At 50.0% G+C, this 71,764-nt stretch overlaps 1 protein-coding gene across 1 annotated transcript; it reads left to right on the top strand.

Annotated features, from left to right (window-relative positions):
• The first annotated feature begins 20,375 nt into the window (after positions 1–20,375).
• On the top strand, positions 20,376–61,366 carry gpib (glucose-6-phosphate isomerase b). Its single transcript, XM_078210525.1, has 18 exons — positions 20,376–21,322; positions 32,262–32,352; positions 34,384–34,452; positions 37,194–37,313; positions 39,287–39,370; positions 42,161–42,307; positions 43,061–43,132; positions 43,891–43,935; positions 44,319–44,372; positions 45,305–45,365; positions 45,557–45,600; positions 49,662–49,814; positions 52,179–52,308; positions 52,901–52,977; positions 57,834–57,962; positions 58,716–58,791; positions 59,342–59,408; positions 60,859–61,366. The coding sequence occupies exons 1-18, from the start codon at positions 21,198–21,200 to the stop codon at positions 60,980–60,982; spliced, it is 1,668 nt and encodes a 555-aa protein (XP_078066651.1). The 5' UTR covers positions 20,376–21,197; the 3' UTR covers positions 60,983–61,366.
• The last annotated feature ends 10,398 nt before the right edge of the window (positions 61,367–71,764 follow it).

The raw sequence follows: 71,764 nt of genomic DNA, 5'->3' as shown, positions 1-71,764 counted from the left end.
ACTCGTTGCCGGGGGAGGTAGTGGAAGCAGATACGATAGTGATTTTTAAGGGGCGTCTTGACAAATACATGAATAGGATGGGAATAGATGGATATGGTGCCCGGAAGGGTAGGGGGTTTTAGTTAAGTTGGGCAGCATGGTCAGTGCAGGCTTGGAGGGCCGAAGGGCCTGTTCCTGTGCTGTAATTTTCTTTGTTCTTTGTTTTATAGCCCAGGAACCCTGGACCAATCAATGGCTCTAATCCAATTCAGATCCCCTGCCAATCAGGGACCCAGAGCCAATCAATGACATTGAGCCAATCAATGGGGACGAGCGAATCCTTATGGTCAGAAACGGGGGAATTCATAACGGGGAATAAAGAATAAAATTTGTACATTGCTTCAGTCTTCACAAAGGAAGACATGAATAGTGTACCAGAAGTTCTGAGAGAAACAAGTTTTTGTGAGGAGCTGAAGGAAATCAGCATTAGTAGAGAAATTATTTTGGGGAAATTAATGGGATTGAAGGTGGATAAATCTCCAGGTTCTGATAATCTTTATCCCAGAGTACTTAAGGAAGTGGCCCTGGAAATAGATCCATTGGTGGTTATTTTCCAAAATTCTTTGGACTCTGGACTGGTTCCTACAGCTGGAGGGTGGCGAATGTAAGCCCGCTATTCAAAAAAGGGAGGTAGAGAGAAAACAGGGAACTATAGACCAGTGAGCCTAACGTCAGTACTGGGGAAGTTGTTAGAGTCTGTTATCAAGGATTTCATAACTCAGCATTTGGAAAGCAGTGATATAATCAGACAAAGTCAGCATGGGTTTACAAATGGGAAATCATGCTTGACAAATCTACTGGAATTCTTTAAGGATGTAAGTAGTTGAGTAGACTGTGGGGAATCAGTGGATGTGGTTTATTTATACTTTCAGAAGGCTTTCGACAAGTTCTCATAGCAAACTACTATCGATGGATGGGTGGGGTGGGGGGGAGTGCATGTGTGAACAGCCAACAGTCGTGGTCTAGATCAATACCACCAACAAAGGTACAAAGAGGGAATAGATCTTGCAGACAGTTAGGGAGTAGGAAAGGAATTAAAAAGTAAAATATCAACTGGCAACGTCAAGTGCTGCTAGAAATAGGAGGAAGTGTGAATGAATGCTTTCACCGGCTGGAGAGATGCTGCAAGTCAGAGGGTTTTATATTCCTGGGGGAGATGAGATCTGTACAGACGGGCTGGATCGCAATTCACCATGACCAGCACCAATATTACATAGGAACAGTTCCTCTCCAAGTCACTCACCATCCTGACTTGGAAATATATTGCCGTTCCTTCACTCACTGTCGCTGAGTTAAAATCCTGGAAGTCCCTCCCTAACATAACTGTGGGTGTCCCTACACCACACTAACTGCAGCGATTCAAGAAGGCAGCTCACCACCACCTTCTCAAGGGGAATAGAATGGGCAATAAATGTTGGCCTAGCCAATGACACCCACATCCTGTGAACAAATATAAAGAATCAATGGTGGAGATTTGCTAGTGCAGGAATGCAAGGGTTAAAGAAGCTTGGCAGGGAAATGGGAACCCGAGTGTAGATTCAGAAAGGGGAAGAGCAAACTGGAAATAGAAGGCAGAAAATTAGTAAGCATTGTGGAGGGTGGTGGAAACAAAGGTAGTAGATAAGAAAGGATTGTTCAGTAATTAATGGTATTTACTTCAATGAAACAAGTCTAGTGAATAAAGCAACTGACCTGAGGGCACAGATAGACACTTGGAAATATGATATCACCACTCTTACTCAATTCATAGCTAAAAGGCAGCAATAGCAGCTCAGATTCTCTGTTACAGGGATTTCAGATGAGATAGGGAAGATAAATACGGAATAGGGAAATGGGATAGGAAAGACTGTCATTGACTTCAGGAAGCGTAAAGGAGAACATGCCCCTGTCTACATCAATGGGGACGAAGTCGAAACGGTTAAGAACTTCAAGTTTTTAGGTGTCCAGATCACCAACAACCTGTCCTGGTTCCCCCCATGCTGACACTATAGTTAAGAAAGCCCCACCAACGCCTCTACTTTCTCAGAAGACTAAGGAAATTTGGCATGTCAGCTACGACTCTCACCAACTTTTACAGATGCACCATAGAAAGCATTCTTTCTGGTTGTATCGCAGCTTGGTATGGCTCCTGCTCTGCCCAAGACCGCAAGGAACTATAAAAGGTCGTGAATGTAGCTCAATCCATCACACAAACCAGTCTCCCATCCATTGACTCTGTCTACACTTCCCGCTGCCTCGGCAAAGCAGCCAACATAATTAAGGACCCCACACATCCTGGACATTCTCGCTTCCACCACCTTCTGTTGGGAAAAAGATACAAAAGTCTGGGGTCACGTACCATCCGACTCAAGAACAGCTTCTTCCCTGCTGCTGTCAGACTTTTGAATGGACCTACCTTGCATTAAGTTGATCTTTCTCTACACCTTAGCTATGACTGTTACACTACATTCTGTACTCTCTCATTTCCTTCTCTCTGTACGGTATGCTTTGTCTGTATGGCGCGCAAGAAACAATACTTTTCACTGTATACTAATACATGTGACAATAATAAATCAAATCAAAAACCAGGTCTCCGTGATCCCAATTACATCATGTCCATTAATGATTGTCTGCGCAGTTAATTCATCCACCTTTATCATAGAAATCATAGAAACCCTACAGTGCAGAAAGAGGCCATTCGGCCCATCGAGTCTGCACCGACCACAATCCCACCCAGGCCCTACCCCCATATCCCTACATATTTACCCACTAATCCCTCTAACCTACACATTTCAAAGCATCATAGAAGAATCCAAAGAACAAAGAAAAGTACAGCACAGGAACAGGCCCTTCGGCCCAAGTTTGTGCCGACACAGATGCCTCTCTAATATTTTCTTGCCTGTGTGTGGTCCATATCCCTATTTCCTGCCTATTCATGTATCTATCTAGTTGCCTCTTGAATCCCTACAGTACAAAGGGAGCCCATTTGGCCGATCGAGTCTGCACTGACCACAATCCCATCCAGGCCCTATCCCCATGCATTCACCCTAGCTAGTCCCCCGACACTAAGGGGCAACCCAGCATGGCCACTCAACCTAACCCGCACATCTTTGGAGTGGTTTCTCTTCAGCTTTCTCAAACCCCCGACCCTCATCCCCCAATCCACCCCTTACCCTGCACCCCCACCCCCAATCCACCCCTCACTCTGCACCCCCCACCCTCAACCCCAATCCACCCCTCACCCTGCACACCCCACCCCCAATCCACCCCTCACCCTGCACCCCCCCCACCCTCACCCTACACCCCTCACCCCCAATCCACCCCTTACCCTGCACCCCCCACCCCCAATCCACCCCCCACCCTCACCCTGCACCCCCAATCCATCCCTCACCCCCCACTCACCCCCAATCCACCCCTCACCTTCAATCCACCCCTCACCCACACCCCCCAACCGTAGCCCAATCCATCCCTCACCCACACCCCCCAACCTTAGCCCAATCCACACCTCACCCTGCACCCCCCACCCAAGGGGCAATTTAAGCATGGCCAATTAACCTAACCCGCACTTCTTTAGAATGTGGGAGGAAACCGGAGCACCCGGAGGAAACCCACGCAGACACGAGGAGGATGTGCAAACTCCACACAGACAGTGACCTAAGCCAGGAATCGAACCCAGGCCCCTGGAGCTGTGAAGCAGCAGTGTTAACCACTGTGCTACCGTGCCGCCCCTAAAGAGGCCATTCAGCCCATTGAGTCTGCACCAACCACAATCCCACCCAGGCCCTGTCCCCATAACCCCATGTATTTACCCTACTAATCCCCTGACACTAATGGTCAATTTTTCATGGCCAATCAACCTAACCTGCACATCTTTGGGCTGTGGGAGGAAACCGGAGCACCTGGAGGAAACCCACGCAGACACGAGGAGAACGTACAAACTCCACACAGACAGTGACCCAAGGCCGGAATTGAACCCGGATCCCTGGTGCTGTGAGGCAGCAATGCTAACCACTGTGCCACCATGCCGCCTTATTACAAATGCTTCTCACACTGAGACACAGAGCCTTCAGGCTTGTTTTTTTGGCATTTATTGCCATCTTAGAATTATGATGTAATATGGCCCTTTTTGATTTTTGTCTTTGGTTCCTCTGTCTTCCACTTTTTCCCTAACTGCCTTTTGTTTTTGCCCCCACTTTACTTCCCTCTGACTTCCTGCATCAGTTCCCATTAGGCAGGCGGGATGCAGATGCAGTTGGCCCAGTCACCGAGTTGACAGTTCTGACAATTCTGAGGTATCCTAGGAAAGGTGAGTCAAAAATCAAAAACCAGAAGGTACAAGGCAGGCAAGCAGTCTCCTGGAGAGGCCCACAGCAGGAAAGATAAATGGAAAGGAAAGGGGGGGTGAGGTAGTGTTGCTAGTTAAAGAGGAGATTAATGCAGTAGTAAGGAAGGACATTAGCCCGGACGATGTGGAATCTGTATGGGTGGATCTGCGGAACATAAAAGGACAAAAAACGCCAGTGGGAGTTGTGTACAGACCATCAAACAGTAGTAATGAGGTTGGGGATAGCATCAAGCAGGAAATTAGAGATGAGTGCAGTCAGGGTACAGCAGTTATCATGGGTGACTTCAATCTGCATATTGATTGGGCTCACCAAACTGATAACAATGCGATGGAGAAGAATTTCTTGGAATGTATAAGGGATGGTTTTCTCGACCAATATGTCGAGGAACCAACTAGAGAGCAGGCCATCCTAGACTGGGTAGTGTGTAATGATAGAGGATTAATTAGCAACCTTGTGGTGCGAGATCCTTTGGGGAAGGGTGACCATAATATGGTAGAATTCTTCATTCAGATGGAGAGTGAACAGTTAAGTCTGAGACTAGGGTCCTGAACTTGAGGGAAACTAACTTTGATGGTATGGGACGTGCATTGGCTAGGATAAGCTGGCAAAGGATGCTTAAGGGGTTGACAATGGATAGGCAATGGCAGACATTTAAAGAACACATGAATGAACTTCAACAACTGTCCATCCCTGCTGGTGTCAGAGTAAAATGGGGAAGGTGGCTCATCCGTGGCTAACGAGGGAAATCAGGGATAGTGTTAAAGACAAAGAGGAGGCAGATAAATTGGCCCCAAAAAAGCAGCAAACCTGAGGACTGGGAGAAATTTGAAATCCAGCAGAAGAGGACAAATGGTTTAATTCGGAAGGGGAAAATAGAATAGGAGAGCAAGCTGGCAGAAAACATTAGAACTGACTGCAAAGCTTCTATAGATATGTGAAGCGAAAAGGACTGGTGAAGACAAATGTAGATCCCTTATTGTTCGAATCAGGTGAATTCATAATAGGCAACAAAGAGATAGCAGACAAGCTGAACAAATACTTTGGATCTGACTTCACTAAGGAGGACACAAATAACCTTCCAGAAATACTAGGGGACAGAACGTCTAGCATGAAGGATGAACCGAAGGAAATCCTCATTAGTCAGGAAATTGTATTGGGGAAATTGCTGGGAATTAAACCTGATAAGTCCCCAGGGCCTGATGCCCTGCATCCCAGAGTACTCAAGGAAGTGATCCGAGTGGATGCAGCATTTTATAGCCTCTGGAAGAGTTCCAGTGGATTGGAAGGTCGTTAATGTAACCCCATTTTTTAAAAAAGAAGAGAGAAAATGGGGAATTATAGACCGGTTAGCCTGACATCGGTGATGAGGAAAATGCTGGAGTCAATTATGAAGGATGTAATAACTGAGCATTTGGAAAGCGGTGACAGGATCGGTCCGAGTCAGCACGGATTCACTAAGGGAAAACATACTTGACAAATCTTCTGGGATTTTCTTAAAGATGCGACCAGTAGAGTGGACAAGGGTGAACCAGTGGATGTTGTGTATCTGACTTTCAAAAAGCTTTTGACAAGTTCCCACACAAGAGATTAGTGAGCAAAATGAAAGCTCATGGTATTGGGGGTAACGTATTGATGTGGATAGGGAACTGGTTGGCAGACAGGAAGCAGAAAGTGGGAATAAATGGGACATTTTCAGAGTGGCAGGCAGTGACTAGTGGGGTATCGCAGGGTACAGTGCTGGGACCCCAGCTACTCACAATATACATTAATGATTTGGACAAAGGAATTGAATGCAATATCTCCAAATGTGCAGATGACACTAAGCTGGGTGGCAGTGTGTGCTGTGAGGAGGATGCTAAGAGGCTGCAGGGTGACTTGGACAGGCTGGCTGAGTGGGCAAATACTTGGCAAATACAACACAACATGGATAAATATGAGGTTATCCACTTCAGTGGCAAAAACAGGAAGGAAGATTATCTGAATGATGGCAGTTTAGTAAAAGGGGAAGTGCAACGTGACCTGGGTGTCATGGTGGAACAGTCGCTGAAGGTTGGAATGCAGGTGCAGCAGGTGGTGAGGAAAGCTAATGGCATGCTGGCCTTCATAGCAAGAGGATTTGAGTATCGGAGTAAGGATGTCTTGCTGCAGTTATACAGGGCCTTGGTGAGGCCACACCTTGAGTATTATGTGCAGTTTTGGTCTCCTAGTCTGAGGAAGGACATTCTTGCTACTGAGGGAGTCCAGCGAAGGTTCACCAGACTGATTCCCGGAATGGCAGGACTGACATATGAAGAGAGATTGGATCGACTGGGCTTGTACTCACTGGAATTTAGAAGAATGAGAAGGGATCTCATAGAAACATATAAAATCCTGACCGGACTGGACAAGTTAGACGCGGGAAGAATGTTCCCGATGTTGGGGAAGTCCAGAACAAGGGTCACAGTCTAAGAATGAGGGATAAGCCATTCAGAACTGAGATGAGGAAGAACGTCTTCACTCAGAGAGTTGTGAACCTGTGGAATTCTCTCCCACAGAAAGCTGTTGGGGTCAGTTCGTTAGATATGTTCAAGAGGGAGCTGGACGTGATACTTGTGGCTAAAGAGATCGAGGTATGGAGAGAAAGCGAGAGAGGGATACTGAAAGTGCAAGATCAGCTATGATCATGGGGGTGGCACAGTGGTTAGCACTGCTGCCTCACAGCTCCAGGGACCTGGGTTCGATTCCCGGCTTGGGTCACTGTCTGTGTGGAGTTTGCACGTTCTCCCCGTGTCTGCATGGGTTTCCTCCGGGTGCTTTGGTTTTCTCCCACAGTCCAAAGATGTGCAGGTTAGGTGGATTGGCCATGCTAAATTCTCCCTCAGTGTACCCGAACAGGCGCCATTGTCAAACAGACCATTGTCTGCAGCAAACTACCCAGCCTTCAGGAGAACAGTGACCACGACACCACACAACCCTGCCACAGCAACCTCTGCAAGACGTGCCGGATCATCGACACGGATGCCATCATCTCACGTGAGAACACCATCCACCAGGTACACGGTACATACTCTGGCAACTCGGCTAACGTTGTCTACCTGATACGCTGCAGGAAAGGATGTCCCGAGGCATGGTACATTGGGGAGACCATGCAGACGCTACGACAACGGATGAATGAACACCGCTCGACAATCACCAGGCAAGAGTGTTCTCTTCCTGTTGGGGAACAGTTCAGCAGTCACGGGCATTCGGCCTCTGATCTTTGGGTAAGCATTCTCCAAGACGGCCTTCGCGACACACGACAACGCAGAGTCGCTGAGCAGAGACTGATAGCCAAGTTCCGCACACATAAGAACGGCCTCAACCGGGATCTTGGGTTCATGTCACGCTATCTGTAACCCCCACGACTTGCCTGGGCTTGCAAAATCTCACTAACTGTCCTGTCTGGAGACAATACACATCTCTTTAACCTGTGCTTAACGCTCTCTCCACTCACATTGTCTGTACCTTTAAGACTTGATTACCTTAAAGACTCGCATTCCAATCATTATTCTGTAAATTGAGTTTGTGTCTTTATATGCCCTGTTTGTGAACAGAATTCCCACTCACCTGACGAAGGAGCAGCGCTCCAAAAGCTAGTGGCTTTTGCTACCAAATAAACCTGTTGGACTTTAACCTGGTGATGTGAGACTTCTTACTGTACAGACATGGTGCCAGAAATGGTATTCTCACTGTCTAATGTCACAGCATTGTTTAAAAAGGAAAGGAAAAGATAGACTGAGCAATTACAGACCAGTCAACCTATCTACAGCACAGGGTAAATTATTGAGCGACATTATAAATATCATCACTTAGAAAAGCACAGGTTAACCAAGGAGGGTTGAGGGGTGTAGGGCATTTGATGTAGCCTGCATGGATTTTAGTGAGGCACTGAGGAGAACTGCTCTCACCCAGAGGGCTGTGAAGATCTGCAACACATTGGAAAATCTCAGCAGGTCTGGCAGCATCTGTAAGGAGAGAAAAGAGCTGACGTTTCGAATCCAGATTACCCTTTATCAAAGCTAAAAGCTTTAGCTTTAGAGATTTTGCAGCGTTTTCTCTTTTGGTTTCAGATTCCAGCATCCACAGTAATTTGCTTTTATCTGCAACGCATTGCCTGGAAGAATGATAGAGGCAGAAATCCCCATCACACTTTAAACATATTTGGACATGCACTTGAAAGCACTCTTCGTCTGGCACCTAAACAATGGGCTGAATGGCCTCCTCCAGCACTGTTCCATGTTTCTCTGTTCCTCGAGACAGAATATCAAATTCAGGATGAACAAGATGGAGAGAGTGGGGGGGTGGTGGGCGGGGTGAAGAGAACATGGGTGAGTTTAATCATCATTTCAAAAATTGTGTATCCTATCCTGTATTCAGCAATAAAATGCTCTGTGGAGAAGATCAGTTCCAGGAGAGTGAGAATATCGGACCCGGGACAGTGTCAGGATATAATCCAATTTACACCCTTGTATCTTCACCAATAGAGGGCCTCGTTGCTCCTTCTTCGTCTTCTCAAAACCAAAAGGTGAAATAGAAAATGTCAAAAATTCTCAACAAGTCTAGGGAGCATCTGTGGAGGCAGAAAGAACTGAACTATTCTGGGACAATGACTTTTCACCAGAATTGGCAGACACTGGAGATAAAGCAGGTTTGAGCAGGGGTTAAGAACAAAGAACAGTACAGCACAGGAACAGGCCCTTCGGCCCTCCAAGCCTGCACTGATCATGATGCCTGCCTAAACTAAAACCATACGCACTTACAGAGTCCGTATCCTTCCATTCCCGTCCTATTCATGTATTCGTCTAGTTGCCCCTTAAATGCCGCTATCGTACCTGCTCCCACCACCTCCCCGGGCAGCGCGTTCCAGACATTCACCACCCTCTGTGTAAAAAACCTTGCCTCGCACATCTCCTCTAAACTTTTCCCCACGCACCTTAAACCTATGTCCCCCAGTACTTGACTTTTCTACCCTGGGAAAGAGCACCTGACTATCCACTCTGTCCATGCCCCTCATAATCTTGTAAACCTCTATCAGGTCACCCCTCAACCTCCATCGTTCCAGTGAGAACAAACTGAGCTTCTCCAATCTCTCCTCATAGCTAATACCTTCCAGACCAGGCAACATCCTAGTAAACCTCTTCTGTACCCTCTCCAAAGCATCCACATCCTTCTGGTGGCGACCAGAATTGTACGCAATATTCTAAATGAGGCCGAACTAAGCTTCTGTACAGCTGCAGCATGACCTGCCAATTTTTATACTCAGCGCCCCAACTGATGAAGGCAAGTATGCTTTCTTGACTGCCTTATCCACCTGCATTGCCACTTTCAGTGATCAGTGGACATGTTCGGCCAGATCTCTCTGCCTGGCAATACTCCCAAAGGTTCTACCATTTACTGTATAATTCCTACATGCATTGGACCTTCCAAAATGCATCACCTCACATTTGTCCGATTAAACTCCATCTGCCATTTCTCCGCCCAAGTCTCCAACCGGTCTATATCTTGCTGTATCCTCTGACAATCCTCTTCACTATCCGCAACTCTGGTTTCTGGTTGTATCACAGTTTGGTATGGCTCCTGCTCTGCCCAAGACCGCAAGGAACTATAAAAGGTCGTGAATGTAGCTCAATCCATCACGCAAACCAGTCTCCCATCCATTGACTCTGTCTACACTTCCCGCTGCCTCGGCAAAGCAGCCAGCATAATTAAGGACCCCACGCACCCTGGACATTCTCTCTTCCACCACCTTCTGTTGGGAAAAAGATACAAAAGTCTGGGGTCACGTACCAACCGACTCAAAAACAGCTTCTTTCCTGCTGCTGTCAGACTTTTGAATGGACTTACCTTGCATTAAGTTGACCTTTCTCTGCACCCTAGCTACGACTATAACACTACATTCTGCACTCTGTCCTTTCCTTCTCTATGAACGGTATGCTTTGTCTGTATAGTGCGCAAGAAACTATACTTTTCACTGTATGTTAATACATGTGACGATAATAAATCAAATCAAATCAAAACTCCACCAATTTTTGTGTCGTCTGTGAACTTATGAATCAGACCAGCTGCATTTTCCTCCAAATTATTTATATATACTATGAAGAACAAAGGTCCCAGAACTGATCCCTGTGGAATACCGTTGTCACAGCCTTCCATTCAGAAAAGCAACCCTCTACTGCTACCCTCTGTCTCCTATGGCCAAGCCAGTTCTGTATCCATCTTACCAGCTCTCCTCTGATCCCGTGTGACTTCACCTTTCGTACCAATGTACCATGAGGTACCTTGTCAAAGGCTTTACTGAAGTCCATGTATACAACATCCACTGTTTTTCCCTCATCTATCATTTTCGTCACTTCCTTGAAAAACTCGATCAAGTTAATGAGGCACGACCTCCCCTTCACAGATCCATGTTGTCTATCACTAATAAGTCCATTTGTTTCCAAAGGCAAGTAAATCCTGTCCGTACGAATCTTTTCCAATAATTTCCCTAACATTGATGTAAGGCTCACCGGCCTATAATTTCCTGGATTATCTCTGCTGCACTTCTTAAACAATGGAACAACATTGGCTATCTTCCAGTCTTCTGGAACTTCACCTGTAGCCAATGAGGATACAAAGATTTCTGTCAAGGCCCCAGCAATTACCCCAGCAAGGCCCCAGTAGGTCTTATGAGCAAAGGTTGAGGGAGCTGGGGCTTTTCTCTTTAGAGCGGAGGAGGTTGAGAAGCGACGTAATAGAGGTTTATAAGATGATGAGGGGGATAGATAGAGTGGACGTTCAGAGACTATTTCCTCGGATGGATGTAGCTGTTACTAGGGGGCATAACTATAAGGTTCATGGTGGAAGATATAGGAGGGATGTACGAGGTAGGTTCTTTACTCAGAGAGTGGTTGGGGTGTGGAATGGACTGCCTGCTGTGATAGTGGAGTCGGACACTTTAGGAAACATAGAAACCCTACAGTACAGAAAGAGGCCATTCGACCCATCGAGTCTGCACCGACCACAATCCCACCCAGGCCCTACCCCCATATCCCTACATATTTTACCCGCTAATCCCTCTAATCTAAGCATCCCAGGACACCAAGGGGCAATTTTTTTTTAGCATGGCCTATCAACCTAACCCGCACACCTTTGGACTGTGGGAGGAAACCGGAGCACCCGGAGGAAACCCACGCAGACACGAGGAGAATGTGCAAACTCCACACAGACAGTGACCCAAGCCGGGAATCGAACCCAGGTCCCTGGAGCTGTGAAGCAGCAGTGCTAACCACTGTGCTACCGTGCCGCCCGTGCGGTTTCAAGCGGTTATTGGATAGGCACATGGAGCACACTAGAATGATAGGGAGTGGGATAGCTTGATCTTGATTTCGAAAAAGGTTTGGCACAACATCGTGGGCCGAAGGGCCTGTACTGTGCTGTACTGTTCTATGTTCTATGTTAATTTCCACCCTTGCCTCTCTCAGTATTCTGGGGTAGATCCCATCAGGGCCTGGGGACTTATCTACTTTAATGCTTTTTAAGACACCCAATACCTCCTCTTTTTTGATATCAACATGGCCCAAAACATCTAAACATCCTACCCTAGGCTCCTCATCCATCAAATCCTCTCTTTGGTGAATACTGAGGTAAAGTATTCATTCAGTATCTCACCCATTTCCTCTGGTTCCACGCATAGATTCCCTCCACTATCCTTGAGTGGACCAACCCTTTCCCTGGCTACCCTCGTACTCTTTACATAAGTATAAAATGCCTTAGGATTTTCCTTAATCCTGATTGCCAATGATTTTCCATGACCCTTTTAGCCCTCCTAACTCCTTCCTTAAGTTCCTTCCTACATTCTTTATATTCTTCAAGGGCTTCATCTGTCCTAAGCCTTTTAGACCTTATGAATGCTTCCTTTTTCTTTTTGACAAGGCTCATAATATCCCTCGTTATCCAGGGTTCCCGATACTTGCCACATTTATCCTTCATCCTCATAGGAACATGCTGGTCCTGAATTCCAATCAACTGACATTTGAAAGATTTCCACATATCGGATGTTGATTTTCTCTCAAACAGCTTCCCCCAATCTACACACCCCAGATCCTGTCTAATGTTGTTGTAGTTAGTCTTCCCCCAATTTAACACCTTTGCCTGAGAACCACTCTTGTCCTTATCCACAAGCACCTTAAAACGAATGGAATTATGATCACTGTTCCCGAAATGCTCTCCTACTGAAACTTTGATCACCTGGCCGGACTCATTCCCCAATACCCAGTCTAATGTGGCTCCTTCCCGACTTGGGCTATTTACATACTGTTTCAAGAAACCCTCCTGGATGCTCCTTACAAATTCCTGCTCCATCCAAGCCCCTAGCAGTAAGCGGGTCCCAGTCAATATAGGGAAAGTTAAAATCACCCACCACAACAACCCTGTTGTTTTTGTATCTTTCCGAAATCTGTCTGCATATCTGCTCCTCTATTTCCCGCTGGCTGTTGGGAGGCCTGTAATAAACCCCCAACATTGTGACTACACCCTTTCTGTTCCTGAGCTCTACCCGTATTGCCTCAATGTTCTCCCCGTGTCTGCATGGGTTTCCTCCACGTGCTCCGGTTTCCTCCCACAGTTCAAAAATGTGCAGATTAGGTTGAATGGCCGTGCCAAATTGCCCCTTAATGTTAGGGAGATTAATAGGCTAAAGGCAAGGGGTTACAGGGATAAGTCCTGGGTGGGATTGTTGTCAGAGTAGCCTCGATGGGCTGAATGGCCTCCTTCCGCACTACATGTGTGGATGTATTGAAAGATAGAGGAAGATTAAAATGAGAGGTTTGTAACAGGGTGGAAATCAGGAGAGATTAAATGATGGAAGAGTTGGTCGTACGGGATCAAAGATAATGGGACAAAGAAAGAAAAAGATTTTAAAATGAGGACATTACATGACTGAGAGTCAGTGTAGGTCAGTGAGCACAGGGGTGACAGCGGAACGGGACTTGAGGCGAGACACAGGCAGCAGAGTGTTGGACAATCTCAAGTCTACAGATCGTGGAATGACCAGCCAGGAGTGTGCTGGAATAGTCAATTCTAGAGGTAACAAAGGTATGATTAGAGTCACAGAGGTTTACAGGCATTGGAAACAGGCATGATCGAGGGTTTCAGCTGCAGATGAGCTGAGAGGGTGAAGTCAGGCAATGTTACAAAGGTGGAAGTCGGCGGACTGAGTGACAGCTCACCTCAGGGTGAAATGTGACACCCAGGTTGTGAACAGATTGAATTACTCCCAGAGTGTTGCCAGGGAGAGGGACAGGGTCAGCAGCTGGGAAATGGAGTCTGAAGCAATGGCTTCACTTTCCCCAAGAGAGTAAAGGTTGCTCCAAGGGCCTTTAGAGGAAGTGCCCATTTGTAGCTGTCAGGCCCCAAGCTCTGGATTCCCCCTCTGAACATCTCCACTTCGCTTTCATTCCTTAATGAATGGCGGCACGGTGGCACAGTGGGTTAGCACTGTTGCCTCACAGCACCAGGGACCTGGGTTCGATTCCCGACTTGGGTCACTGTCTGTGTGGAGTTTGCATGTTCTCCCCGTGTCTGTGTGGGTTTCCTCCGGGTGCTCCGGTTTCCTCCCACAGTCCGAAAGACGTGCTGGTTAGGGTGCATTGGGCCGTGCTAGGTTCTCCCTCAGTGTACCTGAACAGGCGCCAGAGTGCAGCAACTAGGGGATTTTCACAGTAACTTCATTGCGCACTATACAAAGCATACCGTTCATAGAGAAGGAAAGGAGAGAGTGCAGAATGTAGTGTTACGGTCATAGCTAGGGTGTAGAGAAAGATCAACTTAATGCGAGGTAGGTCCATTCAAAGGTCTGATGGCAGCAGGGAAGAAGCTGTTCTTGAGTCAAAGAAGCTGTTCTTGGTTATAGAGCTGGAGAAGGTAGAAATAGAGAGGGATTTGAAAATAAGTTCCCCTCCAAACCACTCAACATCCTAACTTGGAAATATATCTCTGTTCCTTCACTGTCGCTGGGTCTAAATCCTGGAATTCCCTCCCTAACAGCATGTGGATGTACCTACACCACATGGAATGCAGTAGTTCGAGAAGGCAGTTGCAGGGGTGGTGGTGCAGGCAGATCTGATAGGGGTGTTTAAGGGGCTTTTTAGATAAGCACATGAATATGCAAGGATAGAGGGATATGGATCAAGGGCAGGCAAAAGGGATTAGTTTAATTTGGCGTTGTGTTTGGCACAACATTGTGGGCCGAAGGGCCTGTTCCTCAGCTATACTGTTCTATGTTCTATGTTAGGCTACTCACCACCACTTCCTTAAGGGCAATTAGGAATGGGCAACAAATGCTGGCCTAGCCAGCGACACCCACATCTCATAAAAGAATTTAAAAATGTATTCAGTTACCCCCTCTTTCAGTTTCAGCTCCAATAACAGCCCCCCTCCCCCACCTCCCACTTTGTTATCTGGGCAACCGTTTCTTAAGATATTTCAGCCAGAATCTGACCTTGCAATTATCCAAAATTCTTGTCAGGACTGATTGAGATTGTTGTTTGAATTCTGGAGCATGAATCTTCTAAACCTATCTCCCACACCTTGCTTCCCAATTTGACCCAGACCTATCTTTACAATCGTTCACTCGCGATGATATCCAACTCCAATCAACATTTGAATCCTTTGTTAGTATCTGGGCGGAACTTACACAACCTCCTTCAAATGCTGAGTCAGGCTGCAACGTAAACCTTGTTAGTCAATCACACTAGAAAAGAGAGACTTGCATTTCCATAGCTTCTTTCACAACTTTGGGAAGTCCCAAAGTACTTTTCAGTAATTAACGGCTTTTATTTGCAGTGTAGTCACTGTAGGAAGTGCAGTAGTAAACTGACAAACACTAACAAGATAAATGACCAGATAATATATGTTTAACAGGTGGATATCCATTCACTAGATTAAGAGCAGAAGACATCCTGTGAATCACAATGATTTTGTGACACTGTAATTCAGTGCAAATACCAGTTTCCACTCTTCCCTTCTGCATCCCTCCCTGTCCAGAAACCATTGTCTTACCTGGGAAAATCCCAGCTCTTAAGTACAAGACTCCATCACCTGCTCTCAACTCTGCAGCAAAATCTGTTTTACTTTTAAAGGGTCCTGTATGTCTAACATTGTCAATCTGTGTAGTAATTAGTGAAAGTTGGTTCAGGGATAATATTAGCCAGGACACTGGGGAGACTGCCCCCGTTTTTCTTCAAATTACCATAGAATCAGAATTCCTACAGTGCAGAAGGAGGCCAGTCAGCCCATCGAGTCTGCACTGACTCTCCGAAACAGCATCTTACCCAGGCCCGATCCCCATAGCCGCACGTATTTACTCCACTAATCTCGCTAACCTACACATCTTTGGACAGCAAGAGGCAATTTTGATTTGATTTATTATTGTCACATGTATTAACATAGAGTGAAAAGTATTGTTTCTTGCACGCTATACAGACAAAGCATACCGTTCATAGAGAAGGAAACGAGAGAGTGCAGAATGTAGTGTTACAGTTATAACTAGGGAGTAGAGAAAGATCAACTTAATGCAAGGTAAGTCCGTTCAAAAATCTGACAGCAGCAGGGAAGAAGCTGTTCTTGAGTCGGTTGGTACGCGACTTCAGACTTTTCTATCTTTTTCCCGAAGAAAGTGGAAGAGAGAATGTCTGGGGTGCGTGGGGTCTTTAATTATGCTGGCTGCTTTGCCGAGGCAGCGGGAAGTGTAGACAGAGTCAATGGATGGGAGGCTGGTTTGCGTGATGGATTGGGCTACATTCACAACCCTTTGTAGTTCCTTGGGGTCTGGGGCAGAGCAGGAGCCATACCAAGCTGTGATACAACCAGAAAGAATGCTTTCTATGGTGCATCTGTAAATGTTGGTGAGAGTCATAACTGACATATCAAATTTCCTTAGTCTTCTGAGAAGTAGAGGCGTTGGTGGGCTTTCTTAACTATAGCGTCGGCATGGAGGGGACCAGGACAGGTTGTTGGTGATCTGGACACCTAAAAACTTGAATCTCTCGACCCTTTCTACTTCGTCCCTGTTGATGCAGACAATATGTGGAGATGCCGGCATTGGACTGGGGTAAACACAGTAAGAAGTCTAACAACACCAGGTTAAAGTCCAACAGGTTTATTTGGTAGCAAATGCCACTAGCTTTCGGAGCGTGCTGCTCCTTCGTCAGGTGGAGTGGAAGATGTGCTCACAAACAGGGCATACAGAGACACAAACTCAATTAAGTTTGTGTCTCTGTATGCCCTGTTTGTGAGCACATCTCCCACTCCACCTGACGAAGGAGCAGTGCTCCGAAAGCTAGTGGCATTTGCTACCAAATAAACCTGTTGGACTTTAACCTGGTGTTGTTAGACTTCTTACGATGCAGACAAGGACATGTTCTCCTCTACACTTCCTGAAGTCGATGACAATCTCCTTCATTTTGTTGACGTTGAAGGAGAGATTATTGTTGCCACACCAGTTCACCAGATTCTCTATCTCTTTCCTGTACTCTGTCATAGTAAAAGAGGAAGTAGTTGAGACACTTCGTGGGCTACAAGTTCATAAGGAGAAAGTACGGTTGGCTTAAAGTTGATAAGTCATCAGGACCATGTGAGATACACAGGAGGATACTGAGGAAAGTAAGGGTGGAAATTGTGGAGGTGCTCGCCATTATCTTCACATCCAATATAGCATGGCTCCAGAGCCACAGCAATGTGGTTGACTCTCAACTCCCTCTGAAATGGCCTAGCAAACCACTCAGTTCAAGGGCAACCAGCAATGGGCAATAAATGCTGGGCAGCCAGTGACACCTATGCCCCATGAATGAATAAGAAAGACATACATACATTAACCTCATGATCCTCATTGACCCTGTGTTACCTGAGCAAAAAAACTCAAGTTAGTTAAACATGATTTGCCTTTAATAAATTTGTGCTGCTTTTCTTTAATTGTGATGTGGAGATGCCGGCGTTGGACTGGGGTAAACACAGTAAGAAGTTTAACAACACCAGGTTAAAGTCCAACAGGTTTATTTGGTAGCAAAAGCCACACAAGCTTTCGAAGCTCTAAGCCCCTTCTTCAGGTGAGTGGGAATTCTGTTCACAAACAGAGTTTATAAAGACACAGACTCAATTTACATGAATAATGGTTGGAATGCGAATACTTACAACTAATCAAATCTTTAAGAAACAAAACAATGGGAGTGGAGAGAGCATCAAGACAGGCTAAAAAGATGTATATTGTCTCCAGACAAGACAGCCAGTGAAACTCTGCAGGTCCACGCAACTGTGGGCGTTACAAATAGTGTGACATGAACCCAATATCCCGGTTGAGGCCGTCCGCGTGTGTGCGGAACTTGGCTATCAGTTTCTGCTCAGCGACTCTGCACTGTCGTGTGTCGCGAAGGCCGCCTTGGAGAACGCTTACCCGAATATCAGAGGCCGAATGCCCGTGACCGCTGAAGTGCTCCCCAACAGGAAGAGAACAGTCTTGCCTGGTGATTGTCGAGCGGTGTTCATTCATCCGTTGTCGCAGCGTCTGCATAGTTTCCCCAATGTACCATGCCTCGGGACATCCTTTCTTGCAGCGTATCAGGTAGACAACGTTGGCCGAGTTGCAAGAGTAAGTACCGTGTACCTGGTGGATGGTGTTCTCACGTGAGATGATGGCATCTGTGTCGATGATCCGGCACGTCTTGCAGAGGTTGCTGTGGCAGGGTTGTGTGGTGTCTTGGTCACTGTTCTGTTTGTGAACAGAATTCCCACTCACCTGAAGAAGGGGCTTAGAGCTTCGAAAGCTTGTGTGGCTTTTGCTACCAAATAAACCTGTTGGACTTTAACCTGGTGTTGTTAAACTTCTTACTTTCTTTAATTGTCCAGGTGACTATTCATTTTGGCCCAGATTATCATTTCTAAAGCTTTCCCACACTGAGATTAAACTGACTGCTCTGTAGTTTCTGGGCTTATCTGTACATCTTTTTTTAAACAAAGGAGTACATTTGCAATTCTCCAGTCCTCTGGCATCATCCAGGTGTCATAGGGGATGGGATGATTATGGCCAGCACCTCCACAATTCCCATCCTTACGTTCCTCAGTATCCTCCGGTGTATCCCACCTGGTCCTGGTGACTTATCAACTTTAGCCAACCGTTGTTTTTCCTTATGAACTTGTAGCCCACGACGTTTCTCAACTACTTCCTCTTTCACTGTGACAGCACCTTCTCCTTTGATAAAGACGGGTGCCTTAGCTATGCCCACTGCCTCCATGTGTGAACCCCTTTTTGATCCCTAATCAGCCTCGCTCCTTTACCACCCTTTGGATTCATTTTTACCTTAACTGCCAGAGTCTGCTCACACTCTCTATTTCCCCTCTTGCAATATTCAGCCTGACATCTGTCATGCTCCCTGCTTACTTTATTCTGTCTTTCATTAGCTAAGAAGCTATGGTTTTGTTTGCCCTACCTTTCCCCCATGTGTGAATGCACCTCAAAAGTACCTGAACGATCTCCTCTTTAAACTGTTCCTCTGCCGTTTACACAGTAAGAAGTCTCACAACACCAGGTTAAAGTCCAACAGGTTTATTTGGTAGCAAACTCCACTAGCTTTCAGAGCGCTGCTCCTTCGTCAAGTGAGTGGGAGTTCTGATCACAAACAGGGCATATAAAGACACTAACTCAATTTACAAAATGATGATTGGAATGCGAGTCTTTACAGGTAATCAAGTCTTAAAGGTACAGACAATGTGAGTGGAGAGAGCTTTAAGCGCAGGTTAAAGAGATGTGAATTGTCTCCAGACAGGACAGTTAGTGAGATTTTGCAAGTCGGGGGGTTACAGATAATGTGACATGATTGCTGTTTTGACCCCTCTGGGACCCCTCTGCCGTTTTGACAGCCAATGTTGGACTCCAGCTTTCCTGGGCCAGATCACCCTACTGGAATTGGCATACATTTATTCCTGATTGTTCCTTGTCCTTTCCAATAGCTAAAATCATAGAATCCCGACAGTGCAGAAGGAGGCCTTTCGATCCATCAAGTCTATACCAACTCTCTGAACAAGCATTTTACCCAGGCCTATCCTCCCATTCCATCCCCGTATTTACACATTTACCATGGCTAATCCACCTAACCTGCAAATCCCTGGACACTAAGTGGCAATTTACCATGGTAAATATAAATATACAATTTACAATACTAAAAGCACTCTTTCTGGTTGTATCACAGCTTGGTCTGGGCTCCTGCTCTGCCCAAGACCACGAGAAACTACAAAAGGTCGTGAATGTAGCCCAATCCATCACACAAACCAGCCTCCCATCCATTGACTCTGTCTACACTTCCCACTGCCTCGGCAAAGCAGCCAGCAAAATTAAGGATCCCACACACTCCGGACATTCTCTCTTCCACCTTCTTCCATCAGGAAAAGGATACAAAAGTCTGAGGTCGCCTACCAACCGACTCAAGAACAGCTTCTTCCCTGCTGCTGTCAGACTTTTGAATGGACTTACCTCGCACTAAGTTGATCTTTCTCTACACCCTGGCAATGACTGTAACATTACAATCATTTCCTTCTCTATGAACAGTATGCTTTGTCTGTATAACACACAAGAAACAATACTTTTCACTGTATGCTAATGCATGTGACAATAATAAATCAAATCCCAAATCAAAACATGATACGAGTACGACTCCCGAAACATCCCAAATGTCACTTGATTCAATTGACCCACCTCATTCCCCAGAGGCAATGCCTCTTTTCTCATTGGGTCAGAATATGCTGATCAAGAAAATCTTGCTGAACTGACTTCAGAAACTCTCCTCCCTCTCTGTTTTTCACTCTGTTCCTATCAGAGTATAACCTGGTGTTGAGAGTTCTCACTGTATCTGAGTATACACCTGGGTGATTAAATCCCAAATTATCAGATTCTATAGTTTTACACTGCTCTGTAATTCCCCTGCACATTTGCTGCTGTATATCTGTGTCCCAGCGTGACCTGCAGATAGCAGCAAAGGATTTGGTTCAGCTCTTTAAACAGAAACTCCATCTTGGATTTCACTTGATGACCTTCAGACGTGTGTTCCCATCCTGGAGTCTAAGCAAAGGCTGCAATGGCGTGAAGCGAGCCAGCCTTTCAATGTAACCATAACCATCCGTGATCTGAGCTCCCTGCATTGGGGGCAAGCCCACAGCCTCTCTCCCTAACGAGAGGAGGCTGAGACTCTCCCGGCCCGGGGCGGGGGACTCGGGACTGAGCCTCTCCCGAGCCGGGAGGGAGGAGATTCCAGGCTGAGCCTCTCCCGAGCTGGGAGAGAGGGGTGAACAAGGCGGTTCCGGGCCGGGAGAGGGGGATTCGGGGGTGGGGAGGCTCCGGACAGGGATTCTCTCCTGGGCTGGGAGAGGGGAGGCGCCGGGCTGAGACTCTCCCAACCCGGGAGAGGGGGATTCGGGGGTTGGGAGGCTTTGGGCTGGGAAAGGGGAGGCGCCCGGCTGAGCCTCTCCCGGTTGAATTGCCGCAAATTCGGGTTTGTAACAAAATCCATTTCAGAGCCGGGGGCGGGCATTGTGATGTCATCCTGTTTCCTGAGCTGCGATTGGTCGGGACTCCCGGCAGGGGGCGTGTCCTGTGTCTCTGATTGGCTGATCCGCGGATACACTTGCAATTTCACATCCGATCCTTAGTCTCCGCGTTCCATCCGGACCCAGAGCCCAGACACCAGACATCCGGAGCCCAGACACCCTCCAGTCTACACACAGACACCAGGAGCTCAGACACCCCCCAGTCTACACACAGGCACCCCCCAGCCGGAATCCTCTCCAGCCACGATGGCCAACGATTTCACCGCCGATGCCAATTACAAAGCGCTGGCAGACTGGCACCAGCGGAACTCTGCCAGTCTCAAACTGCGGAAGATGTTTGAAGCGGAGCCCGAGCGCTTCAAGCACTTCAGGTGAGTGCGAGTGCATTCTTGTGTGAGGCTCAGTCAGACTACAGTGACCAGATGGACAGGCGGGGCTGAGTCTGCAATCACCAGGGATTGTTACCCTCCCCTCCCTCCCTCCCTCCTCCCACCCAACACTGGCCCCTTATTGAATGGAGGAATGTTGCAGGGAGCAGGAGGCTGGGCTGCCACCCAGTGGGGTTTGACTCCTGTGTGTCTACGTGCTGCCCAGCACGGGGGAGTTTGGAACTACATTTCACATTCTGCTTAGTCACTCACTCTATATCCTGTTTCATTGCAGCACCGAGGGGCACAAACCCTGAGTACAACTAGTGGGAACATCCAGCAAACACTCAGCTGCCACTGTGTCCCTGCAATAATCTCCCAGAATAACAATACAGCCCTTATTGCAGCTCCCTCACTCATCTCAGGTAGAAGCTGGGCTTGTTCCACACACATCCCCTTGTTACAACAACCTTCAGCGGTCCTGTGCATGATCGATCAATCACTCGGCCATGGCATCTACTGATTATTTTAATCAGTAAGGGAGCCAGGGGTATCAGGCAGGAAAGTGGAGTTGAATTTGATTTGATATATTATTATCACGTGTATTAACATACAGTGAAAAGTATTGTTTCCGCGCTATATAGACAAAGCATACCGTTCATAGAAAAAGAAAAGAGAGAATGCAGAATGTAGTGTTACAGTCATAGCTAGGGTGTAGAGAAAGATCAACTTAATGCAAGGTAGGTCCATTCAGAAGCCTGACAGCAGCAGGGAAGAAGCTGTTCTTGAGTCGATTGGTACGTGACCTCAGACTTTTGTATCTTTTCCCCAACGGAAGAAGGTGGAAGAGAGAATGCCCTGAGTGCGTGGGGTCCTTAATTACGCTGGCTGCTTTTCCGAGGCAGCAGGAAGTGTAGACAGAGTCAATGGATGGGAGGCTGTATCAGCTCAGTCGTGATTTCATTGAATGAGGGAACAAACTTGATGGGCCGAATGGCCGACTTCTGCACCCATGTCTGATCTCTTTTAAAGGCTGGCAAAGGCACGGTTGGCAGAATGGTCTCCTCTCGGAGCTGTAGGATTCTATAGTAAAATCTGTGTTGATTTGTCTCTGTTTTGGGGATGATGTTTTTGGAGAGATTCTCCTCGAGCGATGGCCTGAGCATCAGTTGATGAGGTTGTGGACCAACAACCAGTGCTTTCCCTTGGACACCTCCCCATCCTCGCTGACTTTAACACAAGCATTTACATTGATGTGTTATTGTGAAAAGGAGCTGTTGAAAATTGCAATTCCCAATTCATGACTTTCGCAGGGAAAAGCTTTTCTGTAACTAGTTCAATTTGTGATCTTGATAATGTAACTGAGCTGTTAATGAATGTCAAATAGGTTAAATATGGAAATTCCAGTTTAATGTTAAGTTTTCAGTGATTTGCTAAACTGCATGGACCAATGAGAGTTGTCCATCTGAAGCAGTGGAATTTTGGGAGTGCTACAACCAGCCTGAGTCCCCGTGACCTGACTGAGATGCACAGACAGTGTTTCCACTCCTGGTTGCTACCGTCTGGATAGTGGGTAAGCTTAGATATCAGATGGGGCAATGCCATGGTGCCCCACAGACTCAAAGAACCTGTTGCAATGCACATGAGGGAAGTCGCCCAGCATTCATTGAATTGGAGCTCAATAGAGAGTCAGTGTTCAGGGAAGGAGGAGTGGAAATCAGGCCATAGAGTATGAATTAGCAGGATACAGAGATACATTAAGATACCGTATGGCGCCAACTGATCTACACTTAGGGAATGACGTTCCTGATTGCTAATAAACTTGAAGCTATTGCAACAATGCTGGGTGGCTGAGCAAAGCAAATCAGATAAAAAAGGAAAGTTCTGCCAACTCTGGAAATCTGGAAGTAAATCAGATGTTTTATTAAAAGGTCGATATTGAACCTCTATAAATAATTGCAATTGCGTATTGAATACTCTACTGCACTGTGGCACAATATTAAAGGATATCACAGCTATTGAGGTAATACAGGAGAGAACAACTAGAATGATTAGTAGTAGAGGCGGGTACAATTTTATCTTTTAAAAAGCATTTAGATAGTTACATGGGTACGATGGGTATAGAGGGATATGGGCCAAATGCGGGCAATTGGGATCAGTTTAGGGGTTTCTAAAAAAAAAAAGGGGCGGCATGGACAAGTTGGGCCGAAGGGCCTGTTTCCCTGCAGTAAACCCCTGTGACTGTATGATTGAAGGGACAAAGAATTGGAATATCAGAAATGACACTGGACATCTCACCAGAAAAGAGCAGGTTTAAGGTCGATATGATTGTGGTGTTTCCAAATGGACTGGATAATATAAACCATAACATACTCTTTCACCTTGTCCAGAACAGCAGAACTAGATGACATGGCCTACACTATCCCTAACTAATCCCTAACTAATCTGTGGAAACTTTATTTCAGTGAGTGAGTGGACAAGTGTGGGGTAGGCTGCCCAGAGAGATAGTGAATACCATAAGACATAAGAGCAGAATTAGGCCACTCAGCCCATCGAGTCTGTTCCGCCATTCAATCATGGCTGATACTTTTCTCATCACCATTCTCCTGCCTTTTCCCTATAACCCCTGATCCCCTTATTAATCAAGAACCTATCTACCTCTGTATTAAAGACACTCAATGACCTGGCCTCCACAGCCTTCTGCGGCAAAGAGTTCCTCAGATTCACCACTCTCTCAGTTGTGATTGATCCATTCGATGAATTTATTTCAGTAATTGGCACAGGGAATTTCAATATTTGAGCAACTTGACATGTAGTGAGTGTAATGTGCTGGGAGGAACAAGCCACTTTGAGCTTACAGTTCCCAAATCTCTCCCCCACTGTGAGTATCTCTGACCTCATCTCTGGGTCTGTTGTAGACTAATTGATAGAGGTTGATCACTGTGACTGGTTAATGACTCTCTTCTCATTGGATGGTGTCACTAGCAGGATAGTGGAAGGTGACCCTGGTTGGAATGTGGTTTTTCATCACCCCCTTTATTCCCATGGTCTCGAGATTCCTCTGCCCAGTGTACCGAAAGGAATTGCTGCAATCGGGTGACTGCGATCTGATGCAATTTGACCAAGCATGACTTGTCAGAAATAAACCCAAAATCTGCAGATCTACAAATAACTATCAGAATCTCCCTTCACTGCTGATACTAACCTGACCCCCGTTGCAGAGACAATGAGGGGAAACAGATAAACTGAGTTGTGCGTTTTCTGCTCCCTGAGAGTCTGGGGTGAAGTTCTGGAAATTTTACCACATTGTGTTTGTGGAGTGTGTGAGTTGAATCCTGAAACTAGTGGTGTTGAGGTTAGGGGGGGGGGAGGGGAAGGGCATTACCACGTGTCTGAACTCACTCAAAATTTAATAGTTTAAACTACTGAAAGTATTGAAAAGGGAATTAGTAACACACTTTTTAATATCAAATTTAAAAATGTAACTAAATTCACATTTTGCTTTGAAAATGTGCAATGATTCTGTCTATTGTTTGGGGTACTTCCTGGTTTAGACGTGGTATCCTGAACTGTGGTTTGAACTTGCTTACATGTTTAAACAGTTTTTTTGGGCGAACTTCAGTGGGGCAAATCCCTGACGTGGTTTCAGACTACATTGCTGGACCAGTAATCCAGAGAACATGAGTTCATATCCCACCAGTTCAAGGGCAGTTAGGAATGGGCAACAAATGCTGGCCTAGCTGGACCGCCCACATCCCAAAAAACTGTGGATATTTGAAATCAAATATTTTCAAAATCTGGTATTGATAAAGGTGATAACAAAAAACTGTCAGTAAAACTCCAACTGGTCCACTGCGTCCTCTGGGGAAGAGAATAGGGTCTGTAACCCATCTGGTGCAGGATGGCACAGTGGTTAGCACTGCTGCCTCACAGTGCCAGGGGCCCGGGTTCAAATCCGGCCTTGGGTCACTGTCTGTGTGGAGTATGCACATTCTCCCCGTGTCTGCGTGGGTTTCCTCCGGGTGCTCCAGTTTCCTCCCATGCTCTAAAGATGTACAGGTTAGGTGGATTGGCCATGATCAATGTGCAGGATTACAGGGATAGGCGGGAGTGGGCCTAGGTAGAGTGCTCTTTCAGAGAGAGGGTCAGTGCAGATTCAATGGGCCGAATTGCCTGCTTCCGCACTGTAGAGCTTGTATGGTCTACTGCGTGACTCCAGTCTCTCACTAAGCTGGTTGACTCTAACTGCCCTTTGGAGTAACTATCGAGCATGATGGCGACACTTCAGCACCTGCACTGCGGCGGCTCAAGAAGGTGGCTCGCCACAATCTTCTCGAGGACAACAAGGGATTGGCCGCATACTGAGAGTGAATTCCTTTTTTAAAAAAAGTGAGCCACTCCCCTGACATTCCTGAACATATTTCACCAAGCGGCTGTCTTGCTATGGTTGTCCAGTACAGGCTTACAAGCCCATTTGTTCAACTGCATTTATACAAGACGTATACTAGGGACAAAATTCCAGAGAGTATGTGGGGGGGAAAAGGAGAAACATGTGTAACAACTATAAAGTGTTTTACAGTCAATTCCCTATTTTATACACTCTTGTAAATAACTCAGCAGCAAGCTCCCACAAACACACTGTGATCATGAGCGGATGTGACAGAATGGATAAATATTGGCCTGGACTCTTTGAACCAGTGTCTTTACATTCACGTAAGAGGGCAGAATTTGCCCCAGGTTTAACATCTTATCCAAAAGATGGGATGTCTGACAGTGCAGCACTCGCTCAGTACTCTACAGCAGCTTCTGACAGTGCAGCACTCGCTCAGTTCTGTACAGCAGCATCTGACAGTGCAGCACTCGCTCAGTTCTGTACAGCAGTTTCTGACAGTGCAGCACTCGCTCAGTATTCTACAGCAGCTTCTGACAGTGCAGCACTCGCTCAGTTCTGTACAGCAGTTTCTGACAGTGCAGCACTCGCTCAGTTCTGTACAGCAGCGTCTGACAGTGCAGCACTCGCTCAGTACTCTACAGCAGCTTCTGACAGTGCAGCACTCGCTCAGTTCTGTACAGCAGCGTCTGACAGTGCAGCACTCGCTCAGTACTCTACAGCAGCTTCTGACAGTGCAGCACTCGCTCAGTACTCTACAGCAGCTTCTGACAGTGCAGCACTCGCTCAGTTCTGTACAGCAGTTTCTGACAGTGCAGCACTCGCTCAGTTCTGTACAGCAGTTTCTGACAGTGCAGCACTCGCTCAGTTCTGTACAGCAGTTTCTGACAGTGCAGCACTCGCTCAGTACTGTACAGCAGTTTCTGACAGTGCAGCACTCGCTCAGTACTCTACAGCAGCTTCTGACAGTGCAGCACTCGCTCAGTTCTGTACAGCAGTTTCTGACAGTGCAGCACTCGCTCAGTTCTGTACAGCAGTTTCTGACAGTGCAGCACTCGCTCAGTTCTGTACAGCAGTTTCTGACAGTGCAGCACTCGCTCAGTATTCTACAGCAGCTTCTGACAGTGCAGCACTCGCTCAGTTCTGTACAGCAGCTTCTGACAGTGCAGCACTCGCTCAGTTCTGTACAGCAGCGTCTGACAGTGCAGCATTCGCTCAGTATTCTACAGCAGCGTCTGACAGTGCAGCACTCGCTCAGTTCTGTACAGCAGCGTCTGACAGTGCAGCACTCGCTCAGTACTCTACAGCAATGTCTGACAGTGCAGCACTCGCTCAGTTCTGTACAGCAGCTTCTGACAGTGCAGCACTCGCTCAGTTCTGTACAGCAGCTTCTGACAGTGCAGCACTCGCTCAGTTCTGTACAGCAGTTTCTGACAGTGCAGCACTCGCTCAGTTCTGTACAGCAGTTTCTGACAGTGCAGCACTCGCTCAGTTCTGTACAGCAGTTTCTGACAGTGCAGCACTCGCTCAGTATTCTACAGCAGCTTCTGACAGTGCAGCACTCGCTCAGTTCTGTACAGCAGCTTCTGACAGTGCAGCACTCGCTCAGTTCTGTACAGCAGCTTCTGACAGTGCAGCACTCGCTCAGTTCTGTACAGCAGTTTCTGACAGTGCAGCACTCGCTCAGTATTCTACAGCAGCGTCTGACAGTGCAGCACTCGCTCAGTTCTGTACAGCAGTTTCTGACAGTGCAGCACTCGCTCAGTATTCTACAGCAGCGTCTGACAGTGCAGCACTCGCTCAGTTCTGTACAGCAGCATCTGACAGTGCAGCACTCGCTCAGTATTCTACAGCAGCTTCTGACAGTGCAGCACTCGCTCAGTTCTGTACAGCAGTTTCTGACAGTGCAGCACTCGCTCAGTATTCTACAGCAGCTTCTGACAGTGCAGCACTCGCTCAGTTCTGTACAGCAGCTTCTGACAGTGCAGCACTCGCTCAGTTCTGTACAGCAGCTTCTGACAGTGCAGCACTCGCTCAGTTCTGTACAGCAGCTTCTGACAGTGCAGCACTCGCTCAGTTCTGTACAGCAGCGTCTGACAGTGCAGCATTCGCTCAGTATTCTACAGCAGCGTCTGACAGTGCAGCACTCGCTCAGTTCTGTACAGCAGCGTCTGACAGTGCAGCACTCGCTCAGTACTCTACAGCAATGTCTGACAGTGCAGCACTCGCTCAGTTCTGTACAGCAGCTTCTGACAGTGCAGCACTCGCTCAGTACTGTACAGCAATGTCTGACAGTGCAGCACTCGCTCAGTTCTGTACAGCAGCTTCTGACAGTGCAGCACTCGCTCAGTACTCTCCAGCAGCGTCTGACAGTGCAGCACTCGCTCAGTACTGTACAGCAATGTCTGACAGTGCAGCACTCGCTCAGTACTCTACAGCAGCGTCTGACAGTGCAGCACTCGCTCAGTACTGTACAGCAATGTCTGACAGTGCAGCACTCGCTCAGTACTGTACAGCAATGTCTGACAGTGCAGCACTCGCTCAGTTCTGTACAGCAGCGTCTGACAGTGCAGCACTCGCTCAGTATTCTACAGCAGCGTCTGACAGTGCAGCACTCGCTCAGTTCTGTACAGCAGCGTCTGACAGTGCAGCACTCGCTCAGTACTGTACAGCAGCGTCTGACAGTGCAGCACTCGCTCAGTATTCTACAGCAGCATCTGACAGTGCAGCACTCGCTCAGTTCTGTACAGCAGCGTCTGACAGTGCAGCACTCGCTCAGTTCTGTACAGCAGCGTCTGACAGTGCAGCACTCGCTCAGTTCTGTACAGCAGCTTCTGACAGTGCAGCACTCGCTCAGTATTCTACAGCAGCGTCTGACAGTGCAGCACTCGCTCAGTACTGTACAGCAATGTCTGACAGTGCAGCACTCGCTCAGTATTCTACAGCAGCTTCTGACAGTGCAGCACTCGCTCAGTTCTGTACAGCAGCATCTGACAGTGCAGCACTCGCTCAGTTCTGTACAGCAGCTTCTGACAGTGCAGCACTCGCTCAGTATTCTACAGCAGCTTCTGACAGTGCAGCACTCGCTCAGTACTGTACAGCAGCGTCTGACAGTGCAGCACTCGCTCAGTTCTGTACAGCAATGTCTGACAGTGCAGCACTCGCTCAGTATTCTACAGCAGCTTCTGACAGTGCAGCACTCGCTCAGTTCTGTACAGCAGCGTCTGACAGTGCAGCACTCGCTCAGTTCTGTACAGCAGCGTCTGACAGTGCAGCACTCGCTCAGTTCTGTACAGCAGCATCTGACAGTGCAGCACTCGCTCAGTTCTGTACAGCAGCTTCTGACAGTGCAGCACTCGCTCAGTATTCTACAGCAGCTTCTGACAGTGCAGCACTCGCTCAGTACTGTACAGCAGCGTCTGACAGTGCAGCACTCGCTCAGTTCTGTACAGCAATGTCTGACAGTGCAGCACTCGCTCAGTTCTGTACAGCAGCATCTGACAGTGCAGCACTCGCTCAGTATTCTACAGCGGCGTCTGACAGTGCAGCACTCGCTCAGTACGGACCAACTGATCCATGGTCTTACACACTGGAAGGAAATTGACACCTAGTTTAACCGTGTTGGAAATTGAATGGTTCACACACAACTTTAATACACCGAGCGTTGGAGGGGGGAAATTGTTGGGGTGAGCACTCGTGTGAAGTGGATTCTGGCTCCTGTTATCGAACGGGCTATTCCCATCTGTTACAAACTCTCTGCCAAGAATTAAGTCAACTCACTGCAGATTCTAGATTATAATTAGAATTATTGGAATCTTGTCAACTGTGGGAAGCCCACCAAGCTGCAGCCCAGAGGACAGGGGAGGGAGCCGGTCTTGCACGGTGCTTTTCAATCAGTGAGCCAGGCACCAGGTAGGCCACGATGCAGAACAGACTCTCCCAGGGCTGAATTAGCAGCAGGTGCACAACAAGCCTCCCACTGAACCACCTGCACAACTCCCAGCACTCTCTGGCAATATTCCAACTCCCTCCCACTATAAAAAACTGGCAATTCCATCTTAAAGATTAGTACTGATTATCTGGAAGAATCATAGAAACCTGACAGTGCAGAAGGAGGCCATTTGGCCCATCGAGTCTGCACTGACAACAATCCCACCCAGGCTCTATCCCCGCTTAGTTACCCTTACCTTAGTTAGAATCCCTCTAACCTTTCACAGTCTGGGACACTAAGGGCCCTACTTGAGTGCCCGAATCGGACTTCTGTAGAATGCCGTCTTCTGTTTTGTGCCACATCTGGACGGGCGAACGCAGTGGTAATGGGCGTGTAGCCCATTAAGTCAATTTAAATGCATTTAAATGGCCGTCGCACCCGTTTTGGGCACGGTCCCGATTGCGGCCATTTTCGGGCCTTGGTAAAGGGGGAATTGGCGCGGAGGCAGGTGCAGATCACGCCACTCGCCTCACGCCTGACTTTACCAAGTTTTCACGCCCGAAAACGGGTGCAGCTTGATGGTAAAATCAGGTCCTAAGGGTTTATTTAACATGTCCAATCAACCTAACCCACACATCTTTGGAATATGGGAGGAAACCGGAGCACCCGGAGGAAGCCCACGCAGACGCGTGGAGAATGTGAAAACTCCACACAGGCAGTGACCCAAGCCAGGAATTGAACCCGGGACCCTGACGCTGAGAGGCAGCAGTGCTAACCACTGTGCCACCGTGCCGCTTCATTTATTTCCAATCCCTAGTTGTCCAGAGGCCATGCAGGTTGGGACTGGAGTGAAGTGTATCCAGACAATGAGTGTGGATTTAAGGTGATTAGCGGAAGAACGGAGGGAGGGGGAAGGGGGGGGGGCTTTGTTGTGCTGCTAGGTTTGGAAATGCAATGCCTGATAACACGGTGAATACAGTTTCACAACAGAATTGGATAAATATGTGAAGGAGGATTTGTGGAAAGAGCGGGATGAACTAGATCATTCTTTGAAAGAGCTGTTGCAGACTTGATGGGCTGAATGGTCTCTTCACGTGCTGTAGTTAGTGAACCAGTTGGGTTTTTATAACATTCAGGCATCTTGAATTGAGATTTTAGCTGGTGCCAGCTCACAGACACTACACAGTTTCTGAATTTGACTTCTCATAGTGGGATTTGAACTCTCATCCCCTGGATTGCTGCTCCAGGACTCTCAGCTACAGGTCTTGTGCTTCTGAGGGACCCATTACTGAAGTTACCTCAATGACTTTGTGATGTGCAGGAGAGCCTTACCAGAGGGCTCTAGATTTGAACCCCACCTCTGTACCAGAGAAGCCTGGTTAGCTGCAATTGCTCTCCACGTCTCTCAATTTAGTAGTGGGGTAGGTGGGGTGGGGCCCAGGGGTAGGTGGGGTGGGGCGCAGGGATAGGTGGGGTGGGGCGCAGGGGGCAGCACAAGACGTCTCCCCAATCTCTGTCCAGTGCTGGGATTGGAGGCAGGAGTCTGTGAGATTCAACGCCACACCCAGAAATTAGATTAATGGTGATGGGCAAAAGAACTGGAGTGACATTTGGTGGGGTTGGGGGGATGGGTCTTTTATGCAATGAGTGATTGCAGGAATGAGATAGAGAATCTGGTGAACTGGTGCAGCAACAATAATCTCTCCCTCAATGACAACTAAACAAAGGAGATTGTCATCGACTTCAGGAAGCGTAAAGGAGAACATGCCCCTGTCTACATCAACGGGAACGAAGTAGAAAGGGTTGAGAGCTTCAAGTTTTTAGGTGTCCAGATTACCAACAACCTGTCCTGGTCCCCCCATGCCGACACTATTGTTAAGAAAGCCCACCAATGCCTCTACTTTTTCAGAAGACTAAGGAAATTTGGCATGTCAGCTACGACTCTCACCAACTTTTACAGATGCACCACAGAAAGCATTCTTTCTGGTTGTATCATAGCTTGGTATGGCTCCTGCTCTGCCCAAGACCACAAGGAACTACAAAATGAATGTAGCCCAATCCATCAGGCAAACCGGCCTCCCATCCATTGACTCTGTCTACACTTCCCGCTGCCTCGGCAAAGCAGCCAGCATAATTAAGGGCCCCACACATCCCGGACATTCTCTCTTCCACCTTCTTCCATCGGGAAAAAGATACAAAAGTTTGAGGTCACATACCAACCGACTCAAGAACAGCTTCCCAGCTACTGTCAGACTTTTGAATGGACTTACCTCGCATTAAGTTGACCTTTCTCTACACCCTAGCTATGACTGTAACACTACATTCTGCACTCTCTCGTTTCCTTCGCTATGAACGGTATGCTTTGTCTGTATAGCACGCAAGAAACCATACATTTCGCTATGTTAATACATGTGACAATAATAAATCAAATCCAATCCAAGTGATTAGGATTTGGAATGCAGTCCAGATAGGGTGCTGGATACTGATGCCATCCTGCACACATCCAGGGTCGGGGTTGAAGGCTGTTATGAAGACATGGGAGGGGCGGGGGTTGACTCTCAGCCCAGTCAACCTGTGTGGATATCCATGCTCTAACTCTCCCTCTCCTACTTTGCCCACAGTTTAAACCTCAAGTCGGACAATGGAGACATCCTGCTGGATTATTCTAAGAATCTGATCACTGACGATGTGATGAAGATGCTGTTTGAGCTGGTGAGTGTGACAGAATAAATGGAGTGGATGGGACAGAGATAGGGGTGCATTCGTTGTAATTTTCCAAAAATCCTTGGATTCTGGACCAGAGGATTGGGAAACTGCCAATGGGAAACCTCTAGTCAAAAAGGAAAGGAGGCAAAAAGCAAATAACTATAGGCCAATTGGCCTAATGTCTACTGTTGGAAAAATGTTGCAATCAATTATTAAGGAAGTAATAGCACATTTAGAAAGTTAGTCATAGAGGTTTACAGCATGGAAACAGGCCCTTCGGCCCAACTTGTCCACGCCGTCTAATCAAGCAGAGTCAGTATGGCTTCTTGAAAGGGAAATCATGTCTGATTAATTTAATAGAGTTTTTCAAAGCAGTCCCAACCAGAGTGGATAGAGGGGAATGAGTAGATGTGTTGCATTGGACTTCCAGAAGGCATTTGAAAAAGTACCTCACAAAAGGGTAGGTCATAAGATAAGAGTCCATGGTATTATAGGCTAATGTGTAGGAAACAGCGAGTGGGGATAAGGAGTTCTTTTTCAGGTTGGTGACCTGTAACCAGTGGGGTTCCACAGGGATCAGTGCTGGGATTGCAACTGTTTACAATATATATTAATGACTTGGAGGAAGGAAGTGAAGGTACTGTAGCCAAATTTGTAGACGACACAAAAATAGGTGGAAAGATAAGTTGCGAGAGGGATACAGACAGACAGCTTACAAAGAGATACTGATAGGTTCAGTAAGTGGGCAAAAAGTCAGCGAGTGGAGTATAATGTGGGAAAATGTGAAATTGTTCATTTTGGAAGGGAGAACAAAAGAACAGTATTATTTAAATGGAGAAAAACTGCAGAAAGCTGCAACACAAAGGGGACTTGGGGGAACTTGTGCACAAAACACAGAAAGCCAGCACCCAGGTGCAGCAGATAATCAGGAAGGGTAATGGAATGTTGGCCCTTTTTTCTTTTTTGTTTATTCGCTCCTGGAAGTGGACATTGGCTGGGAGGCATTCATTCCCCAAATGCCTATGAACTGAGTGGCCATTTCAGAGGGCATTTAAGAATCAATCAAATTGCTGTGTGTCTGAACTCACCTGCAGGCCAGACCAGATGAAGGTGGCAGATTTCCTTCCCTAAGGGACATTAGGGACGCAGATGGGATTATACAACAATTGACAATAGTTTCATGGTCATACCAGTTTTTTAAATAATTTAATTTAAATTTCACCATCTGCCAAGGTGGGATTTGAGCCATTGACGCCAGAGCCTTACCCTGGTTCTCTGGATTACAAGTCCAGCGCCAATACCACTACGCCATCACCTCCCCAAGCTAGGGGAGGAATATAAGAGTAGGGAAGTCTTGCTGCAACTGTGCAAGGTACTGGTGAGACCACATGTGAGCAGTTTTGGTCCCCTTATTTAATGAAATTATTATATTTTATCAGAGGCAGTTCAGAGAAGGTTCACTAGGATGACACCGGGGATGGAAGGATTGTCTTATGAGGAAAGGTTAGACAGGTTGGGACTCTACTCATTGCAATTTAGAAGAATGAGAGGTGATCTCATTGAAACGTATAGGATTCTTAAGGGGCTTGACAGGGTAAATTCTGAGAGGATGTTGCACCTCATGGGAGAGTCTCAGACCAGAGGGCGTAGTCTCAGGATAATGAGGCATCAATTTAAGACTGAGATGAGGAACTGAATGTCAGATACTGGTCGCCTCCACATTGGTCTAGTTCTGGGTATATCCTGTAGGCACTTGTTCAACATTCTTCCTTGAACTAACATTACAAAAAAACAAATTAAATGGCCATTGATCTCACTGCAGTTTATGGGATCTTGCTATGTATAGAATGGCTGCAACATTTATCATAATGATCACTGCAGCTCCACCTATTCATTGTTGTAAAAAAGATTTGCTGTGTTTTAGAGGGAGGTTATACCTGTTGCTTATGTCTGTTCTAAGCCTCTTGAATCTGCTTCCATGGCTGCAGAAGACGCTGAAGATTATTTAATGCCTGTTTGTGTTTATTTTCCCCCCAGGCAAGATCCAGGGGTGTTGAGAAAGCCAGAGAACGTATGTTCACCGGGGATAAGATTAACTTCACAGAGGTAAGGGGGATTGAGAATTCAGCATGAATCCGAAATGTTTGTTTCTATCACAGTTAGTGCAGCATTCATTCAGGATGTGGGTCACTGGCTGGGCCAGCATTTATTGCCCATCCCTAATTGCAGTTGAGAAGGTGGTGGTGAGCTGCCTTCTTGGGCCGCTGCAGTCCATGTGGTGTAGGTACACCCACATTGCTGTTAGGGAGGGAGTTCCAGGATTTTGACCCAGTGACAGTGATGGAATGGCTGTTTCCAAGTCAGGATGGTGAGTGACTCAGAGGGGAACCTCCAGGTGGTGTTGTTCCAGGTATCTGCTGCTCTTGTCCTTCTAGATGGTAGAGCTCGTGTGTTTGGAATGTGATGCTGAAGAATGTGTGAACTCTGACCTTAATTTAAAAATGTGTTTAGTAACAGGAAAATCTAGAAAACTGTTTCCTCGACCCGGGGAAACCACTTCCTCCACATATCCCTCAAGGTCAGAAAACCACCTTCTCCCCATATCCCTCAATCCCAGAAAACCGCCTTCTCCCCATATCCCTCAATCCCAGAAAACCACCTTCTCCCCATATCCCTCAATCCCAGAAAACCACCTTCCCCCCCATATCCTTCAATCCTAGAAAACTGCATTCTCCCCATCCCTCAATCCCAGAAAACTGCATTCTCCACATATCCCTCAATCCCAAAAAAACATCTTTCCCCCCATATCTCTCAATCCCAGAAAATCACCTTCTCCCCATATCCCTCGATCCCACTTTTCTCAGTATATGCCTCAATCTCTTTTCATAGAATCATAGAAGATAGGAGCAGGAGGAGGCCATTCGGCCCTTCGAGCCCGCTCCGCCATTCATCACGAAAATGGCTGATCATCCAACTCAATAACCTAATCTTGCTTTTTCCCCATAATCTTTGATCCCTTTCGCCCCAAGTGCTACAACCAGCCGCCTCTTGAATGCATTTAATGTTTTGGCATCAACTACTTCCTGTGAGAATGAATTCCTGTGTAAATTATTCCGTTACTCAGTTGGTGAAATGCTGGAGTTGGATGGGGAGAGAAAGTTAGTTGCAGTGGGTGTGAGTAGTTTTGTCTTTTCATAATCTCCTCCCTCATTAACCAACTGCTGCAGTGGCCCAGGACCTCCTGTTGTGAGTGTCGCAAGGATTCCTGTTCCTATTGGCAGCTATGTGTTACCCTTGGCAGGATGTGGTGTAACGGGGACTTGTGAAATGCTGCATGTGGACACATCAAACTGAAAATGTTCATCATGAAGCAGATAAGAAAGCTTTGATAGTTGTGATATTCAACAAGAGCCGTGCCTCAGTGATTGCTGTGGTATCTGGGGTTCTAGACTGACTCTCCTGGGGAGGGAGAGGAAGGTCTGGGACACAATCGCAGAATAATGGGCCGCCATTTAGCACTGAGACGAGGAGAAATGTCTTCATTCAGAGGGTGGTGAATCTTTGGAATTCTCTGCCCCAGAGGCTGTGGAAGATCATCATTGAGCATGTTCAACACCGATATCCACAGATTTCTATTAAAGATATTAAGGGATATGGGGATAGTGCAGGAAGAAGGTGGTGAGGTCAAAGTTCAGCCATGATCTAGTTAAATGGTGGAGCAGGCTCAAGGGGCCGAATGGCCTCCTCCTATTTCCTACGTTCCTCCAGTGCCGGAGTGAGGGAATGCATTTTGATTGATGGTTCATATTAACTGTTCCACATCTTTAACTGCATGGGGTGGAGCTGGAGCACAGGGTGGGAATTGTGTGTGCGGACATGTGGATACTATCCTGATGGATGTTAGAATATTTAACAATGCTTCTTAGTTGTAATATCCCAGCGTCTAGCATTTCAGTCAGAGTGAATGTCAAGGAATGGGAAACATACAGACAAAGACAACATGGAAACTCGAGAGACAGAGAATGAGGAACAGATCAGGAGATGGTTTATACCGAGATGATAAGGTCACAAAATTTGCCGAGGTTCACATATCGAGGACTTTGCCTCAGTGTCAATCTTTCTGCCTTTGTCTATGTAAGAAATAGAACAGAGAACAGCTAGAAGTCATTCAGAGGCTTGCAATTCTCTACCCCGGAGAGCTGTGTTGCTCAGTACGTCAGTATAATCAAGGCAGAGATTGATAGATTTTTGGACATGGAGGGACATGGAGATAGTGCAGGAAAGTGGTATTGACGTAGAAGATCAGCCATGATCTCATGGAATGGAGGAGCAGGCTCGAGGGGCCAATGGCCGACTCCAGCTCCTATTTCTTATGAAGATTAAAGGTAGAAAGATTCGTAGCAAGGTAAAGTCTGTAACCTGTGAACCTCAGCAAACACACACCGTCACATATTGTTGTCAGGAGCTAAAAGGTACCAGAGTTGGGTGTTGGCTGTCAACAGTAAGAATGTTCCCAAGATAGTCAGAGCTCCGTTTACTGTAACAGTGACCCCTATGAACATCACCGCTCTGATCAGCTGGATAGAGACTTTGTGAAAGAAACCGGTTAAATTAATTACCCATGATTCATATAATCCTGCAGAGCCAAGTAGAAGAAGCAATACTGTTCTTAGCCAATGTGTGTTCAAGATTCTTGGTTAAAGGACACTTGGGCCTGAGTCACGTGGAAGTTATTGTTACAGATCTACCAATCCTAGGTCGTGCCCTTAATCAGGGGAAATGTGCTAAGAATGGGTTAGGATGTGATGTGGACCTGTGTGTGAAATGAGTCCTATTTGTTCCCCCAGAACCGTGCCGTACTTCACGTTGCACTGAGGAACCGCTCCAATATTGCCACCCTGGTCGACGGCAAGGACGTGATGCCAGAGGTGAATGCCGTGCTGGAGAAGATGAAGCATTTTTGCCAGGTAACAGAATGAGTGAGTGAGGCAGGTGCACAGCTGCAGGGGCAGTGCCCCGCCCCAACCCCACCCCAACCCCACACCAGTGATATATTTCCAAGTCAGGATGGTGGTGACTCTGAGGTGATGGTGTTCCTCTGGCATTGCTCCCTCTGATGACGGACATCGATTTATGATCGAAGAAGTTGAGCTTCTTGAACTTTGTAGTAGACACAGCTGACCAGCTGCAGCCCTGAGATCAGCCTGGTTGATGATGATGGGACTTCGAGATGAGCTGAAAGTCTCCTTCACCCTATCACCCCTGACTCACTGGTCCGCACTGGCTCCTGTCCAGCAATGTTTCCATTTTAACATTCTTACCAATGTGTTCAAATCCCTCCATGACCTCACCTCTTCCTGGCAGATTCAATGGGCCGAATGGCCTAATTCTGCTCCTATATATCTCATGAACTAACCTACTTGAGCTCTACAACTTTCCCGAGATCTTTGGCTCCTCCAATTCTGGCCTCTCACTCACCCACAATTTTAATCACTCCACCATTGACCACGGTGCCTGCCACTGCCTGGACCCTAAGCTCTGAAATTCCCTCGCTAACTCTCTCTGCCTCCCTTCCTTTCAGACATAATTTAAAACCAAGGTTTGGATCACCTGGCCTGAAATCTCCTAATGTGGCTCAGTGTCAATATTATTTCTGATAACTCTGCTGTGAAGTACCCTGGGGATGTTTTATTACACTCGAGGTGCTATATAAATACAAGCAGTTGTTTAAAAAGCACTGTATAAATATTGAGTTGTTGTTGAGGTAGTGGTTCTGGAGTGGTCAACTTCTGCTTGGTTCATTTAAGCTTTTGACATTGAGTGGAGTTTCCAGTCTTGGAGCCCAGGTGAATGGTCACCATAGGTACTTTGTAGCTGACGCTCGGAAGGCACTTTACTGCCGTCTGGAACAGACTGAGCTCCTTTGTGACTGTCTCAGAGTGGTCGCATTACTGGCCCTTTGGGCCACAGGTTTGGACTCAATGCTCTGGAGACACAAATTCACACCCCGCCATGAGAGCTGGGAAATATTAAACCCTGGAACAAAGTGCTAACATCAATACTGAAGACCATTAAACTATTAGAGTGTTGTAAAAATCAAACTGGCTCATTAATGTCCTTTTGGGATGGGAATCTGCCATTCTTACCCAGTCTGGCTTGTATGTGACTCCAGAGCCACAGTGACATGGTTGATTCTAAAATGGCCGATGAAGCCAATTAGTTGTATCGGGATGGACAATAAACCTGAGGCCTGTGAGTGAGGCTCACATCAGATCATGAATAAAACCCTCTAAGCACTGGAGGTCCCAGCTAATAGGGTGTGATTGGTTGTACCACTGAGGCGTCATGTGACAGGGGTCTGTACCTGGGTACCCACTGACTCGATGAATGTTGTTGTCTTTTTGACCATCGTAACCCTGCTTCATGGCCAATATCAAGGACCCCACGCACCTGGACATTCTCTCTTCCACTTTCTTCCGTCGGAAAAAGATACACATGTCTGAGGTCACGTACCAACCAACTCAAGAACAGCTTCTTCCCTGCTGCTGTCAGACTTTTGAATGGACCTCCCTCGCATCACGTTGATCTTTCTCTACACCCTAGCTATGACTGTAACACTACATTCTGCACTCTCTAATTTCCTTCTCTATGAATGGTATACTTTGTCTATAGCGCGCAAGAAACAATACTTTTCACTGTAGGTAATACATGTGACAATAATAAATCAAATATAATTCACACCAACCCTTCACAAACAGAAACCCACCCAATATTGGGGTCCATTGTACCCGAGGAAGGTGGAAAGTCCAAGCTGGTTTAGAATAGTTTTCCAGTGGTTCTGTAGCAGCAGAATGCTGGAATGTGATTGGTGAGTGATTAGATGGGTGGTACTTCCTGACGCTTTGGGGTGGATGTCTCACTGAGTCTGATTCTCTTGCAGAGAGTTCGTGGTGGAGAGTGGAAGGGATACACGGGAAAGACCATCACCGACGTTGTCAACATCGGGATTGGAGGCTCGGACCTGGTACAGAAATCTCAACACTAACTTCATCGAGTGCAACATATACAGGCTAAGAGGCACAGGATGGCAGCTGGCAAGCTCCAGTGGTGATGTGGAGATGCCGGCGTTGGACTGGGGTAAACACAGTAAGAGTTTTAACAACACCAGGTTAAAGTCCTCCTCGAAGGAGCAGCGCTCCGAAAGCTAATGGTATTTGCTACCAAATAAACCTGTTGGACTTTAACCTGGTGTTGTTAAAGCTCCAGTGGCTCAGGGGTACTCAGCTCTGAGCAAATGGATTGCAGACCTGGGGTGTTTACAGTAATGTGTATAACACTGGGGTACAGTACTGGTGGGGACAGGTCTGTCACTGTATAACACTGGGGTACAGTACTGGTGGGGACGGGTCTGTCACTGTATAACACTGGGGTACAGTACTGGTGGGGACGGGTCTGTCACTGTATAACACTGGGGTACAGTACTGGTGGGGGCGGGTCTGTCACTGTATAACACTGGGGTACAGTACTGGTGGGGATGGGTCTGTCACTGTATAACGCTGGGTACAGTACTGGTGGGGACGGGTCTGTCACTGTATAACACTGGGGTACAGTACTGGTGGGGATGGGTCTGTCACTGTATAACACTGGGGTACAGTACTGATGGGGACAGGTCTGCCACTGTATAACACTGGGGTACAGTACTGGTGGGGGCGGGTCTGTCACTGTATAACACTGGGGTACAGTACTGGTGGGGATGGGTCTGTCACTGTATAACACTGGGGTACAGTACTGATGGGGACGGGTCTGCCACTGTATAACACTGGGGTACAGTACTGGTGGGGGTGGGTCTGTCACTGTATAACACTGGGGTACAGTACTGGTGGGGATGGGTCTGTCACTGTATAACACTGGGGTACAGTACTGATGGGGACGGGTCTGTCACTGTATAACACTGGGGACAGTACTGGTGGGGACAGGTCTGTCACTGTATAACACAGGGGTACAGTACTGGTGGCGATGGGTCTGCGGCTGTATAACATTGGGTACAGTACTGGTGGGGACGGGTCTGTCACTGTATAACACTGGGGTACAGTACTGGTGGGGACGGGTCTGTCACTGTATAACACTGGGGTACAGTACTGGTGGGGACGGGTCTGTCGCTGTATAACACTGGGTACAGTACTGGTGGGGACGGGTCTGTCACTGTATAACACTGGGGTACAGTACTGGTGGGGATGGGTCTGTCACTGTATAACACTGGGGTACAGTACTGATGGGGACGGGTCTGCCACTGTATAACACTGGGGTACAGTACTGGTGGGGGCGGGTCTGTCACTGTATAACACTGGGGTACAGTACTGGTGGGGATGGGTCTGTCACTGTATAACACTGGGGTACAGTACTGATGGGGACGGGTCTGTCACTGTATAACACTGGGGTACAGTACTGGTGGCGATGGGTGTGTCACTGTATAACACTGGGGACAGTACTGGTGGGGACGGGTCTGTCACTGTATAACACTGGGGTACAGTACTGGTGGGAACAGGTTTGTCACTGTATAACATTGGGTATAGTACTGGTGGGGACGGGTCTGTCGCTGTATAACACTGGGGTACAGTACTGGTGGGGACAGGTCTGTCGCTGTATAACACTGAGGTACAGTACTGGTGGGGACAGGTCTGTCGCTGTATAACACTGAGGTACAGTACTGGTGGGGACAGGTCTGTCGCTGTATCACACTGGGTATAGTACTGGTGGGGACAGGCCTGTCACTATAACACTGAGGTACAGTACTGGTGGGGATGGGTCTGTCACTGTATAACACTGGGTACAGTACTGGTGGGGATGGGTCTGTCACTGTATAACACTGGGGTAATGTACTGGTGACGATGGATCTGTCACTGTATAACACTGGGTATGGTCCTGGTAAACACAGTAACGGTTTTAACAACACCAGGTTAAAGTCCAACAGGTTAATTTGGTAGCAAATACCATTAGCTTTCGGAGCGCTGCTCCTTCGTCAGATGGAGTGGAAATCTGCTCTCAAACAGGGCACAGAGACACAAAATCAAGTTACAGAATACTGATTAGAATGCAAATCTCTTCAGCCAACCAGTTCTTAAAGATACAGACAATGTGAGTGGAGGGAGCATTAAGCACAGGTTAAAGAGATGTGTATTGTCTCCAGACAGGACAGCCTGCAAGTCCAGGAGGCAAGCTGTGGGGGTTACTGATAGTGTGACATAAACCCAATTATGTCACATTATCAGTAACCCCCCACAGCTTGCCTCCTGGACTTCTTGGCTGTCCTGTCTGGAGACAATACACATCTCTTTAACCTGTGCTTAATGCTCCCTCCACCCACATTGTATCTTTAAGACCTGGTTGGCTGTAGGGATTCGCATTCTAATCAGTATTCTGTAACTTGATTTTGTGTCTCTGTGCCCTGTTTGAGAGCAGATTTCCACTCCATCTGACGAAGGAGCAGCGCTCCGAAAGCTAATGGTATTTGCTACCAAATAAACCTGTTGGACTTTAACCTGGTGTTGTTAAAACTCTTACTGTGTTTACCCCAGTCCAACGCCAGCATCTCCACATTATGGTCCTGGTATCCAGTCCAGTTTGTTGAAGTATTGATTGTTTACCGTCCTTTTTCCTCATTTTTTTGGTAAATTGCAGTGCTAAAATAATCCAACATTTGGAGGGATTTCAGGAACGTGTGTGTGACTGAGTGAGTGGGTCTGGGATTGACTCGAGGTGTGATCTGTGTCTGCTGCACTGTATCTCCCTCAGTTAAAACTGTGCTTTGTCCCAGGGCCCCCTCATGGTAACTGAAGCTCTCAAACCCTACGCAAAGGGTGGGCCGAAGGCCTGGTTTGTGTCCAACATTGATGGTACCCACATGGCCAAGACCCTGGCAGAGCTGAACCCCGAGACCTCCCTCTTTATCATCGCTTCCAAGGTAAGTCTCTGAGAGTGACCATGAGCAGGTCCGCTGCTCTCGCGGATTCTAATAACTGACTGTCATCGTTCAGAGGCTTCCTGTCTTTCGAAGCGATTGGGCGCTGCACACACTGGGAAGAGGGAGAGGGGGGTTGGGGAGAGAGAGAGAGGAGGAGAGGGGGGTTGGGGAGAGAGGGAGAGGGGGGTTGGGGAGAGAGGGAGAGGGGGGTTGGGGAGAGGGAGAGGGGGGTTGGGGAGAGGGAGAGGGGGGTTGGGGAGAGGGAGAGGGGGGTTGGGGAGAGGGAGTGGGGGGTTGGGGAGAGGGGGGTTGGGGAGGGGGAGGAGGAAAGGGGGGTTGGGGAGAGGGGGAGGAGGAAAGGGGGGTTGGGGAGAGAGGGAGGAGGAGAGGGGGGTTGGGGAGAGGGAGAGGAGGAGAGGGGGGTTGGGGAGAGGGGGGTTGGGGAGAGGGAGAGGAGGAGAGGGGGGTTGGGGAGAGGGAGAGGAGGAGAGGGGGGTTGGGGAGAGGGGGGTTGGGGAGAGGGAGAGGAGGAGAGGGGGGTTGGGGAGAGGGAGCTGGGGATGGGTGAGGGAGTGGGGAGGGTGAGGGAAGGGGGGTGGGGAGAGGGAGCTGGGGACAGGTGAGGGAGTGGGGAGTGTGAGGGAAGGGGGGTGGGGAGAGGGAGCTGGGGACGGGTGAGGGGGTGGGGAGAGGGAGTATCAGGAATGGCGGGGGTGTTGGAGTTGTTGTTAATCATCTCTCTTTGATCTCCAGACCTTCACCACACAAGAAACTATCACCAACGCAGAGTCAGCGAAAGAGTGGTTCCTGGCAGCTGCGAAGGATGTGAGTTTGGGGGGGGGGTTGCCTGAGGAGGTTTGTGATCCCCATGGATGGAGGTGGATCAGGAAGTCTCTGATCTGACCCTCATTTGGGCCGGGTTTGACCATTCATTGCAGCCTGGGTGCTATTGATCAACTTGAGAAAGAGGATGATTGAATAATCGAAATTACAGCAGGAAAAGGAGGCCATTCAGCCTATTGAGTCTGTGCTAGCTGAAAACTAACTACCCTGCTGAATTCCATCTTCCAGCTTTGGTTCCTAACCTGGTAGGAAGAATGTAGCGGCAGTGAGAGTTCCTGGGCGGATGGGAGCAGCACAGCCAGGCTCGATGAGGCCGGTGGGCAGGCTGCTCTCCACCACTCAATTCATCTCCTTGTGCCCAGCCACCCTGGCACTGCCCAGTTCTGAGACGGCACAATGTGAAGAAGCATTGCTGGTCGGAAACTGGGATTTCTGAAAGGATTTGATTTCCGATCTGCTTTGAGAATGTTGGCAATGCAAAGGTTTTAGCACATAGAGTTTCTATTTATACAATTAATAAAGGTAGTCAAAGAAAATGAAACTTTTCTGTCAATTTCCGATGATTTTTATCCCAGGTGTTGCTCCGGAGATGAATCCTGGAGACTCCTGGGTAATCCTGGAGAGTTGGCAACCCCAAATCCACTCCCACTCGAGGCTAAAATGTTGTTTTAGGTTTTTCTCAAACAACTGTCAACTGGTTCTATGCTGGGATTGAATGTTTTTCCTTTGTTTTCCCTCAGCCTTCCGCTGTTGCTAAGCACTTTGTTGCCCTGTCAACAAACGCGGTGAGTATATTTCAAACGCCTGCCCGCGATGAACTGACAGTTTCTCCATCCAAATGTCTATTAACACTGCTGCGCGCGGCACTCCCTCAGTGCGGGGCGCCCCCTCGGTGCGGGGCGCCCCCTCGGTGCGGGGCGCCCCCTCGGTGCCCGGCGCCCCTCAGTGCCCGGCGCCCCGGCCCAACAGTGCAGCGCCCCGATAGTGCGGTGCTCCCACAGTGCGCCCTTTCACGGGCTCTCCCTTTCGGGTGCGCTCTCGCACGCGTGCGCTCTCTCTCTCCCTCTCGCGCGCTCTGTTTCTAGCGTGCTGCCTCTCCACCCCGCTCCATAATGTGTGTTCCTTGCTGGCTGCATTTACTGAATCTTGTCTCTCTGATTGTCCTCAGACCAAAGTGGAAGCTTTTGGAATCGACCCAAAGAACATGTTTGAATTCTGGGATGTGAGTACGTGGGAACCAGGTCACGCCTGCTCTCTGCTTGTTTACTGTGTAGAATTAGAGAATTGACAGCACAGAATCAGGCCTTCCGGCCCAACACATAACTGCTAGTTGGAAGGAGCTGTATTGCCCTCGCTGGGCTCTGCCAGCTTGTCTACACTTACCCAGTTGTGGCTGGAGTAACTTCTGTTGGGGGGGGGAGGACATGGAGCTCACAGCTTCCAACCTGCTGCTGAATTCTGCCTGATTGGAAGCACAGGGGAAGGGTGGGATTGCCATTATAAACTGGGTGAATCCAGCAGTGACGGCGATGATCCATTCCTGCGACGTTCCCATGTGGCCTCGTCGATACTTTGTCCAGGTTTGTGAATCCCATTGAGGGAGGAATGAGTGTTATTGGTATGGAGGCTAAAGATAGAACTCTGCGGTAGTGAAGGAGGCGAAGGACAGCTGTGAGCACTGGCTGCCGTCTCAGCTTACTCCGAGTGAGGGTTATTTAAATCTCTGACCTTTCCTGAAAGTTTAAAGGTGCATGGATTTAAGGTCACTGAGCGGAATCGGTGACATGGCAGAGTCTGTCCCTGTTGCCTCTCCCTGTGGCCGGGTGATTGGATTACATCAGATATTCTAGTCCCTCACCCCCTCCCTTATCCATGACTGTCGGGGTAGGGTAGCCAAGGTGAGGGAGGGAGGGGGCAGGGCAGGAGGGAGAGAGGGGGAAGGGCAGGATGAGGGAGCGAGGGGAATGGGAGAGGGGAAGGGGCGGGATGAAGGGAGAGAGGAAGGGGCGGGATGAAGGGGGAGGGGAAGGGGCGGGATGAAGGGAGAGGGGAAGGGGCAGAAGGAGAGGGGGAATGGCGGGGAGGGAGTGTGTGGGGAAATACATTATGTGTGGGTGTCGTGGGCTCTAACCTTTGACCTTCTCTTGTCCACAGTGGGTTGGGGGTCGTTACTCCCTCTGGTCAGCCATTGGCCTCTCCATTGCTCTACATGTGGGTACGTAACACTCGACTGTTACTAACATAACAACAGTGCCTTTTGTGCCTCTGATATTGAAACCAAGGCTTTTCTCATTAGATTTTATTCTTTTCCCCGTGCCCCATAGTGTCTCCTGCTTCCTCCTCACACCCCTCTCCTCCCAGAAATGAGGCCTGAGGCCTCTCTAACCTCTTCTTTCTCTATTTCAGGATTCGAGAACTTTGAACAGTTGCTGGCAGGAGCACATTGGATGGTGAGTGACACTGGGCAGCCAGCTAGACGCACAGACAGACAGACGCACACACTCACAGACAGACGCACGCACGCACTCACAGACAGACGCACGCACGCACTCACAGACAGACGCACGCTCGCACTCACAGACAGACGCACGCACTCACAGACAGACGCACGCACGCACTCACAGACAGACGCACGCACGCACTCACAGACAGACGCTCGCACTCACAGACAGACGCTCGCACTCACAGACAGACGCACACACTCACAGACAGACGCACACACTCACAGACAGACGCACACACTCACAGACAGACGCACACACTCACAGACAGACGCTCGCACTCACAGACAGACGCACACACTCAGACAGACGCTCGCACTCACAGACAGACGCTCGCACTCACAGACAGACGCTCGCACTCACAGACAGACGCACGCACTCACAGACAGACGCTCGCACTCACAGACAGACGCTCGCACTCACAGACAGTCGCTCGCACTCACAGACAGACGCTCGCACTCACAGACAGACGCTCGCACTCACAGACAGACGCACGCACTCACAGACAGACGCACACACTCACAGACAGACGCTCGCACTCACAGACAGACGCTCGCACTCACAGACAGACGCACACACTCACAGACAGACGCTCGCACTCACAGACAGACGCTCGCACTCACAGACAGACGCTCGCACTCACAGACAGACGCTCGCACTCACAGACAGACGCTCGCACTCACAGACAGACGCTCGCACTCACAGACAGACGCTCGCACTCACAGACAGACAGGCAAAGCTTCGTTCCCAACACCTGTCAACACTGTTCATCCCATTTTCATATCTTCACCCTTACCCTGGGGAACTCTGGCAAATGTTGGCAGGGTTCAAACACTAAAGTCTGACAGGCTGGGATTTGAATATTTCTGCCTTGGGCCTTGTCTGTGTCGCCCACATCCTGAAATCCAGTTTGCAATTGTTGTGAATCTGAAATGCGTTTGGTGCTTTAAGAAAAGGTTGAAAGAAATTAATAATACTCTACCATGACCCTGAGCTCAGGAACTGCACCCGGATATCCAGGAGGCAGCGTTCCATCCTGCTCCACCCCCTTCTCTGTCTCCCCCTGTCCCCCCCCCTCTGTCTCGGCCCCCCCTCTCTCTCAGCCCCCCCCTCTCTCTCTCAGGCCCCCCCTCTCCCTCAGCCCCCACCCCCTCTCTCTCAGCCCCCCCCTCTGTCTCGGCCCCCCCTCTCTCTCAGCCCCCCCCTCTCTCTCTCAGGCCCCCCCTCTCCCTCAGCCCCCACCCCCTCTCTCTCAGCCCCCCCTCTCTCTCAGCCCTCCCCCCCCTCTCTCAGCGCCCCCCCCCTCTCTCAGCGCCCCCCCCCTCTCAGCCCCCCCCCTCTCTCAGCCCCCCCCCCCTCTTTCAGCCCCCCCTCTCTCTCAGCCCCCCCCTCTCTCAGCCCCCCCCTCTCTCTCAGCCCCCCCCTCTCTCTCAGCCCCCCCCTCTCTCTCAGCCCCCCCCTCTCTCTCAGCCCCCCCCTCTCTCTCAGCCCCCCCCTCTCTCTCAGCCCCCCCCTCTCTCTCAGCCCCCCCCTCTCTCTCAGCCCCCCCCTCTCTCTCAGCCCCCCCCTCTCTCTCAGCCCCCCCCTCTCTCTCAGCCCCCCCCTCTCTCTCAGCCCCCCCCTCTCTCTCAGCCCCCCCCTCTCTCTCAGCCCCCCCCTCTCTCTCAGCCCCCCCCTCTCTCTCAGCCCCCCCTCTCTCTCAGCCCCCCCCTCTCTCTCAGCCCCCCCCTCTCTCTCAGCCCCCCCCTCTCTCTCAGCCCCCCCCTCTCTCTCAGCCCCCCCCTCTCTCTCAGCCCCCCCCTCTCTCTCAGCCCCCCCCTCTCTCTCAGCCCCCCCCTCTCTCTCAGCCCCCCCCTCTCTCTCAGCCCCCCCCTCTCTCTCAGCCCCCCCCTCTCTCTCAGCCCCCCCTCTCTCTCAGCCCCCCCCTCTCTCTCAGCCCCCCCCTCTCTCTCAGCCCCCCCCTCTCTCTCAGCCCCCCCCTCTCTCTCAGCCCCCCCCTCTCTCTCAGCCCCCCCCTCTCTCTCAGCCCCCCCCTCTCTCTCAGCCCCCCCCTCTCTCTCAGCCCCCCCCTCTCTCTCAGCCCCCCCCTCTCTCTCAGCCCCCCCCTCTCTCTCAGCCCCCCCCTCTCTCTCAGCCCCCCCCTCTCTCTCAGCCCCCCCTCTCTCTCAGCCCCCCCCTCTCTCTCAGCCCCCCCTCTCTCTCAGCCTCCCCCTCTCTCTCAGCCTCCCCCTCTCTCTCAGCCCCCCCCTCTCTCTCAGCCCCCCCTCTCTCTCAGCCCCCCCCTCTCTCTCAGCCCCCCCCTCTCTCTCAGCCCCCCCCTCTCTCTCAGCCCCCCCTCTCTTGCAGCCCCCCCCTCTCTCGCAGCCCCCCCCTCTCTCGCAGCCCCCCCCTCTCTCGCAGCCCCCCCCTCTCTCGCAGCCCCCCCCTCTCTCGCAGCCCCCCCCTCTCTCGCAGCCCCCCCCTCTCTCGCAGCCCCCCCCTCTCTCGCAGCCCCCCCCTCTCTCGCAGCCCCCCCCTCTCTCGCAGCCCCCCCCTCTCTCTCAGCCCCCCCCTCTCTCTCAGCCCCCCCCTCTCTCTCAGCCCCCCCTCTCTCTCAGCCCCCCCTCTCTCTCAGCCCCCCCCTCTCTCTCAGCCCCCCCCTCTCTCTCAGCCCCCCCCTCTCTCTCAGCCCCCCCCTCTCTCTCAGCCCCCCCCTCTCTCTCAGCCCCCCCCTCTCTCTCAGCCCCCCCCTCTCTCTCAGCCCCCCCCTCTCTCTCAGCCCCCCCCTCTCTCTCAGCCCTCCCCTCTCTCTCAGCCCCCCCCTCTCTCTCAGCCCCCCCCTCTCTCTCAGCCCCCCCCTCTCTCTCAGCCCCCCCCTCTCTCTCAGCCCCCCCCTCTCTCTCAGCCCCCCCCTCTCTCTCAGCCCCCCCCTCTCTCTCAGCCCGCCCCTCTCTCTCAGCCCCCCCTCTCCTTTCTCTCTGCCCCCCCCCCTCTCCACTCTCTCTGCCCCCCCCTCTCTCTGCCCCCCCCCTCCTCTCTCTCTGCCCCCCCCTCCTCTCTCTCTGCCCCCCCCTCCTCTCTCTCTGCCCCCTCTCCTCTCTCTCTGCCCCCCTCTCCTCTCTCTCTGCCCCCCTCTCCTCTCTCTCTGCCCCCCTCTCCTCTCTCTCTGCCCCCCCTCTCCTCTCTCTCTGCCCCCTCTCCTCTCTCTCTGCCCCCCTCTCCTCTCTCTCTGCCCCCCTCTCTCTCTGCCCCCCTCCTCTCTCTCAGCCCCCTCTCCTCTCTCTCTGCCCCCCTTCTCCTCTCTCTCTCTGCCCCCTCTCCTCTCTCTCTGCCCCCCTCCTCTCTCTCTGCCCCCCTCCTCTCTCTCTGCCCCCCTCCTCTCTCTCAGCCCCCTCTCCTCTCTCTCTGCCCCCCTGTCTCTGCCCCCCTCTCCTCTCTCTCTGCCCCCCCTCTCCTCTCTCTCTGCCCCCCCTCTCCTCTCTCTCTGCCCCCCCCCCCCCCCCCCTCTCTCTCTCTCTCTCTCTCTCTCTCTCTCTGACTGGGTTTCTGGTCACCCTGAGCTAATATAGAACATAGAACATAGAACATTACAGCGCAGAACAGGCCCTTCGGCCCACGATGTTGCACCGACCAGTTTATTAAAAAAAAACTGTGACCCTCCAACCTAAACCAATTTCTTTTCGTCCATGAACCTATCTACGGATCTCTTAAACGCCCCCAAACTAGGCGCATTTACTACTGATGCTGGCAGGGCATTCCAATCCCTCACCACCCTCTGGGTAAAGAACCTACCCCTGACATCGGTTCTATAACTACCCCCCCTCAATTTAAAGCCATGCCCCCTCGTGCTGGATTTCTCCATCAGAGGAAAAAGGCTATCACTATCCACCCTATCTAAACCTCTAATCATCTAATATCTCTGTGTCTTGGTGTTGAGCTGTGTTTGCTATGCTGCTGTGATATGTTTTAATATGAAAGATGCTCTGTAAACCCAAGCTGTCCATCACTCACTCTGCTCTCTGGTTTTGAAGGATCGTCACTTCCATTGTGCCCCTCTGGAGCAGAACGCCCCAGTGTTACTGGCTCTGCTTGGGATCTGGTACACCAACTTCTACAATGTGGAGACTCATGCACTGCTGCCCTACGATCAATACCTTCACCGCTTTGCAGCCTACTTCCAACAGGTACGGAAAACCCTTCTAGCAAACACCGAGTCCAGAGGTGGGCGTGTGTCTGTGTGTGTTGGTGTGTATCTGTGTGGGTGGATAGGAAGGAAGGAAGCTCTGAGTGGGGTGGGGTCTGTATGAGCTATTTTTTGAATATTGAGGGTGGGAGATATTAGGAAGGAGGTTGTGGGTGGGGGGGGTGTTGCGTGGGGGTGAGGGGCGTGTTGCGTGGGGGTGGGTGGGTGTTGCATGGGGGTGGGTGGGTGTTGCATGGGGGTGGGGGGGTTGTTGTCTGGGTATGTGTACAGACTGAAACCACACTGATCACAATGGAGACCACTTCCAGCTATTGCTCTGCATGTTATGCACCTGTCGCCCTATCAGAATCCAATCCAATTGTCAGCGCAGTCTCAGGATAAAGGATCAGCCATTCCCAACTCAATGAGGAAATATTCCTCTCAGTTAGAAAATCTTTCAAATTCTCTCCAAGGCACTCAGTAAGATACCCACAAAAAGCTACTGAATAAGATAAGAGCCCATGGAGTTGGGGGGAGTGTATTACCACGGACAGAGGATTGGCTAACTGACAGAAGAGAGCTGGGATAAGAGGGGCATTTTCAGGATGGAAACCTGTAACTAGTGAGGTTCCACAGGGATCAGTGCTGGGGCCACTATTATTCACAACATATATTAATGATTTGGACGAGGGAAGTGGATGCACTCTTGCCAAGCTCGCGGGTGACCCAAAAATGGGTGGGAATGCAAATGGTGAGGATGACACAAAGAGTATATATACCAAGGCATACAGATCGGTTAGGTGGGTGGGCATAAACTTGGCAGATAGAACATAATGTAGGAAAATATGAAGCTATGAAGTTTGAAGAATAAAAGAGATTAATATTATTTAAATGGAGAAAGACTGCAGAAAGCGGCAGCACGGAGAAGTTTGGGGGCCCTCGGAAATAAATCACACAAAACTAGCATGCAAGTTCAGCAGGTGATAGGGAAGGTAAATGGGATGTTGGCCTTTATTTCAAAGGGAATGGAGTCTAAAAATAGGGAAAGTCTTGCTAAAATTATACAGGCACTAGGTAGACCACATGTGGGATACTGTGAACAGTTTTGGTCCCCTTATCTGAAGAAAGATATCCTGGCATTGGAGGCAGTCCAGAGAAGGTTCACGAGGTTGATCCTTGGTATGGAGGGGTTTTATTATGAGGAGCGGTTAAAGGAGTTGGGTCTGTATTCATTGGGGTTTAGAAGAATGAGAGGCAACCTTATTGAGACATATCGGATTCTCAGAAGTTTGACAGGGTAGATGCTGAGAGGTTGTTTCCCCTTGTGGGAGAGTCTAGTGCCAGAGGGTATAGTCTCAGAGTAAGGGGTCGCCCATTTAAGACAGAGATGAGGAGGAATTTCTTCTCTGAGGGGAGTGAATGTGTGGAATTCTTTATCATAGAGGCTGTAGAGGCTGGGTCGTTAAGTATGTTTAAGTCTGAGACATGATGTGGAGACGCCGGCGTTGGACTGGGGTGAACACAGTAAGAAGTCTCACAACACCAGGTTAAAGTCCAACAGGTTTATTTGGTAGCAAATACTGGTATGTGCTACCAAATAAACCTGTTGGACTTTAACCTGGTGTTGTGAGACTTCTTACTAAGTCTGAGACAGACAGGTTTTTAATCAGTAAGGGAATCGAGGCTTATGGGGATAAGGCGGGAGTTGATTATCATAATAGTCACAACCTCATTGAATGGGGGAGCAGATTCAATGGGCCGAATGACCTACTTCTGCTCCGACAGCTGGTGGTCTGTGCCCCGGAGAGCCGTGGCCATTCAGATGTTGGGTATTACCAAGACTGAGACTGACCGAATTTTGGACACTAAGAGAATTGGAGGATACAGGAGCAGGCGGGAAAGTGGAATTAAGTTAGAAAATCCACCGTGATCTTATTGAAAGGTGGAGCAGGCTCGATGGGCTGAATGGCCTCCTTTTTTTTTTAACTGTGGTGTATTTTGTGTTTGGCTGCGGTATATGTCAATACTAGCAAAGGGTGGGACTCGGGGCAGCCTGAGACAGCTTTAGCAACATTAGGTGGAGCAGGAGGATGACATCTTACCATGGGGAGTGAAGGAGCTGCCATATTGTTACCTGTAAACTGAAGTGTTGTTCTTGTCTCAGCAATTCACTAATCTCTCTCTACCTGTCACTCTCTCTCTCTCTGTTTCTGTGTCTGTCTCTCTCTCTCCCTCTGCCTATTTGTCTCTCTCTGCCTGTCTCTTTCGTGCTCCCTCGCCGCCTTGTCTCTTTCGCCACTGCCCCATCTCTTCCCCCCCACCCCCCCTCCAACTTTCTGTCTGTCTGTGTTTCTCATTTTTCCAGGGGGATATGGAATCTAATGGCAAGTACATCACCAGCAAAGGGACCCGAGTGGACTACAATACCGGACCGATCGTGTGGGGAGAACCTGGTACCAATGGGCAGCACGCGTTCTACCAGCTGATCCACCAGGGTGAGTGTGAGAGTGTATGTGTGTGTGTGTATATGTAGTCAGAGCTCTCCATGGCGATGACCCTTGCTGACCTCTGAGGTATTAGTGCTTTTCTAACTCTGACCTCTTGTACATTTTCATTCATTCTCCAACAGGAACCCATGCAGTCACCTTCCTGAGCCCCAAGCTCTGGAATTCACTCCCTCAACCTGCCTGCTTCTCTCTTATCCTCTCAAACCCACTGGTTTCCTGTCCTGTTACCCCCCTCTGGGAACGGGGTTGAATTTTATTTGATAATCCTGCTGCTGTTTGGCTGTGTTTAGAGGCATAGTTGGATGTGAGGCATTCTGGGAAGTCCTGAGGATGTGACAGGTGTTACAGAAATGTAATTTGCTTCTTAAACTACTCCTCATACTCATTTTGAAACCTGCACCTCGGCAAGTAACTCAGCAGAGCTGGGTGGGAGGTAGTAATTGGGAATGTCGACAAAGGGGACAGGGTGGGATGTGCGGCTGGTTTGTGTGGCTCTTTGATATGTGGGGAGGGGGGACGGTGTACTCAGTAACCAATCTCTGACCTCACCGCGGTGTCCAATCCTGTCTCTCTCCCTTAGGGACCCGGATGATTCCTGCTGATTTCTTAATCCCTGCACAGAGTCAGAACCCAATCCGGAATGGGCTGCATCACAAGGTATGAGAACATTGAATGTCTGGTGGAGGAGGAGGGAGGCGGGGGGTTGTTGTCTTTGGATTGGAGGGGGGAGGGGTGCAGGATTTAATTGGGGTGTTTGGCGTTCTAAGAAACCTAGACCGGGTGCATTGGAACAATAGATTTCCTTTAGTGGAGAGGTCGATAAGCTGGAGGTGTGGGCTGGTGAGAGGGGAGTTCAATCATTTCTTTCACCTGGAGGGTGGTGGGTGTCTGGAGCTCTGAACGGGTGGTCCGAGACAGAAACCCTGACTGGAATTCTCCAGTCTCGCTCAACCAAAACTCCATTCACTGCAGCGGGACTGGAGAATCCCAGATTCGGGCAAGGTTACTGTACAGACTGAAAACCAACTGCTGGAAAGTGGGATGTAGCTGGATAGCTCTTTTTCAGCTGACACAGCAGGCAGAATGGGCTGAATGGCCTCATTCTGTGCTATAAATCTCACCGTGTTCGAGCCCAGGGGCTGTGCACCAAATACATTCACCCCAAAACGGGGGCAAGTTTAAATCTGAGAATCCAGCGGGGTGGTTTGTCTTTGGTGCAGACGCGATGGGTGGAAGGGCCTTTTTCTGTGCTGTACACCGCTATCACTCAAATAGTCTTAAAAATGAAGCATTTCAGTCTAAGGGAATCGTAGCGGGGAGGGAGCTGACCACGGAAAGGTCCATTGACCTCCAGCGGGATTTTCCGGTTTTGTGGCGAATACGGCCGGAGAATCCCGCCCTAAGATTTAGCTTTTGTGTCTTTACAGCTCCAACAGGTTAAAAATCACCTTCACCCACCAATCAATACCCACATTTCCCTTTGATTTAGTCCATTGTGCCGGAGGTCCGGGAGTTTTGGTTGAGCGAGACTGGAGAATCCCAGTCAGGGAGGAAATCCATCCCTACATTTAAATACAAACATTTTGATGTATGTTCCATGGGGATTTATTTTAAATTAAAGGCTTTTAATTCAAGCTGGTGTGTCTGTGGCCTTTGAAGGGAAATAGTTATACCAGGTAGTGTCCATTGACACTAAACTAAAGACAAACACTGAGGATGCTGGAAATCTGAAATAAAAACAGAAAATGCTGGGAGAGACTGGCTGAGCTTTCCTGTTTTTTTGGTAGTATCCATTTATAATGCAATGAAGCTTACCTGTAGCCCAACCCAGCAGTTAACATCCTGTTGTGTTTTACTTGAGGAGCTGGGTAAGTGTGGACAGTAGACTCATTTTCCATAACCTCAGGGCAACCCAAAGTGCTTCACAGTCAGTGACGTATCCTTAAGGTGTGGCCATTCTTATACTGTAGGGAACACAGCAGCCAATTTGTACACAGCAAGATCCCACAAACAGCAGTGTCACAACAGCTCACGTCTCCGTGCTCTTGGGTAAGGGATAAATATTGGTTGTAGTGCAAGGAAGAACGCCCCTCGTCCTCTGTAAAGCAGTGGTTATGTTATCTTTCACACCCCCCCCTGAGAAACAGCCCCTGTAATAATGTGGCACTCCCTCAGTATCACACTGGATTGTCAGCCCAGGCTTTGTGCTCAAGTTCCTGGACTAAGTCTTGAGTCTTCGACTCTGAAGCAAGTGAGTGACCCCCTGAGTCAAGACCGACAGGGACATCGCACGCAAATGTTACTGACGCCCTTTCACTCTTCAGTTTGTTTGCTAATTAAAGCCTGTCTCAGTTAACAAAATTGTCAAAGCAGCCAAAGGATCCCCTCACATAAAGCAAAGCTGTTTCTCTACACAGCAAGTGAAAACATGAGGCTGGAGAGTTGGAATTGTTAGCCTCAGAACATTGGAACAGGAAGTGGTCATTCAACCCCCGAGTCTGTTCGCTGTTCAGTGGGATGTTAGCTGATTAGGAGCAGAGACTAAGGGGAGCTTCAATAGGACTGTTATAAAGCTATGAAAGGTTTGACAGAGTAGGTGGGAGAACCTGGAGCACAGATTTGAAGGCGATTGGCTACATGAGAATTTATTCTATGCAATGAGTTAAAATCTGGAACGAAATGTCTGAAAGGGCAGATTCAATAGTAACTTTCTAAAGGAAATGGGATAAAGTCTCGGAGGGAGAAAGGTTTGTATGTGAAGAGTTTTGGAATCAGTTTGAGTTTTCAAAGCAACTTCCTCCTTCACAGAGGGGCTTGTGGTGAAACAGAGGTTTGACAATGGCTCCCTCTAAAGGACAGCGTCTGCGGAGCAGTTCCAGAAGCTTCCTTTAAGGCAACTCCCAGCTGTTTCTAAAAGTTTATTTGTTAGTGTCACAAGTCGGCTTACATTAACACTGCAATGAAGTTATTGTGGAAATCCCCTAAGTCGCCACACTGTGGCGCCTGTTCGGGTACACCGAGGGAGAATTTAGCATGGCCAATGCACCTAACCAGCACGTCTTTCAGACTGTGGGAGGAAACCAGAGCACCCGGAGGAAACCCACGCAGACACGGGGAGAACGTGCGGACTCCACACAGACAGTGACCCAAGCCAGGAATTGAACCTGGGAGCCTGGTGCTGTGAGGCAGCAGTGCTAACCACTGTGCACCGTGCCACCCCATGCATGTTGGTCTATTCTGTAACGCACACGGTTCAGCTTAATTCCTGATGTCAAATCAGAGAGAGAGAGGAAGCCATTCAGCCCCTCTTGCAGCAGAGGCTGCTGGGATTTCTTCCCGACTACCTGCTCCTTGTGTTGCCAGGATTGGCCTGACGTTTTGAGGAATTAAAGATTAAATTCCAGGAACAAAAGCCCAACAAACAGATCATTGAAATCCAGATCTCTGCTCACTGATCCCTGTGAGATCCCCCTGTCAGAGGGTCAGTGCTGAGGGAGTGCCGCACTGTCAGAGGGTCAGTGCTGAGGGAGTGCCACACTGTCAGAGGGTCAGTGCTGAGGGAGTGCCGCACTGTCAGAGGGTCAGTACTGAGGGAGTGCTGCACTGTCAGAGGGTCAGTACTGAGGGAGTGCTACATTGTCAGAGGGTCAGTACTGAGGGAGTGCCGCACTGTCAAGAGAGACAGTTCGGAGGGAGTGCCACACTGTCAGAGGGACAGTTCAGAGGGAGTGCCGCACTGTCAAAGGGACGGTTCAGAGGAAGTGCCGCACTGATTTAAAGTTAAATCTCACGGGATCCAGGGTGAGGTAGCTAAATGGATACAAAATTTGCTTCAGGGTCGTTGTAGAGGGTTGTTTTTTCAAACTGGAGGCCTGTGACCATCGGTGTGCCTCAGGGATCAGTGCTGGGCCCACTGTTATTTATCATTTGTATTAATGATTTGGATGAGAACATAGGAGGCATGGTTAGTAAGTTTGCAGATGACACCAAGATTGGTGGCATAGTGGACAGTGAAGAAAGTTATCTCCAATTGCAACGGGATCTTGATCAATTGGGCCAGTGGGCTGACGAATGGCAGATGGAGTTTAATTTAGACAAATGCAAGGTGATGCATTTTGGTAGATTGAACCAGGGCAGGACTTACTCAGTTAATGGTAGGGAGTTGGGGAGAGTTACAGAACAAAGAGATCTAGGGGTACATGTTCATAGCTCCTTGAAAGTGGAGTCACAGGTGGACAGAGTGGTGAAGAAGACATTCAGCATGCTTGGTTTCATCGGTCAGAACATTGAATACAGGAGTTGGGACGTCTTGTTGAAGTTGTACAAGACATTGGTAAGGCCACACTTGGAATACTGTGTACAGTTCTGGTCACCCTATTATAGAAAGGATATTATTAAATTAGAAAGAGTGCAGAAAAGATTTACTAGGATGCTACCGGGACTTGATGGTTTGAGTTATAAGGAGAGGCTGAATAGACTGGGACTTTTCTCTCTGGAGCGTAGGAGGCTGAGGGGTGATCTTATAGAGGTCTATAAAATAATGAGGGGCATAGACAAGCTAGACAGTCAATATCTTTTCCCAAAGGTAGGGGAGTCTAAAACTAGAGGGCATAGGTTTAAGGTGAGAGGGGAGAGATACAGAAGTGTCCAGAGGGGCAATTTTTTCACACAGAGGGTGGTGAGTGTCTGGAACAAGCTGCCAGAGGTAGTAGAAGAGGTGGGTACAATTTTATCTTTTAAAAAGCATTTAGATAGTTACATGGGTACGATGGGTATAGAGAGATATGGGCCAAATGCGGGCAATTGGGATTAGCTTAGAGGTTTTTAAAAAAAATGGCAGCACAGACAAGTTGGGCTGAAGGGCCTGTTTCTATGCTGTAAACGTCTATGACTCTGTCAGAGGGACGGTTCAGAGGGAGTGCCGCACTGTCAGAGGGACAGTTCAGAGGGAGTGCCGCACTGTCAGGGGGACGGTTCAGAGGGAGTGCCGCACTGTCAGGGGGACGGTTCAGAGGGAGTGCCGCACTGTCAGAGGGACGGTTCAGAGGGAGTGCCGCACTGTCAGGGGGACGGTTCAGAGGGAGTGCCGCACTGTCAGGGGGACGGTTCAGAGGGAGTGCCGCACTGTCAGAGGGGCGTTCAGAGGGAGTGCCGCACTGTCAGAGGGGCGTTCAGAGGGAGTGCCGCACTGTCAGATCTTTCTGGGCCCAAGGCCTCCTGCCTCCTCAGTTGGTTAAAGGTGTTTCAGAGAAAAGCCGGGGAATTTTCCCCAATGTCCATCTCCCAACCAACAGCACTGAGAAAGAGCAGCTAATCTGACCTTTCTCGCATTGCCATTTGTGGGATCCTGCTGTGCACAAATTGGCTGCCGTTTTTCCTACATTACAACAGTGACACAGTTTGGAAGCACTGCACTGGCTGTAAAGCAGTTTGAAGGGTCTCGAGGTCAGGCAAGGCGCTAGAGTAATGCAAGTCCTTTATTCTTGCTAATGTTTTGACGTGTTATTTCTCAGATTCTCCTCGCTAATTTCCTGGCTCAGACAGAAGCTTTGATGAAAGGGAAGTCAGCGGACGAAGCTTCCAAAGAACTGCAAGCTGCCGGTCTGAGTGGAGAGCAACTGAAGAAGCTGGTTCCTCACAAGGTAGAGTGCGCCTCGGCCAACACTGCCTGCCCTCATCAAGCTCACACTCAACACTCGCCCTGGCACAGCAAGTCAGAGGCAGCCAATGAACTCTCACCCCTCTCCTAGCAACAGGAGGAGGCCGGTCACCCTTCCAGCCTGTTCTGTGATTAACTACATCAATTCTGAACTCTATCTAACTCCGTATCTTGGCCTCACTTCTGCCGTATTCTTTAATACTCCGGGTTGAAAGGCTCCATCAACATTGACAATATTGACTTTTTCCATTTGGAGCCCAGTCTGAACAGAGTTTTGGGAGCAGGGAGACTGTTCCAGATTTGTATGAGAGAGAGTGTCCTGACACCATCCCTGACTGGCCTAATGCCCCCTTACCCTCGACTCCCCCAGTCCCTCCTCCCCCTCCTCCTTCCACACCCTCTCCTCCAGCTTCCCCTCCCTCACCACCACCAGAGGAAGCAGTTTTTCTCTCTCTATCTTGTATGGAGCCTTAATCATCTTACACCCCTCACTTTGATTACCCTTTCATCTCCTGAATATGAGTCTGGTGTACACAGTTGCTGCAGGCAGGTTTAAACACAGTTTCTCTCGGCTGAGAAACATTCCAGCCCCACAACATTCTTTTCAAATCCTGTTTGACTCCACCCACCATCACAAACAGACCCCGAGGCTGTCCCTTCCCAGCCGAGCTCTCTGAGGGAGTGACCTGGAGCTTTCCCGCACTCAGAGATTCAATTTCTCTCGTTACTGCCACAGGTCTTTGAGGGAAATCGACCAACCAACTCCATCGTCTTCAAGAAGCTGACGCCATACATCCTGGGAGTTCTGATTGGTAAGTGGAGCATCGGACTGGGGGAGGGCATGTGGACACATCCATCACTGTCGCTGGGGTCAAAATCCTGCAACTCCCACCCTAACAGCACTGTGGCTGTACCTACACCACATGGACTGCAGCGGCTTCAAGGCAGCAGCTCACCACCACCTTCTCTAGGGCAATTAAGGATGGGCAATAAATACTGGTCTAGCCAGCGACACCGGCATCTCGAGAAGCCTCGGGTTGGGATTTTCCAGTCCCTCCGAGAGCTGATGGACCTTTGGTCGGTCCATTGCCCAGCCTGGATCCCTTGCTAGATTTACCCACTGACTTTCTCTCTCTTTCTCGGCGTGGCGAACGAGGGGTTTTTGACCAGCAAGGAGCCTGAGCTGCCTTTGCCTTCATTCAAAGCCACGTGTTGTGTGTGGTTCGGATTGGGATTTTGTCTCGAGGATCAGGGCAGTATTGGGTGTGTCAGTGTGGGTGTGATTCCCCATTGGAAAGCGGGATTGGGAATTCTCCTTTGGGCATTCTTCTCTCTAACATTCTGACTCTTGATTCTCAACAGCAATGTACGAACACAAGATCTTTGTGCAAGGCGTCATCTGGGACATCAACAGCTACGACCAGTGGGGGTGAGAACCCAGTTCTGTTCAGGGATGGGGAGGGGAATCCAAGGTGTAAAATGAAAGTTACTGTGGCTGGGAATGGTTAATATACCCAACAAAATTACAATATCCCTCATTCTTTTCCTTCAATTAAAAATGAGAATAGGAGGAAATCGTTTGGTCCCTCCAGAAATCATAGAATCCCTACAGTGCAGAAGGAGGCCATTCGGCCCATCGAGTCTGCACTGACCACAATCCCACCCAGGCCCTACCCCCACATATTTTACCCGCTAATCCCTCTAACCTACGCATCCCAAGTTTGTTCAGACAATGGCTGACCTGTGATCTTCTCTCCATCACTGTCACTATCCAATCCCAATGAAAACAAAGCCATTCCCTTCTCTTTCAGTCGAGAGTTCCCAGATTTTCACTCCCCGGAATGTGTGGGAAAATACTTCCTGACATCACTCCTGAACAGCCGGCCTCTCATTTTACGGATTTTCCCCCCTTGTTCTGTCCCAACTAGGGGAAATAATTTCTCTGTTTCTACCTTATCAAATCCTTTTAATATTCTTACACACCTCAATTCGATCAGCCCTTCAAGGCAACCATTCAGTCCATCCTGTTTATACTAGCACTTTGAAAGAACTATTCCATTAATCCCACTCCCCAGCTCCTCCCCCACAGCCCTGAATATTTCTCCTGAAGTAAAGTAAAGTTTATTTATGAGTCACAAGTAAGGCTTACATTAACACTGCAATGCAGTTACTGTGAAATTGCCCTAGTCGCCGCACTCCGGATCCTGTTCAGGTCAATGCACCTAACCAGCACGTCTTTCAGAATGTGGGAGGAAACTGGAGCACCCAGAGGAAACCCACGCAGATATGGGGAGAACATGCAAACTCCATACAGACAGTGACCCAAGCCAGGAATTGAACCTGGGTCCCTGGCGCTGCGAGGCAGCACTGCTAACCACTGTGCCACCGTGCCGCCCCGGGACTCTGGCACTGTGAGGCAGCAGCGCTAATCATTGTGCAACCGTGCCTATTCCCTTTTGTTATAGAATCTGCTTCCACTGCCCTTTCAAGCAGCGCCTTCCAGATCATCAGAAGTCAGGGTGTCAATATTTAATCCTCCTTTTCCTGATCCTTTTTCCGATTATCTTCAATCTTTGTTGTCCAGTTACCAACCCTCCAGCCACTGGAAACAGTTTCTAGGTAGTAACTACCCAAACCCGTAAGGAATTTAAACACCACCCTCTGCTCCAAGGAAACATTCCCAAATTCTCCAGTCTCCCTAAGTAACCAAAGCCTGGGAAATAAATGCTGGCTGTGAAACCAGTGTTACAATCGTAAATGAGTCACTTGCCCCCGTAATCGAACCATCTGAGATGTGGTGAGAATTGAGAGGAATGGGAAAAGTTGGCTTTGAGGTGGGGATTCTTTCTCCGGATGTGACTTTTTCTGGTTAATTGCAGAGTGGAACTGGGTAAACAACTCGCTAAAGCGATCGAGCCAGAACTGGCCTCCTCGGACACCGTGACCTCACACGACAGCTCCACCAATGGGCTGATCAACTTCATCAAGCAGCACCGCGCCTGAACTTGACCCGGGCCTGGGCCTGAAGGAGACTCGCACTCGACCCATCAAGAACGCACCCGCTTGTATCATTCCCTGTGTGACAGGGACTTTCTACTGTGCTCTCACACTTCCATGTTTCCACAATGCTAATGTCCTCCCAGCTGGATCCCTGTTGATGTCGTTAATGATAGCAGAGACTCGTCTGTGTAACTGCTGACTGTATGTCTCTCAGTGTAGAACCTCTGCGTCACTGTCTCGGTGGGTTTGTGTGGGTATCTGTGTGGGTGAGTGTCTGCACACTGTGTAGCTTGAATTCAGTTTATGGTTTAGTGACGGGTTAGCAAATCCTGCACCGCAGAAATCTAGAAACTGGAGCAAATCTAAAATAAAACATCATCGCAAATCTCTGGCTGTTTCTTTTCTCTTCATCCCTCATGTTCCCGTTCTGGGCCAGTGCGGCACTCCCTCAGTACTGACCCTCTGACAGTGCGGCACTCCCTCAGTACTGACTCTCTGACAGTGCAGCACTCCCTCAGTACTGACCCTCTGACAGTGCAGCACTCCCTCAGTACTGACCCTCTGACAGTGCGGCACTCCCTCAGCACTGACCCTCTGACAGTGCGGCACTCCCTCAGCACTGACCCTCTGACAGTGCAGCACTCCCTCAGTACTGACCCTCTGACAGTGCGGCACTCCCTCAGTACTGACCCTCTGACAGTGCGGCACTCCCTCAGTACTGACCCTCTGACAGTGCGGCACTCTCTCAGTACTGACCCTCTGACAGTGCGGCACTCCCTCAGTACTGACCCTCTGACAGTGCGGCACTCCCTCAGTACTGACCCTCTGACAGTGCGGCACTCCCTCAGTACTGACCCTCTGACAGTGCGGCACTCCCTCAGTACTGACCCTCTGACAGTGTGGCACTCCCTCAGTACTGACCCTCTGACAGTGCGGCACTCCCTCAGTACTGACCCTCTGACAGTGCGGCACTCCCTCAGTACTGACCCTCTGACAGTGCGGCACTCCCTCAGTACTGACCCTCTGACAGTGCGGCACTCCCTCAGTACTGACCCTCTGACAGTGCGGCACTCCCTCAGTACTGACCCTCTGACAGTGCGGCACTCCCTAGTACTGACCCTCTGACAGTGCAGCACTCCCTCAGCACTAACCCTCTGACAGTGCAGCACTCCCTCAGTACTGACCCTCTGACAGTGCGGCACTCCCTCAGTACTGACCCTCTGACAGTGCGGCACTCCCTCAGCACTGACCCTCTGACAGTGCGGCACTCCCTCAGTACTGACCCTCTGACAGTGCAGCACTCCCTCAGTACTGACCCTCTGACAGTGCGGCACTCCCTCAGTACTGACCCTCTGACAGTGCGGCACTCCCTCAGCACTAACCCTCTGACAGTGCAGCACTCCCTCAGTACTGACCCTCTGACAGTGCGGCACTCCCTCAGTACTGACCCTCTGACAGTGCGGCACTCCCTCAGTACTGACCCTCTGACAGTGCAGCACTCCCTCAGCACTAACCCTCTGACAGTGCAGCACTCCCTCAGTACTGACCCTCTGACAGTGCGGCACTCCCTCAGTACTGACCCTCTGACAGTGCAGCACTCCCTCAGCACTGACCCTCTGACAGTGCAGCACTCCCTCAGTACTGACCCTCTGACAGTGCGGCACTCACTCAGTACTGACCCTCTGACAGTGCGGCACTCCCTCAGTACTGACCCTCTGACAGTGCGGCACTCCCTCAGCACTGACCCTCTGACAGTGCGGCACTCCCTCAGTACTGACCCTCTGACAGTGCGGCACTCCCTCAGTACTGACCCTCTGACAGTGCGGCACTCCCTCAGTACTGACCCTCTGACAGTGCGGCACTCCCTCAGCACTGACCCTCTGACAGTGCGGCACTCCCTCAGTACTGACCCTCTGACAGTGCGGCACTCCCTCAGTACTGACCCTCTGACAGTGCGGCACTCCCTCAGTACTGACCCTCTGACAGTGCGGCACTCCCTCAGTACTGACCCTCTGACAGTGCGGCACTCCCTCAGTACTGACCCTCTGACAGTGCGGCACTCCCTCGGTACTGACCCTCTGACGGTGCGGCGCTCCCTCAGTACTGACCCTCTGACAGTGCGGCACTCCCTCAGTACTGACCCTCTGACAGTGCAGCACTCCCTCAGTAATGACCCTCTGACAGTGCGGCACTCCCTCAGTACTGACCCTCTGACAGTGCGGCACTCCCTCAGCACTGACCCTCTGACAGTGCGGCACTCCCTCGGTACTGACCCTCTGACGGTGCGGCGCTCCCTCAGTACTGACCCTCTGACAGTGCGGCACTCCCTCAGTACTGACCCTCTGACAGTGCGGCACTCCCTCAGTACTGACCCTCTGACAGTGCGGCACTCTCTCAGTACTGACCCTCTGACAGTGTGGCACTCCCTCAGTACTGACCCTCTGACAGTGCGGCACTCCCTCAGTACTGACCCTCTGACAGTGCGGCACTCCCTCAGTACTGACCCTCTGACAGTGCGGCACTCCCTCAGTACTGACCCTCTGACAGTGCGGCACTCCCTCAGTACTGACCCTCTGACAGTGCGGCACTCCCTCAGTACTGACCCTCTGACAGTGCGGCACTCCCTCAGTACTGACCCTCTGACAGTGCGGCACTCCCTCAGTACTGACCCTCTGACAGTGCGGCACTCCCTCAGTACTGACCCTCTGACAGTGCGGCACTCCCTCAGTACTGACCCTCTGACAGTGCGGCACTCCCTAGTACTGACCCTCTGACAGTGCGGCACTCCCTCAGCACTAACCCTCTGACAGTGCAGCACTCCCTCAGTACTGACCCTCTGACAGTGCGGCACTCCCTCAGTACTGACCCTCTGACAGTGCAGCACTCCCTCAGCACTAACCCTCTGACAGTGCAGCACTCCCTCAGTACTGACCCTCTGACAGTGCGGCACTCCCTCAGTACTGACCCTCTGACAGTGCGGCACTCCCTCAGCACTGACCCTCTGACAGTGCGGCACTCCCTCAGTACTGACCCTCTGACAGTGCAGCACTCCCTCAGTACTGACCCTCTGACAGTGCGGCACTCCCTCAGTACTGACCCTCTGACAGTGCGGCACTCCCTCAGCACTAACCCTCTGACAGTGCAGCACTCCCTCAGTACTGACCCTCTGACAGTGCGGCACTCCCTCAGTACTGACCCTCTGACAGTGCGGCACTCCCTCAGTACTGACCCTCTGACAGTGCAGCACTCCCTCAGCACTAACCCTCTGACAGTGCAGCACTCCCTCAGTACTGACCCTCTGACAGTGCGGCACTCCCTCAGTACTGACCCTCTGACAGTGCAGCACTCCCTCAGCACTAACCCTCTGACAGTGCAGCACTCCCTCAGTACTGACCCTCTGACAGTGCGGCACTCACTCAGTACTGACCCTCTGACAGTGCGGCACTCCCTCAGTACTGACCCTCTGACAGTGCGGCACTCCCTCAGTACTGACCCTCTGACAGTGCGGCACTCCCTCAGTACTGACCCTCTGACAGTGCGGCACTCCCTCAGCACTGACCCTCTGACAGTGCGGCACTCCCTCAGTACTGACCCTCTGACAGTGCGGCACTCCCTCAGTACTGACCCTCTGACAGTGCGGCACTCCCTCAGTACTGACCCTCTGACAGTGCGGCACTCCCTCAGTACTGACCCTCTGACAGTGCAGCGCTCCCTCAGTACTGACCCTCTGACAGTGCGGCACTCCCTTAGTACTGACCCTCTGACAGTGCGGCACTCCCTCAGTACTGACCCTCTGACAGTGCGGCACTCCCTCAGTACTGACCCTCTGACAGTGCGGCACTCACTCAGTACTGACCCTCTGACAGTGCGGCACTCCCTCAGTACTGACCCTCTGACAGTGCGGCACTCCCTCAGCACTGACCCTCTGACAGTGCGGCACTCCCTCAGTACTGACCCTCTGACAGTGCGGCACTCCCTCAGCACTGACCCTCTGACAGTGCGGCACTCCCTCAGTACTGACCCTCTGACAGTGCGGCACTCCCTCAGTACTGACCCTCTGACAGTGCGGCACTCCCTCAGTACTGACCCTCTGACAGTGCGGCACTCCCTCAGTACTGACCCTCTGACAGTGCAGCGCTCCCTCAGTACTGACCCTCTGACAGTGCGGCACTCCCTCGGTACTGACCCTCTGACGGTGCGGCGCTCCCTCAGTACTGACCCTCTGACAGTGCGGCACTCCCTCAGTACTGACCCTCTGACAGTGCAGCACTCCCTCAGTAATGACCCTCTGACAGTGCGGCACTCCCTCAGTACTGACCCTCTGACAGTGCGGCACTCCCTCAGCACTGACCCTCTGACAGTGCGGCACTCCCTCGGTACTGACCCTCTGACGGTGCGGCGCTCCCTCAGTACTGACCCTCTGACAGTGCGGCACTCCCTCAGTACTGACCCTCTGACAGTGCGGCACTCCCTCAGTACTGACCCTCTGACAGTGCGGCACTCCCTCAGTACTGACCCTCTGACAGTGCGGCACTCCCTCAGTACTGACCCTCTGACAGTGCAGCGCTCCCTCAGTACTGACCCTCTGACAGTGCGGCACTCCCTCAGTACTGACCCTCTGACAGTGCGGCACTCCCTCAGTACTGACCCTCTGACAGTGCGGCACTCCCTCAGTACTGACCCTCTGACAGTGCGGCACTCCCTCGGTACTGACCCTCTGACAGTGCAGCACTCCCTCAGTACTGACCCTCTGACAGTGCAGCACTCCCTCAGTACTGACCCTCTGACAGTGCGGCACTCCCTCAGTACTGACCCTCTGACAGTGCAGCACTCCCTCGGTACTGACCCTCTGACAGTGCGGCACTCCCTCAGTACTGACCCTCTGACAGTGCGGCACTCCCTCAGCACTGACCCTCTGACAGTGCGGCACTCCCTCAGTACTGACCCTCTGACAGTGCGGCACTCCCTCAGTACTGACCCTCTGACAGTGCAGCGCTCCCTCAGTACTGACCCTCTGACAGTGCGGCACTCCCTCAGTACTGACCCTCTGACAGTGCGGCACTCCCTCAGTACTGACCCTCTGACAGTGCGGCACTCCCTCAGTACTGACCCTCTGACAGTGCGGCACTCCCTCGGTACTGACCCTCTGACAGTGCAGCACTCCCTCAGTACTGACCCTCTGACAGTGCAGCACTCCCTCAGTACTGACCCTCTGACAGTGCGGCACTCCCTCAGTACTGACCCTCTGACAGTGCAGCACTCCCTCGGTACTGACCCTCTGACAGTGCGGCACTCCCTCAGTACTGACCCTCTGACAGTGCAGCACTCCCTCAGTACTGACCCTCTGACAGTGCGGCACTCCCTCAGTACTGACCCTCCGACAGTGCGGCACTCCCTCAGTACTGACCCTCTGACAGTGCGGCACTCCCTCAGTACTGACCCTCTGACAGTGCGGCACTCCCTCAGTACTGACCCTCTGACAGTGCCGCACTCCCTCAGTACTGACCCTCTGACAGTGCGGCACTCCCTCGGTACTGACCCTCTGACGGTGCGGCGCTCCCTCAGTACTGACCCCCTGACAGTGCGGCACTCCCTCGGTACTGACCCTCTGACAGTGCAGCACTCCCTCAACACTGACCCTCTGACAGTGCAGCACTGCCTTGGTGTTGGACTGCGAGTGTCAGTTTGGATTTTGAATCCAGGACTGGGTGACTCACTTGTCGGTGTTGGCTATTGGGTGTGACAGCCTGGATAGGCGACTGCACCCTCAACTCTGACCTATGAACAGGAGTGAGGGTATGTGGGGGAGTGCTGGTCTGAAATGGGCGTCTGCACTGACATGAGAAACACCTGAACCCCCACCTAATCCCATTTCCCTGCACTTGCCCTGTGTTGTGATGGGGACAACACAGGTCGGTGTGTGAACAGGAGCAGGAACGCTCGCCACTTCCATTCTCTGCTGAAGTGTCTCTCTTAAATTTTAAACTGTCCACTCGGCCTTCGTGGATCTTTGTTTTGCTGCTTTTAGGCAATCTCGGACCGTGTGGCGGGGAGAGGTCAGGGCGGGGAGGGGGGGGTCAGTAAGGATACAGGGACGAGGGTGGGTACTGAAGTTCAAAGCTCCAAGAGAACAAAACCGACACTTAGGAATGAGGAAGGAGCAGAGGATTGTGAGGAGATGGTGGGATCAGCCGAAGCTTTGAAGAGGTGAGAGAGTCTGTCCATGTGTTTGATGTGGAGAGGAGAGAGAGAGAATCTAAACAAGCCTGAGTGGCCCAGTCATTGACATCAGCAATGTTTAAAACTGACCCCAAGCCCCTCATTCCGTTCTGCCTGAGTTTCAGGCCCTCTGGAAGCAGGCATTGAAAAGATCAAAGATACAGGTCAAGAGCTTTCTAATAAAACTGGTGCAGGATCAAAGGGCTTGAACTGGAATCACCGCGAGGTCAGGGCAGGGGAAAACCCAGCACCTCGGACCCCCTTCCCTGAGCTCTGCTTTCATCTCATTCCTCAGCTCAGAATCTCACAAGAGGTTTCAATGGGGATTTGCAGCCGGGTGAAAGGCAGCTCCCAGCAGGTGCAGTTCAGTAAGTAACCAGCAGGAGGTGTGTGGGATCAGACTGGGCCTGAGCGTTGGATGTCCATGTGTGTGAGTTGCTGCCCACAGCACTGAGTGTTCCTGACCTGAGGAATCCAGGATTACACAAGCAGGGGGTGGACAGGGGGACTGGAGCAAGAACCTTCCTCACAAGGATGCTGAGGCAGAGACTCAAACCATAAATAAGGGGGTGCTTCTCAAAGTACAAATATAGAGGACATGGGAATTAGGGGTGGCTCAGTGGTTAGCACTGCTGCTTCACAGCGCCAGGCGCCTGGGTTCAATTCCGGCCTCGGGTCAGTGTGTGGAGTTTGTACATTCTCCCCATGTCTGCATGGGTTTCCGCCGGGTGCTCCGGTTTCCTCCCACAGTCCAGAGATGTGCATGTTAGGTCGGTTGGCTGTGCTAAATTGCCCCGAGCATCAGGAGGATTAGCAGGGGTAAATATGTGGGGTTACGGGAATAGGGCCTGGGTGGGATTGCGGTCGGTGCAGACTCGATGGGCCGAATGGCCTCCTTCTGCTCTGGAGGGATTCTATAAATCAGATCGGATTACATCAATAATACAGCTGGCACAAGCTTAATGGGCCCAATGGCCACTTTCTAGGCTCCAGTGAATAGAGACAAGAATTCTGGGAATTCCTATCTCAATTCATGGGGTTCGGAATTAGGGTTTCATTTCTCAACATCCCCAGACTCGCAGTAACCGCGACTCAGAGCAGGCAGACTCAGCCTGAGATATTCCAGGTTATTCTCCAAGCTGAAATTAATGAGATTCTGGATCACATTATGGCACAACTGAGATTCCACCCAGAGTTACATTGCCTGACAGGAAGTAGTTGCCCAGAGGCTGTTACAGATTATATTCTCAAATTAAAGAAACTCTGTCATCACTGTAAGTGTGGCATGAAATTAGAGTCCTTAAAGGCATGTTTGTCAGAAGTCTAAAGAACAATAAAATCCAGACCAAGCCTTTGAAAAAAAGACAACAGAAATGCTTTACAGTCAGGGTCAGTGGGTTGAATGATTGGAGATTGCACCAATGGGCAGGAACCAGTATTATTTATTTATTATTGTCACAAGTAGGCTTACATTAACACTGCAATGAAGTTACTGTGAAAATCCCCTCGTCGCCACACTCCTGCGCCTGTTCGGGTCCACTGAGGGAGAATTTAGCATGGCCAATGCACCTAACCAGCACATCTCTGGACCGTGGGAGGAAACTGGAGCACCCGGAGGAAACCCACGCAGACACGGGGAGAACGTGCAGGCAGTGACCCAAGCCGGGAATCGAACCCAGGTCCCTGGCGCTGTGAGGCAGCAGTGCTAACCACTGTGCCGCCCATTACCTCCCTCCCTGTGATAACAGACCCGTGATTCAACCCAGCAAGCTGGACCTAATCTCGGCAAATGACTGTTAACCACAGCAGGTATCAAATCCTTCATCCTGGATGGAGACATGTCAGTGGGCTGGCTCGAGGCTTTGGAGAGGGTACAGAAAAGATTTGCCAGGATGTTGCCTGGTATGGAGGGCATTAGCTATGAGGAGAGGTTGGAGAAACCTGGTTTGTTCTCACTGGAGGGACGGAGGTTGAGGGGAGACCTGATAGAGGTCTACAAGATTATGAGGGGCATGGACAGAGTGGATAGTCAGAAGCTTTTTCCCAGGGTGGAAGAGTCAATTACTAGGGGGCATAGGTTTAAGATGTGAGGGGAAAGCTTTAAAGGAGATGTACGAGGCAGATCTTTTACACAGAGAGTAGTGGGTGCCTGGAACTCGTTGCCGGGGGAGAGGTAGTGGAAGCAGGTATGGTAGTGATTTTCCAGGGGCGTCTTGACAAGTACATGAATGAGATGGGAATAGAGGGATATGGTCCCCGGAAGGGTAGAGGGTTTTAGTTAAGTCAGGCAGCATGGTCAGTGCAGGCTTGAAGGGCCGAAGGGCCTGTTCCTGTGCTATAATTTTCTTTGTTCTTTGAGTTACTGACGGAGTGGGAGGTCGGGGTTTGAGGGGGGTGGGAGGTTGGGGGTGGGAGGTCGGGGTTTGGGGGGGTGGGAGGTCAGGGTTTGGGGGGTGGGAGGTCAGGGTTTGGGGGGTGGGAGGTCAGGGTTTGGGGGGTGGGAGGTCAGGGTTTGGGGGTGAGAGGTCAGGGTTTAGGAGTGAGAGGTCAGGGTTTAGGAGTGAGAGGTCAGGGTTTAGGGGTGTGAGGTCAGGGTTTAGGGGTGTGAGGTCAGGGTTTAGGGGTGGGAGGTCGGGATTTAGGGTGAGGGGTCAGGATTTGGGTGAGAGAGGTCAGGGTTTGGGGGTGAGGGTTTGGGGTGAGAGGTCGGGGTTTGGGGGTGAGAGGTTGGGGTTTGGGGGTGAGAGGTCGGGGTTTGGGGGTGGGAGCTGGAGTTTGTGGAGGAGGCTGGGTGGGTGAATTTTCGTGCAGTTTTGGATGATGAAGTCTTGATGAAATATGAAGGATGAAAATGAGGTCAGTCTCTTTTACAGAATCCTGTGCACCGTAACGAGGAACCGCTTGCTGAACTCGGCGGGACTGAAGGGTATTTTCTTAGACATTTCTGCAAATGCTTCTCACCATCAGCCTGATAAAGCTGACCGTCTGGTGGAGGTTTGATACAGGATTTGTACTAAGATTCACACTTCCTGTCCTCACTGCCGAGCCCAATTTGCTCAACAATTTCTCATCATCTATCACCCCGTCCCAGAGCCCCCCCTCCCCCCCCCGATCCCACCTCCCCTTCCAACCCCCCTCCCCGAGCACCCCCCCCGACCCTACCTCCCCGAACCTCCCTCTCCGAACCCACCTCCCCTCCCCCCTGACCCCATCTCCCCGCCTTCATCCCAGTCCATCCCTATTTCTTTATTCTCTACTTGCCTCCTGTTCCCCTCCCCCTCCATAAGACATAGGAGCAGAAGTAGGCCATTTGGCCCATTGAGTTGCTCCACCATTCAATGAGATCATGACTGGTCTGATGTGATAATCCCCAACTCCACTTTCCCGCCTTGTCCTTAATTCCCTCACTGATTAAAAACCTGTCTATCTCAGCCTTGAACATACTGAATGCCCCAGTCTCTACGGCCCTCTGCGGTAAAGAATTCCACAATTTCCTCCTCATCTGTCTAAGACACCACTGTCACTCTGAGATTCTGCTCTCTGGTCCTAGGCTCTCCCACAAGGGGAATAAATCTCTCAGCATCTACCCTGTCAAACCCCCTGAGAATTCTATATGACTCAATAAAGCCGTCTCTCATTCTTCTAAACTCCAATGAGTACAGGCCCAACCTCCTCAACCTCTCCTCATAATAAAATCCCTCCATACCCAGGATCAGCCTAGTTAACCTTCTCTGGACTGCCTCCAATGCCAGTATATCTATCCTTAGATAAGGGGACCAAAACTGTTCACAATATTCTAGGTGTGGTCTGATTAGTGCCTTGTATAGTTTTAGCAAGATTCCATTTCCTTGGCCAACATTCCATTTGCCTTCCCTATCACCTGCTACTTCCTTTGATATTCTAGGATACGACCCAGGGGCTTTATCATCATAGAAATCATAGAAACCCTACAGTGCAGAAGGAGGCCATTCGGCCCATCGAGTCTGCACCGACCACAATCCCACCCAGGCCCTACCCCTACATACTTTACCCGCTAATCCCTTTAACCTACGCATCCCAGGACTCTAAGGGGCAATTTGTTTAACCTAGCCAATCAACCTAACCCGCACATCTTTGGACTGTGGGAGGAAACCGGAGCACCCGGAGGAAACCCACGCAGACACGAGGAGAATGTGCAAACTCCACACAGACAGTGACCCGAGCCGGGAATCGAACCCGGGACCCTGGAGCTGTGAAGCAGCAGTGCTAACCACTGTGCTACCGTGCCGCCCGTTAGCCGTCGGCCGTTAGCCCCATTCATTCCCCTAGTACTTTTTCTCCAGTGGTAGTTATTGTGTTCATCTCCTCCTCCCTTTTGCCACTTGGTTATTTAGTATTTTAGGAATTTTCCACCGATTTACTTTATTTAAACTCCTTTATTTATTTAACTCCTCTGCCATTTCCTGGTTCCCCATTATTTCCCCAGTCTCATTTTCTAAGGGGCCTCTGTTCACTTTGACCTCTTCCCCTTTTTTATATATTTCAAGAAGGTATCTTTGCCCATTTTTATATTATTTGCTCATTTGT

This window comes from Mustelus asterias, chromosome 4 (genome assembly GCF_964213995.1).
Source record: "Mustelus asterias chromosome 4, sMusAst1.hap1.1, whole genome shotgun sequence".
Taxonomy (NCBI): domain Eukaryota; kingdom Metazoa; phylum Chordata; class Chondrichthyes; order Carcharhiniformes; family Triakidae; genus Mustelus; species Mustelus asterias.
This window is presented reverse-complemented; position numbering and strand designations above follow the sequence as displayed.

What these genes read in the sequence shown, in the direction of transcription:
- gpib (XM_078210525.1), top strand. Translation starts at nt 21,198, where the DNA reads ATGGCCAACGATTTCACCGCCGATGCCAATTACAAAGCGCTGGCAGAC. An exon ending in TTGCAGCCTACTTCCAACAG is followed by an intron (nt 49,815 to 52,178) that starts GTACGGAAAACC and finishes TCATTTTTCCAG; the next exon opens with GGGGATATGGAATCTAATGG. An exon ending in GGAATGGGCTGCATCACAAG is followed by an intron (nt 52,978 to 57,833) that starts GTATGAGAACAT and finishes GTTATTTCTCAG; the next exon opens with ATTCTCCTCGCTAATTTCCT.